The 72,089-nt window shown below is 39.2% G+C and overlaps 1 protein-coding gene across 1 annotated transcript; it reads right to left on the reverse strand.

The window, feature by feature from the left end:
* Positions 1–26,771: 26,771 nt before the first annotated feature.
* HAS2 (hyaluronan synthase 2) lies at positions 26,772–54,437 on the reverse strand. The gene is made up of 4 exons (XM_060127660.1): positions 54,336–54,437; positions 40,964–41,590; positions 30,080–30,181; positions 26,772–28,143 (listed from the first exon to the last, which is right to left on the reverse strand). The coding sequence occupies exons 2-4, from the start codon at positions 41,588–41,590 to the stop codon at positions 27,214–27,216; spliced, it is 1,659 nt and encodes a 552-aa protein (XP_059983643.1). The 5' UTR covers positions 54,336–54,437; the 3' UTR covers positions 26,772–27,213.
* Positions 54,438–72,089: the final 17,652 nt, after the last annotated feature.

Consider the following 72,089-nt stretch of genomic DNA (forward strand, 5'->3'; position numbering starts at 1 on the left):
TATGCAGAACTCCTTCTTTCAAAGTAAACCCCACCTAAATCAGAGTCAGCACAGATTTGAAAAGTCTAGGAATCAGAATGCCCCGGTGACATGATAGAATAGAGCAGCTCAGCAATGACTTATGGAAGTAGTACCCTCCGGTTTTCATGCTATACGTGCCAGCCCTCACTATGGGCATAATTCAGGCAACTTCCTGGGATGCAACAACTCTATGACATCCTTGTCCAGAGCAAATGTATCTCGTTTACTGCAGAGCGGTAAAGAAATTTGTGCTGCTGGTTGCAGTGGGTGTTGACAATTCTACAACAAAGAACCATAACCCTACACGAAGTCATAGTTTATCCACAACCAGAATTCTCACTGCAGTTCTGGTTGCTAGAACACCCAAGCTTAACAAACTTCAGCGTCAGAGAAAAGCATTCTTAGTAAAGATCCCTGAAATCCATGGGGGAGAGCTGAAGCTACGCCTCTCCTGTATGTTATCATATCACTTATTGGTATTATAATCACTCTTTCTCTCCCTGTCACACACATGGACACATGTGGTATATACTAGGGACTGTGCTTTAATCACCCCTGAAAAAAAATAAAAGAAAGAAAGAAAAGAAAAGGTAAATGTCCCCCAAGAGCATTTCCAGAAATTGTAAGCTGCAGTCCGAGCAATTTTATGAGTTTAGGAGTCAAATTTGGGCCATGAGTGATAATGAGATCATTTTTATCAGTTTGATATCTAGTGGTCTTACAATACTTATTGTTCATTAACCCATTACAATATTTATTGTCCATTAATCTGCACACTGCTGTGTTTTGGTCCTAATGACTTGTGTGTGTACGCACATGAACATATATTGAACTTCGGAACCAGACTGAGTTGGGATAGAATCCTGGCTCCTCCTTTAAAGGTTGAGTGACCTTGAACAAGCTACATAATACTTGCCATTTTAAGTTTCTTCATCTATAAAATGCAGCTAATTATACTGACTTCACCTAATTGTGAGAATAAAATATGGAACTCATTTAAATACCTAAAAGGAAATTATCAACAGTTAGAGCTCAGTGATGTCAGCTCTCTGCGGTTTACTATCCTGCCAGTACCTACCTAATCAGCCTGACTCTCCTCCCCTTTGAGCTGTTGTTTGTTAGTTAACAAGGGGTAACTCTGGCATAATGGAAAGAATAACAGGGCAGGGAAGAAATGGATTCAAGCCCAAGTTCTGCCTCATATTAACCATCCAACTTTAAACAAAACACTTGAGGGGTCTGTGAATGAGAGCCATGTGTCCTTGGACAATTAATATCCCTGACATCAAATATTTTGGGGTATAATTCAATTTGTTCATTTTAATGATTTTAACCAGGGCTGAGTGTCTAGAAGAAGGATGGATGCAGGCTGCACTGTGGGCAGTCTCATCATAGTCACCTGTGCAAGGGTGAATGCAAAGAGCAAACTGATATTGGGATCTACTCTCTGAGCCTCACTTCCTCATCTGCAAAATGGGAATGATACCTTTTGCAGGCTTACTGTAACCAGGTACTTGTGTGTGTGTGTGTGTGTGTGTGTGTGTGTGTGTGTGTGTATGTATATATATATATTATATATATATAATGTATATATATATAATATATATATTATAAAATATACACACACACACACACACAAGTGATAGCCCATTGAAAGTGATACATGTAAGTTTCAATGGGATATTGATGGGTTCAATGTCTTAACATAAAGGAAAAGTAACTTAAGTTATAAAGTGTACTTGTCTCTCTTCCTCATTATGTTCTAAAATCCAATGAAGACTGGACCAGTGTCTGTTTTACTTGTAGACAATATTTAAACACACAAAAGAACAAAGAACAATAAAGGATGTTGAAAGAATGTTTGTTTAGTGAATGCATGGCTCAAGATCACGTCTAATACATAGCAGAACTGGCTCCGGAACACAGGTTTTCTTTATAATAACCTAAACTCACGTTGGATGGGAGGAGGGGGGATGAGGCGTCAGATCATATGTAGAATGGGATGATTAGAATTAGGAATATTAACTTAGGCAGGTGACACTAGCAAGGCATATGGAAATGTACTTTTTTGTAACAAGACATATACTGCTTGTGACCATTTGCCTGCTAATGGTGGATTAAAAAGTATGGTAAACAAAAGGGTAAAAAGCAGTGGTTCCCAAATGTTGATGTACATCCAAATCACCAGGGAATCTGTAAATATTACTGACGTGTGGCTTCTGAAACATTCCCAGTTAATTGGCATGGGGTGCTACAAAGGCATCAGAAGTTTTTAAATCTCCTTAAGTAATTCTAATTGTGACAAAGTTTGGCAATCACTGGCTTAAAGTCTATGAAAACTTTCATGATCTCATTTGCATTGTTATGCATCCCTCAGATGTATTGCCTCTGCTACCATCCTCAACTAGAAATCCTAAGAGAAGTACCCAGATGAAATCTCCCAGCACTCTACACGTTAGAGCACATGACCCTCCCCTTCTCCCTTTCTGACCTCCTGTCCCTCTCTGGCTTTGAAGCTGGCCTTTGTCTTTCCAGTCCCACTGCACTTACTCTAGCAGAGACCTGGACCAGAGCTTGCAGGGTTAGGCAATACACCTTTCGAAGACCTTGTCACCTGAGCTGTCTCTGGATCCAGAACTTTAGGTTCAGATTTCTCTTCATTTGCACCAGCTGTATTGATCAATGACTTCCTAAAATGCGCATTCTCCCAAGTGCCCTATTGGCTCCTGAATTTTCCCATCCTAAACTTCATCCTAAAGTTCATTGTGGCAAAGGGGGCATTACAGGAAGACTTGGCATAGAATCCTAGCTCTACATGGATCCTCCATCAGCTCTTGGACACTATCGCTACACACCATTTCCTATGTAGCCATATTTACCACAGTGCCAAATCTCTACATGGAACCTTCCCTGATCTCTCTCAATCAGATGTGTTTTCTCCTCAATTTGAGGCTTCATAAAACTTGACTAACCCAGCTGCAGCATAGTCCAGCTCAAGGGTGTTATATTCAAGAATTCCTGTATTAAATTTCGTCCACTCTCCTTATTAACACTGTGAATTTGAGTGGGTTACTTAAGCTTTCTGAGGCAAGATTCTTTTTTTTTTATTTAATAAAGTTTTCTTTGTGTGTGGGGTGCAGTTAGGTATAATGTACGTCAAGTATCTAACTCAATGCCTGATACATATTAGATGTGTAATAAATAATAGCTATTATTTTACATTTTATGGGCCAGATCATATTTTTCCTTATACTATGGTTATTTAAGAACTTCTTTGAGAATGCTTTTTGTATTATGGATTCCACCAATATGTGAGTTGCATCTTACTCCTTTTTAAATAATCTGCGGTATAGACATATGCATTTAAGAAACATTCTTTTCTAAATATTTTCTTATTTAAATTGAAGAAATATTTAAGAATGTGACTTTGTTGTACTTATTTTGACTCATATATCAGTGACATTTTTCTAGATTGTGGGTAAGGCAGTATATATATGAGCTCCACATAGATGACACTCAAAATATTATTGAATAATTTAAGGTATATGCAGTGGGATGTTACTTAATCTATGCAGATTGCTGCTACAGAGGAAAGGATTAAAACCAAGCTGGGGTGATGGAAATGATTTTTCTGCAGAGAGCTGTCCCTCCCATTCAGCTGTCATACCACCTGCCACTGGTTCTGTCCTTATAGCCTCTCAGTGAAACAGCCTGGATGTGCATGGATCAAAAGAAGAACCCAGAAAGGGACAGTGGGGGTTATATTCTACTCTCCAATTATATTAACTGATAGCTCCCACATTATATAAAAGTCAAGAAGTTCATAATGTAACATATTGCTTGTTCTTAAGATTAAAAATGTAACTGTGATACAGCTTTGCCAAAGGGGATCTCCACATTGATTCAGAGGTAAGGCTTTCCCAAAGTGCTAATAATAGAAAATAAATAAATCAGTGGAAAGTATGTGTTAAAAAATTCAAGATATATTGCTTTAAAAGAAAATTTACCTGGTAAGGAAACCAAGTATGAAAAAGTATTTATGAAACTTAATTTTGTGGGGCTATTCTATAGACTTTAAAAAATGATGTTTCAAAACGACTTACTTTCTAGTAAGTCTCTTATTCATTTGTTGCACAATTCCTGTTTTCCAAAGATAAATACCGTCTTTGCTTTAGGGAGAGTGACATTCAAATTTGATGCTAGTCACCGATTTAAGACCTTGAAATTTTATAAGCACCATAATTTTCTCTGTTAGTATAAGGATTCAGATCTAGGTACAATACAAGCAACTCTGGTAATAAACACTTGTCAATACATCTACAATACACTTTTCTAATCACCCAACTCAGATATTATATAAATAAGAAAAAGAGAATAGGAGAAGTGATACCAGAATTACAATGCTATGGTCCAGAAATATCTACCTAGAATTCTGAATTTGTCCCAAATTCTCATGCATACACTACATAATATACGTACTAAAATAGGTAATTTAAAGAGTTAAACTTTTATTAAAAGTATAAAAGAATAGGCAAATACTAGGAAAACTCTTGATTTAGTGTGATAGTTATTTTAAAAAGAAAATAAAACACTATCTCAACTGTTTGAGTAATCTTATTTAGCCTCTAGAAAAATGTAGTAAAAACTAATGTAAAGAATGAGTTAATTTGCACACTGGAATGAAAGGGAAAATTTTATAAATTAAGAGTTCTTTTCAACGCTATTCTGTAAAATTTTAAATTGTATCTACAAATAGTTTGATGGGTATAACTATGTGTTCTAGCTAGTTCTATATAAATACACATTTTAATTTTAATTCTTTCATCATTGGCATGTTTGAATGTGTGCTGACCCTTAAAAATTTTGTTAAAATGACCTTTAAAAAATATCATCATCCTGTTTAAAATCTCCAAAGGTACATTATCATATGCCTTCGCTGCAATGAGAAATCTACAGGGAAAACGAACAAAAAAAGCCGAACAAATAACAACAAACAAAAACAACCTTGAAATCTACAAAGGGCAGTGAAGTTGTTCTGCCTCTTTTCAGTCACCTCCCTTCTTCGACTACCAGCCCCTTTGCTTTACTCTAAAGCTGAGCTGAAAGGCAACATATAGTCAGGCGTCCAGTTGGGGGGCAGCCCTCGGTGGCCCATCAGAATTTCCAGATCTATTGCATCACACTTCCTCCCTGGGTGTGACATCAAAGACAATCCTGGTCCAGCCAAGTGGACTGGAGGAGTGTAGCCTTTCTGAGCAGCTGTGCGGGAGACACCCGGCAGCAAAGGTCTTCAAGGGTGTGCAATTAATTGGGCAAAGAGAGGCCCAAAGGGCTCCTACATGCACCTTCTGGGAGCAGGGCTGTAGCAGCTCTCGATCGGTGAGTCCAAGTACACTTAAGTCTGTGCAATACGACCCGGGTCTTGTAAACCCTCCTCCCCGGACACCACGTCTCCGCTCCCAGCCCCTCTTTCCAGCCCTAATTATCCTTTCAAAGCCATTTTCCCTTCGTTGTCCTTCTACAGCCAGAGGAAAAGCTCCTCTCGCCTCTCCATCCTCGCCCTCACACAGACCCTCCTTTTGGACACGCCCCCATCCACCCACCCCCGCCCCGTGCACACAGACCCACTGTGGAGCCCTTGCTCGCGCTGAGCGGGAAGCAGCAGACAAATTCCACCCAAGGTGTTGATTCAGTTCGTTCCAACCCAGACTCTGGCTCACCTACAATGGTGGGGGAAGGGAGGCCGTGACTCTGAGATGAGGTGGAGAGGAACCGTTACCTACACCCTAACTTTACGTGGTCAGTGTGGTCTTCTCTTAATTTATATTATTTAAATATAAAAACACATTTTAGGGTGATGTGATGGACCGATCTTATATTGGGCAACATGAGTTGAAACTTTAAAGAACCGTCCTCTAGAGCTTCATTTAACAACAAATTTGTGCATCTGTTTCATGAGAACTTATCACCACTCCCAGGTTTCTTGGCAACTGAGCTATTTTTACCTGCAGAGAACTAAAGAGGAGCTGGAGGGTATTTAAAACAACAAATTCCCAACTGTTTGGAAATATGAGTCTGTGTCCTTGTGTAATATCTTCCTGGACAGCTGCCTCTGTTCTAACAGCTCTGGAACCCTGCGTTCAACTGACCAGACCCTTTCTGAAGCCTGCTGTGCAGGGTCTGTGGAAGTCATCAGGCAACTCAGGCCTCGTATCTACAAGAGGCTCATTATATGTTTGTCAGTGAGTGATGCTGCGAAGAGACAGGGATGCTTCTTACCTTGGGGACTCTCTGCAGTTTATTTCAATTATTTTTCACACACAGTTACTGATTACCACAGTTACATTGCACTACAGGCCTGGATTAAACTCTAGCTCAGGGATTCTCTGCTTGCAGTACTCAAAAGGTTTCTTAGTGTCTTTAATACTCAAATGTCTTCATTGGTAAAATCGTAAAATGATACCCAGCCAGCAAATGTGCTGGGGGAATCAGCTAGTACAGGGACTAGCTATACTAAGTCAAATCTGGGGAAGCAGTTCTTGCTTTGACTCTTTACTTTTTCTCTATCCCTTCTCTTTCACCGTCACCCGATGACTGTGGAGCCCTAAGTAGGGTGATATTTTTAAAGAGTTGAGAGCTGCATTCCATTTCCATCAATTCAAGGTAATGAGAAGCTCCACTGCCGTGCACACCTGTGCTCAAGAAGCTGACCTAGGCTCGGGAAGGATAGATGTATATTTTCTCAAACTGCATCATTATCGCCATCATCACATTCTCATAACCCCCATATTGTCATCACCCTCATCAATAATAATTATAGCTAGAACTTAATCAAGTGTTTACTGTGGTCCAGGCCCTATCCTAACCTGTTTATGTAGAACTCATTTAAGCATCACCATACCCCTTTCAGTTAGGCACTACTCATTTCTATCAAAGTTGGAGAAGCAGTACAGCATAGTAACTGGGCCGTTAGTCACTAGAGTTAAACTTGCTGGACTTAATCCTTGTACACTGAGTGCTAGGCTGTGACCTGGGACATGTTATTAATCACTCTGTGCTATATTATTCTTAATAAAATGGGATGATGAATATGATGTGTACCCACTTCATAAGAATATTATAAAGATTACAAGAGTTGAAGTCATATATAATGCTTTGAACATATTTCAGAGAATAAGAATTACACAAATGTTTACTATTTTTTACCTCTGTAGTTTAGATGCAGAAACAGACTCGGGGTTTAACTGACTAGACTAGGTTTATGCAATTTTTAAACACTGGTGCCAAGATTTGGCCATAGGCAATCTGATTCTGCAGCTTCCATTCAAAACTTCTATACTCCACATCTAAATAGAGTTTAATCACTAAACCTGTCAACCACTGGAGAACTGGCAAAACGTCATCTAAACCTAAGGGCCTGGGACTGGTACGTCCCCACAGGCTGGAGTGGAAATGAAATACAGCTTGGTTTGGAGATTTCCATGATACTCTCTAAACAGGATAGAGACACATTGATTTAAAACTCTTCAGATCCTGGAGATTGAATTGCAGAAAAGGTCAAGAGCAGGGATATGGGAATCTGTCATTGGCCTTTTGAAGCCTCAGCTCAGATGGAGATTGAAAGGACAAACAAAAATCCCTCCTTGCCTTCCCTCTCCCCTTGGGTTCAGTAGACAAAGACTCAGAACAGCCTGTTCTGAGTGTGTGTAGGGAGCAGACGTTGGACACCCAGGGAGGCTTAAGTTACTAAACTGAACGTGGAATCTAGTCTCTATGTTGGAGATAGCCAATGGTCTGGCTGCCCTGCCTGGGTAATTAGCCTCGGTGATGAAATCAACAGCTTTGTCAAGCAGAGTTTCTCATAATCCCAAACTAAGCACTCACCTGGCAGCTCTTTTAGGATGCATTTAGCAACAGCTGTGATCGAGAAGTTTGGCTCCAAAGTTCTAACCCCATATTTTATAAGAACAAACACACAATTTTTTCCTCTTTGTTGTTTTTTTATTATGTCCTTTGAGCCAAGCTTTTCTGGACTTCAAGAGTATTTCTTGTGGTTGGTTTTTTTCCCTTTTTTTTTTCTCAAATCTGACACCCCAAGTATTGCATGGCAGAGTTGATTCAGAAGCAGTCTCCAAGCCTTCTACTTGGGGGTCCAACCAGCCCTAAATGAAAACCGTCAGGGCCAGCACTGGGGGAGCCTAAAGTTGGAACACAAGATTTGTAACGGAGGCAGGTTGCCAGAGACCCTCTTCTTTGTTATAAAGAGCTCAGGATACTCAATTAGGTATTCCAGAATGCCACGTTCTCTTCTGAGCCTCTAAAAAGTGTAGTACAAGGCGTATAGCTCCTTGATTTATTTTTTAATTTGGGACTTTGATTTTTTTCCAAAAATGAAGACAGAGTTAGGCATCATTAAGAAACCTTTTCACCTAAGCAGTAATCTGGGAACACATAAAAGTCCCGTCTGTAGGAGTTAAGTCAGGTAGTGTCAGTCCCTCCCTCAGAGCACGTCTCATTGTCTCACTGGCTCCCTTTCCACAGCTCGGAGGCTGAGACCCGACTGGCTGTGGCTCTTTATTTAGAGCATGGGCTTGTGCTGAGTTTTGTTCATTGCTTCTTGAGTTCTGACCTTGATATACAGCTCATCTTCAGGGTGCGCAAGCTGTGACCTGGGCTCAAAACACATCCTGGCACACTTCCACTTTCCGAATTTCATGTACGAATAAAGGATTTCATACTTTACTCCATTCATTTGATTTTTTATTCCCAAGATCTTCATAAAATTGATAAAGACCTATGATAGTAAAATATTCTTTGCAATACCTTTTCTCATCTAAGAACTAAATACACATAAAACACATACACATGAGTATAAAAAGAAACCTGTGGAAATCTGAATAAGATAAATGGGTTGTAACAATGTCAATTTCCTTTTTTTGCCCCCAAGTCTTTTACCGAATTTGTTACAATATTGCTTCCGTTTTATGTTTTGGTTTTTTGGCATGTGGGATCTTAGCTCCCCAACCAAGAGATCGAACGCACACCCCCTGTATTGTAAGGGGGAGTCTTAACTAATGGACCATCAGGGAAGTCCCCTGTACTATAGTTTTGCAAGTTGTTACCACTGAGGCATGAGGAATACTGGGTAAAAAGGATAAGATCTCTCTCTACTCTTTTCTTTTTCCTTTTTTAATTGGGTAAAAAAACCCTAGCCAATCGAGTTTTGTTCTTTTACAGTCTTATTGAGATTATTTGACATACAGCACTATATAAGGTTAAGGTGTACAGCATAACAATTAAAATTACTTACATAACGAAATAATTAACACCTTAAGTTTAGTGAACATCCATCATTTCCTGCAGATGCAAAATAGAAGAAATTGAAAAAAATTTTTTTCCTTGTGAAGGGAACTCTTAAGATTCACTCTCTTAACAATTTTCATATATAACATACAGCAGTGTTCATTAGATTAACCACGTTCTACATAACATTCTCTTATACTTATTTATCTCATAACTGGAAGTCTGTACCTTTTGACCACCTTCATCCAATTCTTCCTCTGCCCACTCCCTGACTCCAGAACCACAAATACAATCTCTTTTTCTATGAGTTCTTGTTTGTTGGTTGGTTGAAGTATAATTGACCTACAACACTGTTAATTCTTGGTTCACAACATAGTGATCTGATATTTCTATATGTTAAAAAATGATCAGCATGATTAGTCTAGTTAGACTTTGTCACCATACAAAGATATTACTTTATTATCTACTCTACTCCACGTGCTGTACAATTCATCCCCATGACTCATTCATTTTGTAACTAGATGTCTGTACCTCTTAATCTCCCTCATCTATTTGACTCCTCCCCGAACCCCTCCCCTCTGGCAACCACCTGTTTGTTGTTTGTAACTATGATTCTGTTTCTGTTTTGTTATGTTTGTTTATTCATTTTGTTTTTTAGATTCCACGTATAAGTGAAATCATGGTATGTGTCTTGCTCTGTCTGACTTATTTCATTTAGCATAATACCCTCCAGTTTACTCCACATTGTCACAAATAGAATGATTTCACTCTTTATTATGGTTGAGTAATATTCCATTGTATATAAATACCACATATTCTTTATCCATTCGTCTACCAATGAGCACTTAGGTAGCTTCCATGTTTTGACTGCTGTAAATAATGCTATGGTGAACATAGGAGTGAATCTAGCTTTATGAATTATTGTTTTTGTTTTCCTTGGGAAAATGCCCAGGAGTGGAATTGCTGGATCATATGGTAGTTCTTTTGTTAATTTTTTGAGGAACCCCCATATGGTTTTCCATAGTGGCTCCACCAATTTATACTCCCATCAAGAGTGGACAAGGCTTCCCTTTTCTTCACATCCTCATAAACACTAGTTATTTTTTGTCTTTTTGATAATAGCCATTCTGACAGGTGTGAGGTGATATCTCATTGTGATTTTGATTTCCATTTCCCTGAGGATTAGTGATGCTGAGCATCTTTTCATGTGTCTATTGACCATCTGTGTGTCTTCTTTGGAAAAATGTCTATTCAGGTCTTCTACCCATTTTTAATTGTTTTTTTTTTGACATTGAGTTCTATGTGTTCTTTATATATTTTGGATATTAACCTCTTATCAGATATATCATTTGCAAATATCTTCTTCCATTGAGTAGGCAGCTTTTTAATTCTGTTAATAGTTTACTTCACTGTGCAAGGCTTTTTAGTTTGATGTAGTTCCATTTATTTATTTTTGTTTTTGATTCCCTAGCCTGAGTAGCCAAAAAAAAAAAAACAAACAAAAAAAACACTGACTGATGTCAAAGATAACACTGCATGTGTTTTTTTTCTTGTAGTTTTATTGTTTCAGGTCTTACATATAACTCTTTAATTCTTTTTGAGTTTTTGTATGTAGTGTGAGAAAGTAGCCTCCTTTGAGTCTTTTGCATGTAGATATGTAGTTTTTCCACAACCATTTATTGAAGAGACCATCTTTCCCCCATTGTATATTCTTGTCTCCTTTGTCATAGATTAATTGACCATATAAGTGTGGGTTCATTTCTGGGCTCTCTATTCTGTTCTATTGATATGTGTCTTTTTTGTGCCAGTGCCATACTGTTTTGATTACCTAGCTTTGTAGTATAGTTTGAAATCAGGGACTGTGATACCTACAGCTTTGTTCTTTCTCAAGATTGTTTCAGCTGTTTGAGGTCTTTTGTGTTTCCCTACAAATTTTAGAATTATTTATTCTAGTCCTGTGAAAAGCACCATTGGTATTTTGATAGAGATCGCATTGAATCTGTAGATTTCCTTGGGTAGTATGGTCATTTTAACAATATTAATTCCTCCAATCCATTGGCATGGTATATCTTTCCATTTGTTTGTCATCTTCAGTCTTTCATCAGTGTCTTACAGTTTTCTGAGTAAAGTCTTTTACCTCTCTAGTTGGATTTATTCATAGATATTTTATTCTTTTTGATGCAGTTGTAAATGGGATTGTGTTCTTAATTTCTATTTTTGATAGTTCATTGTTAGTGTATAGAAATGCAATTGATTTCTGTATATTAATTTTGTATCCTACAACATCCCTGAATTCATTTATTATTGATAGTTCTAATAGTTTTCTGGTGGCATCTTTAGGATTTTCTCTGTATAGAATCATGTCATCTGCAAACAGTGACAGCTTTACTTCTTCCTTTCCAATGTGGATTCCTTTTATTTCTTTTAATTTTGTGATTGCTGTGGCTTGGACTTCCAATGCTATGTTAAATAAAAGTGGTGAGAGTGGACATCTTTGTCTTGTTTCTGATCTTAGAGGAAATGCTTTCAGCTTTTCATCGTGAGGATATTGATGGTAGGTTTGTCATACATGGCCTTTATTATGTGAGATATGTTCCCTCTATACCCACTTTGTTGAGAGTTTTTTATTTTATCATAAGTGGATGTTGAATTTAGTCAAAATCTTTTTCTGCATCCAGTGAGATTACCATATGATTTCTGTTCTCTAATTATTTAAGGTAATATATCACACTGACTGATTTGGGGATATCCCTTGTATCCCTGGGATAAATACCATTTGATCATGGTATATGATCCTTTTACTGTATTGTTGAACTTAGTTTGCTGATATTTTGTTGAGGATTTTTGCATCTATGTTCATCAGTGATGATCATCCTACAATTTTCTTTTTTGTGGTGTCCTTGTCTGGTTTTGGTATCAGGGTGATGCTGGCCTCATGAAATGAATTCTGAAGCTTCCCTTCCTCCTCAAGTTTTAAAAATATTTTTAGAAAGATTGTCTTTAATTCCTCTTGAAGTATTCTGTAGGATTAATATGTGAAGCTGTCTGGCCATGGACTTTTGTTTGTTGGGTTTCTTTTTTTAATTGCTGATTCAATTTCATTACTGGTGACTGGTCTGTTAATATTTTTTTTTTTTTTTTTTTTTTTTTTACAGTACACGGGCCTCTCACTGTTGTGGCCTCTCCCGTTACAGAGCACAGGCTCCGGATGCGCAGTCCCAGCGGCCATGGCTCACAGGCCCAGCTGCTCTGCAGCATGTGGGATCCTCCCGGACCAGGGCACGAACCCGCGTCCCCTGCATCGGCAGGCGGACTCTCAACCACTGAGCCACCAGGGAAGCCCTGGTCTGTTAATATTTTGTTTTTCTTCCTGATTCAGTCTTGGAAGATTGTACATTTCAAGAATTTATCCATTTCTCCTAAGTTTTCCCTTTTATTGGCATATAATTGTTTGTAGTAATCTTTTATGATCCTTTGTATTTCTGTGGTGTTGATTATAACTTCTCCTATTTTATCTCTGATTTTTTAATTTGGGCCCTCTCTATTTTTGTCTTGATGTGTCTGGCTAAAATTTTATCAATTTCGTTTAGCTTTTCAAAGAAGTAGCTCTTAGTTTCATTGATCATTTCTACTTTTTTAGCCTCTATTTCATTTATTTCCACTTGATGTTTATTATTTCTTTCCTTCTACTAGCTTTGGGTTTTGCTTGTTCTTCTTTTTCTAGTTTTGTTAAGTGTAAAGTTAGGTTGTTTATTTGAGATTTTTCTTGTTTCCTGAGGTAAACTTATAGGCTTCCATCTTAGAACTGCTTTTGCCATGTCCTAAAGACTTTGGATCATTGTGTTTTGTTTTCTTTTGTCTCCAGGAATTTTTTTGATTTCCTCTTGTTTTTCTTCAGTGACCCATTGGTTGTTTAGTCACATATGTTTAGCTTCTGTGTGTTTTACTGTTTTTTCTTATAGTTGATTTATAGGTCATAGCCATGTGCTCGGAAAAGATGGTTGATATGATTTCAATCTTCTTAAATCTAGTGAGACTTGTTTTGTGGCCTAGCATGTTATCTATCCTGGATAATATTCTGTGTACAATTGAGAAGAATGAGCATTTTTTTTGTTTTGGAATGGCAGGTTTCACATATATCTATTAAGTTCATCTGATCTAATATGTCATTTAAAGCCAGTGTTTCCTTGTTGATTTTCTGTCTGAATGATTTGTCTATTGATGTAAGTGGGACATTACATTTTCCTACTATATTGTTGTGATACTGTCAATATCTCCCTTTATGTTTGTTAATATTTGCTTTATGTATTTGGCGCTCTTATGTTGGGTCCATATATATTTATAATTGTTATATCTTCCTGTTGGATCAATCTCTTTATCTTTATATAATGTCCTTCATCTCTTGTTACAGTCTTTGTTTTATAGTTTATTTTGTCTGATACAAATATAGCCACTCCAGCTTTCTTTTAGTTTTCATTTGCGTGGAGTGCCTTTTTCCCACCCCTCACTTTCAGTCTGTACATGTCTTTACATCTGAAGTAGATCTCTAGTAGGCGGCATATATATGGCTGTTTTTGTATTCATTCAGCCACTCTTTTGATTGCAGCATTTAGTCCATTTACATGTAAAGTAATTGGTAGGAATGTACTTATTGCCATTGTGTTAATCATTTGGGGGTTGTTTTTGTTGTTCTTTTTTGTTCCTTTCTTCTTGCTTTGCACTCCTCCCTTATGAGTTGATGATTATCTTTAATGTTATATTTGGATTCTTTTTTCTTTTGTGTGTGTGTATTATTCTAGACTTTTGTTTTGTGTTTACCATGGGATTTATATGCATGGCCTGCTGGTACAGTATTTGGAGCTCACCAGCCATTTGTGGGTTACCTACCCAGGGGTGTGGGTATATTAACTATCTTCTTACCTGTATCTTCATGGTTCCTTCTGTATATCTTTAGTTGTGGAATATCTTTTCTTCTAGTCTTCAAACTAGAAGACTAGAACTATCATTGTTCTCAATGATAGTTGCTCTGTAAATAGTTGTAACTTTGGTGTGTTTTGGGAGGAGGTGAGCTCAGGGTCTTCCCACTCTGCCATCTTGGCCACTCCTCTCTGTATTATTTCTAACAATGGTATTAAAATTACAATTATCTTAAAATGAACATTTTAATTTTTTAAAAAAATATGAGCTCCAAAAAGAAATGTTTTGTGGTTAACAGGTACAGGTCATTCTAGTCAAGCTTTTACTGACTGTAGTATCAACAACTCTAAGAAAAAAGATTTATCTTATATGAGCAAGGATTATCTTGACTTATTTCTTAAGTAAGAAGGATTGGAATTGATTAAGCTGTCTTTCTCCACAAAGGATTCTCCTGCTGTATAATAAAAGAACATGCACAGATTTTCTTTGTTGCACTTGTGAATTATCCTTGCCTATGCCTGCCTAGCTTGGTAGAAAGGACTCTTGAATTTGTATTTTCAGAAAACCTGAATTTAGGTCTAGCCCATGGCACCAAAATTTGCTTTGCTTCTCTTTTCAGATTCAGGGTTCTCAGCATTCTTAGTTTACTCTTCTGAAATACAAGAGGATGTCAAGATGAAGAATGACAATGACTAGCCAATCTCTCTAGTTTCAGCTACATCTAAAAGGTTGTGACTCTGGACTTCCAGTCCTAGCACAAATGTGCTTTATAGGCACAAATAACCCTCCACATCTGGACTTTGAAGAAAACAGCTGGAGGCACCATTCTTACTTTTGTGTAATAAAGCACATTTTTACAGAGCGGATTTGGGGACAACCTCTCACTCGATTTTCATTAAAGAATAGCCAAGAGTGTTAATGACATCCCTCCAGGAGGCCCTGAAATTTTGTCCCAAGGTTTGGTAATAAAATGTAATATTTCATCACAAGTTTGTTAGAGCTGGGCTTGCTGCCTTTGGGAGAGATTGGCATCAATCTACAACCTCTTCAGGAAAAAAAAAGTGAGAAGCAATTGAGGGAAAAATGAAATGGGCCTTGTACTTATAAAGATCTATGCTGGGTAATCTGGCAAGGAGAAGGTCTTCTGATAAACAGGAAAATTCTGACTGAGAATGGGGAGAGAGGAAGAATATTAAGAGAATATTAAGAGAAGAATATTAAGAGAATATTAAGAATATTAAGAGAAGTGCTCTTTCAGTTGAGACATGGACTTCAACATTTATTGAAGTAATTTTTACTAATACATAGTCAGAAGTACAAATTATATGAGAATTTTCTGGGCAGTTGTTGAGATGTACAGACTCCTAAGGTCCACCAAGGGTCTATTAACCAAAAAAGCTCTAATCATCTCGAATCTGCATTTTTAATGAGCACACTATAGTAGAGGCAATTCCTATTTCCATGCTTTAGGACAGAGGTACTTATGCCCCCAGTTACTATCTGTTGTTAAATGATAGTTGAGTTACTCCCTGGGAGTTTCCCAACTCTGAATTCTTTTCCCCTGTCTCTGCCCCAGAATATCCTTCACCCAATTACTGATTGATATGGAGGGAGAGGGGTATTAACAAAAACATGGGCCCCTTGCCTAAATTTAGGAAAACTCTGGAGGGCCATTCCATTTCTAGAAGCTCTGAGGGATAGACTAAGGTCTTAGTTTCAAATGCACCTTAAACAGCTTTTCCTCTGTCCATTCCTATTTCCCACACTATTTTTCAGTTTTTTTTTTTTTTTTTCAAAAAGCAGACCTAATAAACTACCTGGAAAATAAAAACTTTAATTTCAAAGTATTATTACTGAGGAATTGGATGGAAGACACACTGTAAATAAGTATTTTTCTAGGTGCTTATCTCTAGACTTCAGAAAAATCAACAACAAAAGACCTCAGTCCTGGACTATGGTGTAAAAGTCCAGGAATCTGTTTTAAACTTCATGGGTTGCCACCTACACTCTTAAGTCATTCAAAAGTTGCTGCAGAGGACCAACTGGAAAGGGCGGCTGTAACGAGCATGTTCATTGTGCAAGTAACAGTAGAAATGGTGACCACAAGAAACATCAGCAAGAGAAAAGCAATGGAAGCAATGTTAAATGGAAGCTGCAACAGAGCAAGAAGACAGCTTCAGAGGTAGCTCAGTGGGGTGCCAAGCATATAGAGCAGCATCACAACCCCTCGTGGAAGGAAAGGACTTGGACAGTCACTTCGGAGACTAGGTGTCCTGTAAGAAGTAAAGTCAGTGGAAGACAGGGGCAGTTGGCATTCCAGCAGTCATGTTCATGAGGGTTCACCAAGAGACTCATTATCGATTTGTGGGTTTACTGTTAGAGTCTGGGACAACAAGTGTAGTTGATACATACAAAATAGTCTGCTCATCCTTCCTCATCTTCTGAATTCTGCTCTCCATGGTCACCATGCAGGAGGGTGACTCTGCTTCACAACACACCTACACAGGTGAGGGGGGATACTGAGCTGAGTTTAGCGAATCACAATTTCTTCCTCAAGCCCCCTTGGAGGAGATGACCTAAATGACAGGAAGAAGCCAACCGTGCCAAGTTCATAGAGAAGAGTGCTGTAGGAGCTACAGGTAATGATTCCAAAGTGGGAAAAAGCTTGTCTTGGCTGAGAAACAAAAACTGCCAATATGTAGTGTAGTAAGGAAGAAAGATAGAAGCTCAACAGGAAATCATGGAAACGGACAGAAGGCAGATCGTGTAGGACCTTATGGAACAGGGCGTCCTGAGACAGAAGACATCTGAAAGCTTCTAAGCACACGAGTGACATGATCTCACACTGGCTGTTCCCTGGAGAAATACAGACGAGCAAGTGCAGAAGAAAGATAGATAGGTGTCTCTGACAATAGACACAGGATGATGGCAGCGTGGCTAGGGTGGAAGCAATGAGGATGAAGACAAGTGTCCACAATGACTCAGGCCCTAATCTGACCTGTGCCATGGGAAAATCTGAATGTCTCCTTCCAATGCTCAGAACTAATAACAAGAACTCAAATTGGAAGAGTTTTCTGAATTTCTGACATCCTATGAGGTTTGTAAAGGGGAGTCCTTGTAGTTTTACAGGTAGAGAAATTGGGGTGTCCACCCACAGTCAACCAGAACACGGACAGTGGCTCTAGGACTCAAATCCATCGGATGATAATGCCAGGCTCTTCCTACCGGCCCACCGACCACACTTTAGATGTTCCGAAGCCTTTGTTTTTTCAGATGCAGAATTGTCTGTACTGAGTTCTCCTGGAGGTCAGAACAGACAGTTATAGCAGTTGTCCCATCTGTGTCTAAAGGAGAAGAAGGCCACCTATTTCTAGAGAAAATCTTAAGGCTGTAGCGAAGCCCCAAATTGGGTGAATTAAAATGCATTTTTGAGGGCTTCCCTGGTGGCGCAGTGGTTGAGAGTCCGCCTGCCGATGCAGGGGACATGGGTTCGTGCCCCGGTCCGGGAAGATCCCACATGCCGCAGAGCGGCTGGGCCCGTGAGCCATGGCCGCTGAGCCTGCGCGTCCGGAGCCTGTGCTCCGCAATGGGAGAGGCCACAACAGTGAGAGGCCCGCGTACCGCAAAAAAAAAAAAAAAAAGCATGCATGCATGTTCGAGAAGTAGAAGTTCTTTATATTTGAGTTAAATGTCCCAGTCCTTGGTCTAGTGGTTTGCTGAATAAAGAAAGTTTAGAAAACAGTAAGGAATGAATGAAACAAAAAACGAGGAAAGAAACATTAATGCAGTTAGTTGTTTAGGAAAGAGGGGAGAGAAAAGAAAACTGTATTAAACCTCTATTATGTGGAAAGTATTCCTTCTAGGTACTTTTCATATGCTATCTTAATTACACAATAACTCTAAGAGGTGAGTGTCACTCCCATTATCATTTAGATGAGGAAATGATGCTCCTAAAAAGTGAAGTAATTTTCTCAAGTTTCTACAGCTGATGGGTAGCAGTGTCATCATTTGAATACAAGTAAATCTGTAACCAAAGCCAGAAGACACCTTGAATCAAAGCTCTAAACTTGTTCTGGCCTTGTGGACTTCCAAAGTGAGTAATAAGGTAAAACTTCATTTTGGGGTGAGAACTTCAGAATCTCCATTTTTGACATGTTATGATATTTCTTAATGGTGCTGAAAATTTCAGGTACTGTGGTAGACTACCCAGGGTGGCTTTTTATTTAAAATCTAAATATCAAAGACTCATAAGCCTTAGAGCTTATAATTTACAATTCCTTTTGGCGGAAATGGATTCAAGCATAGTCTCAATGTCAAATTTAAGAGTAGAGTAACTGCCCAGAAATTGCAGATTTGAGGTTTTCTGCATTACAAATCAGGTCCAAAATATCTGGGTAAAAGAGACCCAGATGCTAGCCTCAGGGTTTATAGCCAGCTGTGAAGCCTTGAGAACAAGGTGGTAAAGTTAACTGAATTGCAGTTTATCTTTTGAGATAAAGATCTTGGACTTTCTACCCTCTCCCTTTCTTTCTTTGTACCTTTCCCCATTCCAACAAAGATCTGAGGCAGCTGAGTTGCACTGAATAACTTGAAGTTTTCTTTCTACACTGATTCTGCTAATAGTTTCATAAAACTGGCCAATCAACTTTGATTCCAAAAGGTCCTTCATCCAGGACTTTTATTTCCTGAAAGCTTTCATCTGGGTTTTTTTTGCTGTTTTTTTTTTTTTTTTTTTAGTTAAAGAGACACTTCACATGTCTGGAGAGATGGGATGGGATGTGTACTTACATGACATACTCATGCCTCTGTTCTTTCTAAGACTGAACACATGTAGTGTAATTTTATCCTGATCTGGTCAAAAAATGATTGCATTTGATCTTGTGACTCAACTCAATCCGAGGCAGAGAATAAAATGCAACCTTTCCCTTCGTTTATACAGCAGTTGTGCCTCTTTTGAGTCATTGCTGTCATACATTGCCAAAGTTGTTGCAAAGATCAGGCTCACCCACTCACTGTACATTTTCCCAACATATCAGGATTAAACTCTTTGTTGCCCTGAATAGCAGAGCTAAAATAAGCCACTTAGGCTTGTCTTAGCTACAGTGTGGAGAGCTTTCTGACAGCAAATGGGTAAGCCAAACTCTTTTGAGAAGACCCTGTTTCTATAGCTCAGGGGCAGAGACAAAAGATCCTGCAAGCTCCTCCCTCTTTCCCCATGGTCTTCACATCTGGAGCTGATTACTCAAGGCATAAGCAGGTTAAGCTCTGAGTATTGTTTCTCAATCTTGAGTGAAAACAAATCCAACTTGTGGTGTCAGGCATTGTATACCAGCATTGTCTAAACTATGTACTGCAGGATGATAGTGTTAATCCAGATATTAACCAACATCCTTGTGGAAAGGATACCATAGTTATCAAAGTGTAGAGATTTCTGTACGTAATGGGCCTGTCTTGCTGATTCATAAAGCTCATCAGCACGCTGAAGGTTTGTGAGAATTTCTTCAGTGAAGAAACTTGATATCCTCAGTGTTTCCTAATCACGCCTAAGGATAACACCCTTTTATCTCATGCAAGATCTCTCATCATCTCAGGGCACTGGAATAGCAAGCACTTACTACATTAAGAGTTTTCTTTCCAAGCACAGAGCCTGGCATATAGTAAACTCCTAATAAATATTTGTAGAAAGTCAAATAAGTACATGAATGAGTGAAATTCTATAAAGTAAGGATATATATTTATCTACACAGACTTGTACTGTGAATAATTTTTTTCTGACACAAGTACATTTAACATCACCCAACCCATGTTTATTGAGTTCCTGCTAGTTAAGAGGCTCTATGCTAGGAGTTGAGGACTGCAGAATCTAGAATAAGATGATGGTAACACAGTATCATATATGGAAGAGAGATAGTAAGTATATGGTGCTATGGAATATATGTGGCAGTGGTACAGGGTAGATTTCTGGAGAAGGTGATATCTGAGTTGAGTCTTAAATGACAAATGAGAGTTAGCCATGCAAAGAGGTGACTCCACGAATATATCCAATGTGCATGTATAGGAAAGTCCTCACATGTGCTGTATTTAAGCAATTGTTAATCATTTATTATTACCCATATATTTTATGTTTTGAAGACAAAACTCACTATCAGAAATGCTTTTGTTGGGTAAGAGGACTGACTTTATATTCCAGGAAACCAGATAACAGAGGAACACATGTCAAAAATACCCAAAATATATCAAGGAAAACATGACCCACAAACCAAAACAGGAAATGCAGCGTTTAAGTTATTAAGTTAAAAATGTGATTTTTTTCAGAATTGTGCATCCTTATTACAGGAATTCTAGTGAATCACTGCTTCACCTTTCTCATAACTGAAAAAGAGCCTCCTACCCATAGATGTTCCTTTCTCTTAATTATGAAAGCCTCACAATCTCTATCTTCTCTTTCTGCCTTAAGTTATAAGTCTGTCCAGGGATAAAGGAGTTCTTTATAACTCCTGGACAGTTCTTTATAAATGGAAAGCTGGGAGCTTGATTTTTTTCTATAGAATTTCAACACTCTGGCTGTTTCTCAAGCTGTACTGGGAGTTTCACTCCCTCACCCACTTTTTTAGTTCACAAGCTTTTACGGAGTTCCTACCATGTGACAAACTATATACTAAGATCGGAAGATGGGATGCAGATACACTCTCACACAGTTCCTTCTTGCAGTGAGTTTATCCACTAGTAAGAGAGACAGATATTAAGCAATCATAGAGATGAAAAAAAAAGTACTAAAAATGTTCTATTAGATAGAATAGGGGAATGAACCTCATTATGGTAGTTGTGGAAGGCATCCCTGAGGAAGTAATGATTGAACTGGGGCTGAAGCGTAGTGTAGAAGATAATTAAACAAAGATGGTGGTGGGAAGGAAATTAGGTTGGGAAAAGCTTTTGGAAATGCCCACAGGAGAGTAAGAGCGTGGTTTGCTGGAGAAACTCGAAGAATTCCTTTAAGGCAAGCAAAATTTATTATTTTTGAAATCCCAGCAAAGTCTGGCACATAATCACACTCAAAATCTGTTTGTTGAATGAATGCCTGAACTTAGTAGACAATGCCAAGGTAACTCTCTTTCTGGCGATAGAGGTATCAGCCCACTGCCCAAATCAAAAAGAAAGTGGAATCCTCACATCACAAAGCTATTCCTGTAAGCAAACTGCAAAGAATGCCACAGATTTTCTTTAAAGAAAATTCATTACTTGAGTTCATCCTTTATTCCTTGTTCTTTTATGTATTCATTTGCTTATTCACCAAATTGCTAGTCACTAAGGAGGATTCAAAAATGATGAAAATATGTGTCACCTTCAGAAACCTTTTGGTCTACCAGGATATTAGGATGTGCACTGATATTCATAACACAAGGCAGAAGAAAAAGCCTGGACTGCATGACAGAGATAAAATGAAATATGAGAGTGAGGGGGAGCAAGAAATCCCTTTAAGTTGAGGCATTTGGGGAAGAAGATGGTAGTAAACTTATGCCTTGAATGAATAATATAGAAGAATTTTGACAAATAGATATGGGGAGGGAAAAAGCCATTTCAGGTTGAGAGTAAAATGCAAACAAAGATAAAGGACAAAGTGTGTGCAAGAGGGAGCAAAAAATCTAGTTTAGTTAGACAGCAAAAATAGGAAGATGAAGGCTTGCAAGAGAGGATATAAGTAGATAATCATCAACCCTGAATCTTTTTTTTTTTTTTTTTTTGGCTGCGTTGGGTCTTCATTGCTGCACGTGGGCTTTCTCTAGTTGTGGAGAGCGGGGGCTACTCATCATTGAGATGCTCAGGCTTCTCACTGTGGTGGCTTCTCTTGTTGTGGAGCATGGGCTCTAGACACGCATGCTCCAGTAGTTGTGGCACGTGGGCTCAGTAGTTGTGGCTCATGGGCTCTAGAGCACAGGCTCAGTAGTTGTGGCACACGGGCTCAGTACTAGTGGTTAGTGGGCTCTAGAGCACAGGCCCAGTAGTTGTGGTGCAGGGGCTTAGTTGCTCTGTGGCATGTGGGATCTTCCCAGACCAGGGCTCGACCCTGTGTCCCCTGCATTGCTAGGCGGACTCCTAGCCACTGCGCCACCAGGAAAGTCCCCGAGTCTTTCTTAAACATTTAATGCTTTTATCTTGTTGACACTGAGATTAAGTTAAACCTTTGTATTCAGAGTTAGACCTTAGAAGGATAATTTTGACAGAAATGTAGAGAATCCATTGGATGAAACTGAAGTGAGGGAAAATGAAGGATTTAGGAAGTGTTTTTAACAGTTCAGGTAGGAAATACAGAACATCTTAACCAATGTGAGAGATGAATTTGAGGGACAAGGCAGAGGTGGAATCAGATGGTCGTAGTGACCTGCTGGTTACAGGGGGTGTAAAAGAAGGCAAAGATAGTATTTGGGCAACTGGAAGGTTGTGATGCTATTCATTAACTGAGGATGTGAAACGAGAGGCAGATTTGGAGGAAATATGATGAGAGTAGCCAAGGAAGTGACTGGAAGAACAATACCAGTTTATTATAAGCACACTTGAACCAAATCATGTTATAACCATAATGTTTGTGTGGGATATTCAAATCCAAAACACCATAAAGTAGTTCAGTTTACAACAATGGTAGCACCCTATTCAAAAATACCTGCATGCACTACGATCTTTCAAATTTAAACATCACATTCTAGTGTTCCTCCCAGTTGGATTATTGTCTTCCATGACCCATCCTGAAATTTACTTTCTGTAGTTAAATCTCAACTCTTACTTAATACACAGCCTATACCTTAATTAAACTTGTCAATTCTGTTTTAAAATCACATATCAGAATCACACCTCTATTGTCCATATTAATTCCCATATGATTCTTTTCATCTAAAAGTCCCTAGTTCCCACCCAACTTTGCACATCTTTAAGAATCACCTCAATACCATGCTATCTCAAAGCCTACCTTTACAGAACTAATTGTACATTTCATTCCTTCTTTTTTTATACCCACTATTTACACTCCTATTATTTCATTTTGTGTCAAAAGCTCATATAATTATATCACTCTTGCACAATTATAAGCTTTTGGGGTATAGAGAAAATGTACACCTCTTGATTATGACAGGTGTTCAGTAAACTTAATTAAAACCAGATATCTACCAACATACATATATGATAATAAAAGTAGAAAAGTTCAATAGGAAAATACAAATTTTTGAATTGAGTTATCATAGAAATTATACTTAGTCTAAGGGAAACAATATAAAATACTAGATTAAAGCAGCACTTCTCAAACTTGAATATGAGTAAGTTTTGGGGATCTTCCTAAAGACAGATTCCAGGGCCTAGCTTGAAATTTTGATTCAATGGGTCTGGGGTGGGGTCACGAAGTTACACTTCTAACAAATTCCCAGGTTATGCTGATGATTTCGAAAGAGGAAGACGTTTGAATAGCGCTAGTTTAAAGGGTCAGTCTGACATCAGAATACCTGGACTTAAATTCCACCACCACAATTCACTAGCTTTATGATTTTACGCCTCTCATTTAATTTTACCAGTGAGAACTATTCATAAAATAGTTGACCCATAAAATGTGTTTCTGGCAGTACCTGACACATGGCACGTGCTCAAAAATTAGGTGTCGGTGTGAGAATTCAATGGTACAAAGAAGTCAACAGATTCCTAAAGACCAGAGTGGTTAAACTGTGGCCTGCAGTCCAGATCTGGCTCACCACCTATTTTGGTAATGCTCGTAAACTAAGAATAGTTTTAAATGTTTTAAATGATTGAAAAGTACCAAAAGAAAAATATTTTCTAACACGTGGAAATTATACAAGATTCAATTTTAGTGTCCATTAAATAATGTTATTGGAATACAGCCACACACATTTGTATACATATTGCCTATGGATGCAGAGTTAAGTAGTCACATGACAGACCATATGGCCAGGAAAGCCCGCATTGTATACTATCTGGCTCTTTACCTTAAAAGGTTGACAACCTCTAATATAGCACCAAGTGACTTTTATCAGTAAATTACTGGGACTAGAACCATCACTATTTTGGTGTCTAGAGTGGCAATAATGGTCAATGGCTATACTGTTCTGTTCTTAACGTAACTGTACCGAGGTAATAAAGGATTCTTAGGAACCGAACAATAAAAAGGATTGGGAAATAAGATGAATTTGAGGGATAAGTAGTAAAATGAATTAATTACCACTAAAGCTCCTCAAACCAGGAAATGCTATTAGATGCCCCAACCCACTTTTTAAAGAAAGCAATATTTATTGTCCTTTTCTGATTATAAAAGCAATACATGATTACGGTACTTGGAAAATACAAAAATGTATACAGAATATAAATCGGTCATATTCCCAAGAGTAGAGATAACCACGTTTAAACATTTTTGTTTTTACAAAATTGGGATGTTAACTGTACAAAATGGTTATATATTTTTAATGTAACATTTCTCCAACAACTTCATATTCTGAGAACATTATGTTTAATGGGTAATAATATTGCATTGTTTGGAAATGCCATAATTCATTTATTTATTTCCCTCATCATTAAATCTTATTTTAAGTTTTTGTTATTATTTGTAAATAATGCTATAACAAACTTGCCTACGACGTCTCTGAAAAATTGGTGATTTTTTTTCCCACTATGACAGATTACTATAGTAAAGCAATTTTAGCCTAAATTTGGGCTGTTTTCAGGGCAGGAGAAGAAAGAGAAGATTAAAGAAAGACAAGGGTTGTGTTAATTGGGACTCTCTCTCTCTCTCTCTCTCTCTCTCTCATTTTTCCAGATTTCCAACTATACCAACTTTGGAGATTTCTACCTCCTGATTAGTAACATTAAACGACTTCCATTATCTTTGACCAACAATGTTTATTTTTCTGTATACCCCATTCTTAAATCCATACCCTGACAATCAAAATAAAACATTTTGTTTCGTTTTGTTTGAATTCCCGCTTCCCTTAGAAAAAAAGGCAATAATCTTATCAAAAATATTTTATTTACAAAAAAATTCAATTATACTATACATCCTATACTGGAAATACATTGAATAATTGCTAAAATAAATACAGGCAATTAATTCAATCTTTTATAAGAATGAGAGAATTTGACATTTGAATGTTATCAAAGCTTAACTTAGAACATAAATAGTTAAAAAGGCAAACTCAAGTTTTAGTTTCATTTAATGGCATGGTCTGTTTGTTTTCCACAAGCTCCCCAATCAGTGAGAGTCTAAGTTGTAGAACGTTATATACTTTTTTGTGCTCTGAAGGTAGAATGTGCAGGTTTTTTCTTAGACAGGATGGATGAAATATAGAAGTCTACATAAAAAGGAAGCAGAAAGGCAGGAAGCACATGGTTGAACACTTCACATTTCTGCTTCATCACAATACTTTTTTTCTGCAACTCTTCATGTGTTCAATTGTTTTTAACACAGGTCTACACAGCACCAGCTACAAGGCAAGATGGGTCATGTCAAAAGTCAAACTGGATAACTGAGGCCCCGGAGTAGCTAAATTAACCAGGCCGAGGGTCCATCAATTTTTTTTATGTGCCAATTCTTTATACAACTATTAAACCTTGATATCATGTCTACTATGTAAACACATTTATTTAGGTCAAGAACAGAAGCGATGAAGCAATTATCTGTATAATTCAGAAAAAATCTTCCCTAGAAAGTTAAAGAGTACACATGGAGCTTGATTTGGCCAATTTTGAACCTATATGCTTTATCTTTATTATAATTTATCCCACTCACCCGTATAAACCTCATACTAACATGTAAAGTGAACTGACAATCTGGGAAAAAAAAGGTAGGTAAAGTATGTTCAACATATAGACAGGATCCAGTGAATACAGGTCACAGAACAAAATGATGAACTGCAGTGTATTTGTCCAAATTATACCGTCAATTTTTCCCACTTTCCTTTTTACTTAGCCTGGGAAAACACTGTGAGAATCTCCAAAAACAATCTTTGATACCCAGATTTTGTCCACTGCTGGATGCCTAGTATTTTCTTTTGAGAACTGGCATTCCCTTTTTTTTCAATCTTATGAAAAAATTGCACTTTTCTACCCCTTTGGCCTTGATTTTCAATGACTTCTTTTTTGTACACACAAGTATGAATTTCTACTCCCGAAGTGTGACAGGTATATTGGCCTTTTCTAAAAGAAATGAAAAAAAGTTAAAATATTGAGAGTTTAAATACTTTTTCACAGAAATAAACTATTCAATTTTAAAGGTAGAGAGAGAGAGAGAAACATTTTATTCTTTCTATCATGAACATCATCAGTCAACCAAGCTTCACATTTTGGGTAAAAATTTTTTAAGTATGAATTGTTTCAGAACCTATTTTATTAAAAAAAAAAGGAAGAACAGGTGTATTTTGGCAGAGAAGTAAAATATAAAATATGCAAAATTTGTTTTAAAATTGGCATACAAAATTTTAAAACACAGTACAATTATATAAAAATACAGCACAGCCAACGGCCTGTAAATTTCCTTTGGCATTTCATTTGGTAGAGTTAAACAGAAAAACCTTTCTAAAAAAAAATTAGCTATCAACACAGTACATAAGTTAGGTTGTATATGTTGAAAGAACTTTTCCTTGAGTTTCCAAAATCCTTTTCTTACATGATAACCCACATAAAGCATGACTAGTGAGGTATATAGGGCAAAACACTTAGGCAGATGTACAATAAGGAAAAAGTGCATAATCAAAGAATTCTTCCCATTTTCATAGAAATATCAGGTTAAATCTGAGTTCTTCTTGATGTATCATTTTACTTTGGCAGAATTAAAATAAACCCATACAAATGTCTTTGTTCAAGTCCCAGCAGCAGTGATATGTCTCCTTTGGTGGCATTATCTGATGCCACAATACCGCACAGTCTCTAAAGGAACTAAGGTTTTGTGTGTGTCTGCATCTGTAACTGCAAACATCAAACGTAAGATCATACGTCAAGCACCATGTCATACTGTTGTCCCTTCTTCCGCCTGCCACATTTATTGATGAGAACCACATACAGTGTCAAAAGCATGACCCAATAGCATGCATACAGCAACGTTCCAACAATTAAAACTGTCTGTTTGGATTCTGAGAATGGCTTTTTAGATTCCTTATAAATGGTGAAAATCACACCACCCAGGAGGATTGTAAACCAAACTGATACTGGAATGAGTCCTATGAAATTAACAACAATGGTTTTCCTTCCAGATGTGCCCCACCCAGCTTTGTTTATCGTTGCAATTGCAAACATCTTGGCGGGAAGTAAACTTGACATGTATAACACTGAGTAGAGGGACATGAAGACCATGACGATATTTCCTCTAAGGCAGCTGGCAAAAGATGATTTTATGAGACCCACTAACTGGACAGTTAACAAGAAGAGGAGGATGTTCCAAATTTTACCCCTGTAGAAAAGCTGGATTACTGTGGCAATGAGAAAGAAAGGGAAGAACCCAGTGATGACTGCTTCATAGGTCATCCACAAGTGATGTTTATGAAACCACATGGCATTGTACAGCCACTCTCGGAAGTAGGACTTGCTCCAACGGGTCTGCTGGTTTAACCATCTGAGATATTCTATAGGTGTTTCAGTAAGGCACTTGGATCGAGCTGTGTATTTTGTTGCATAGCCCAGACTCAGCACTCGGTTCGTTAGATGCCTGTCATCTCCAAAACTACATTGGCTGCCCATAAATTCTTGATTGTACCAGTCTTCCACAAATTCATGCAATAAGGAGTTTCTGTACATTCCCAGAGGTCCACTAATGCACTGGACACATCCAAAATAAGACTGACAGGCCCTTTCTATGTTAAAAGCCATCCAGTATCTCACACTGCTTAGGAAAGATATCCAGGAATCATACTTGTTTAAAATCTGCAAGAAAAATAAAAGTAAAAATAATTAAATAAAGGTAAGCCCCAGCTAAAAATTCCAGCAAAATCTGCACCATTGTGAGGTTACTACCTAGAGTAATGTTTGTTGTTTTTGATGTTGTTTTTTAATATATTTATTTATTTATTTATGGCTGCATTGGGTCTTCGTTGCTGTGCGTGGGTTCTCATTGCAGTGGCTTCTGTTGTTGCGGAGCACGGGCTCTAGGCACACAGGCTTCAGTAGCTGTGGTTCGAAGGGTCTAGGGCACAGGCTCAGTAGTTGTGGCGCACAGGCTTAGTTGCTCCATGGAATGTGGGATCTTCCCGGACCAGGGATCGAACCCATGTCTCCTGCATTGGCAGGTGGATTCTTAACCACTGCGCCACCAGGGAAGCCCATGTTTGTTTTTTTTATCCTTCTATTTAACCTCTTTCCTTTTTTTAACACAATTTTACATTATTTTCTTTGATTCTATATACTATATTAATTTGATAAGTTGGGTGTATGTGTTGGGACTTCTTGACAATAATTTTTTTCTACTCCATCACTCTCTGTTCTCTTTTGTTATGTGTTTTGTTTCTTTTTCTTGTTATGTTATAAAATTGAGATTTTTTTCGGCTTTGGTTCTCAGCCCTTAAATTATTCTCCCACTGGCAGTCCAGTGGTTAAAGATTTCGCCTTCCAATGCAGGTGGGCGGGGGGGGGTCCATCCCTGGTGGGGGAGCTGGGATCCCACCCACACGCCTCACGGCCAAAAAACCAAAGACATAAAACAGAAGCAATATTGCAGCAAATTCAAAAGAGACTTTAAAAAAATGGTCCACATCAAAAAATCTTTAAAAAAAAATTATTCTCCCACTTTCTTACTATCTAATATTTGAAAGTTTTTAAGTCCTATGCTCTTCTCTTTTCAACTCATCCAACTCTATTATTCTCCTTCCTCCCCAGTTTTAGCAATGCCAGTGATAAAAGGGTTTGCTCTGGCTTCACCCCAGATCTGGAATCCTGAAATAATGCTCTACACAAAGGCTATTAAAATTATTAGTTTTGGGGGGCAATATTTCTTAATTCTCTCCTCTGTCTCAATTTTATTCAGTTTTCATCTGGGTTTTACATGCTTCCTTTTTATCACCAGGGTATTTCTTTGTCCATCTAGTGCACTTTCTTTGCCTTCACTATTACCATGCATATAAATATGGGTTATACAGCAACACAATACCTACATTTAAAGTCAAAATTCCACGTGCTTCTCACATCTTTGGCTAAAATCTAGTGCACTTTTGCAAAGGGCTCACTTTAATCTTCATATATTTTCACATATTTGTTTTCCCATTCCATAAATTTCAAATCACCTTCATTAATATTTGTTTCACTTATTGTTTCTCCATTGATAGCAAATAATGGGAAATAAATAATAATTGGAAAACTCACTTAATTGTTCCTTTGACTTTCTCTCTAGTGTAAATTTGAGTTGCTGTTTCTCTTTTTTTTCCTTTGTATTCCAATTTGGATTTTTGACCAACCATATATTGTTCAGCTTTTAAATACATAGTTATATGACACAGACTCCATCTCCTGCCATACCTCCATTTCTTAACCCTTGTACTAAATGAATTCCAACATCATTTTACCAGAACATTAAGTTGTGGCTCAAGAAGATATGGCAGAAATTATTACACATTTACATTATAGTTTATATAACTTATCAGCCAGTACATACTTGTGTTATAACCCAGGATTAAGCAAAGAAATCATAAGTTACTTCAATTTAGACAGCAGAAGAGGTATAAAGTGGGTCCAAGGAACATTCTAGTATGTCTCTGGCACCAGAAACAATATCTGGCACAGATCTGGGTGTATACTAAATGTATGTTCAAAGAATCAGTGAGTGAGGGTACTACTAAAAGTGACTCATGCAAAAAGTGAACTCATGTACCTGGACATCTCCCCCGACACCTCCAACCATGGGATCTTCTTCTAAAACTTTTACCATCTCCACAGATGAGGCAGGGTCAAGCATGGTGTCTGAATCACAAACCTGCAAAGAAGAAAGTAAGAAATAAGTTCAAGAAAAGAAGATGATGAATGTACTCCGTGTAGTCAAAAGTGGGCATATATATTATGCCTTCAGCCTATTGTCACAAGGCCTCAATAAGCGAGTAACACAGGGATGAGAGTTTGCTACATGATGGCCAACACAAAGAACCTGCAAACTCAATATTTAAGCTAATGACATGGCTGGATAGAACAGCTAAAGTGATGACCTAGGCATGTCATGTAGGGTGACCAGTTTTGCCTGGTTTGCCATGGATGTATGCAATTTTGGCAATGAAAGTCTCATGTCCCAGGTAACATCCTAGATTTCCAGGACTTGGAAAACATCTTGGGTTGGTCACCATAGATATCTCTTTTTTTAAAAAAATTGCCTTCCATAAGGCTTTTAGATATCTTATCCCTCAGGTCTGAATGATGATAGGAAACTCCTATGACAGTATTGAAAAAAAGGCATGTTTAACAGTGATTATTTTTCTCTATTTTCATATGGTGATTAAGACAGGAAAGCAGTTCTACTAAGGCTGGTTGTATAATTAATTCTGAAGCAAGATGTCCATTTGACCTGGGCTTAGCTGATGACATTCCATTAGAAAGGAAACTAGCCTGATGGTCAGTCCACCTTTTTATTTTAGAGTATCAAGTATTCGTCTAGCTCTTTGTATACAGAAGTAGATGTTAAATTATCTTAAGCTTTTCTAGAAGTGCTAATTATTATTCTTAAAAACAAACTTTATACAGGACGAAAAAACAATTTTGAAACCAAACCAACTACAACTTCAAGAAAATTATTAGGATTTGTCTATACCCATTAGCTGCTCCCAGAAATTTCTACTGGAGGCCAAAGGTACAGGGTTATAAATAGTACTTTTCTTCCCAAGCTGATTTATGAACTTATTGAATGAAACAGAAAAATAAAGGAGAGGAGAAACCAAAATATGACATGTATACCCATAAAGCTGATATGGAGAATAGGGCTTATATCAATGGAGTAGCAGACTTTGTAACTATGTTCCCCAGAATTAGACTGATGTACCAATTCCAAATAGCATCTAAGTGGGACTAGTCTCCTCCTCAAGACAGTTAATGCCCCTTCAAAAGGGATGGCAGATGCCTGCTCCTTCATGGCGGCTCACTTCTAGAAGAAAGGGGGAAGAAGGAGCTAGGCTACCCCTTACTCCTCCCGTACTCACCAATCAGATTAAGTCACTTCTCTTAGGGAGATATTAGGTACGTTACACCTGTGGATGGAGCTTCTTCCACATGATCAAAGAAAATCAAAAGTAGGAAAAGAGCTGTCACCTCTCTATTCCTGGTTGATATTAATAAAATAGTATCCTTTTCTGGAAAATGCAGCCAGGCCCAAGTAGACATAAAGTGATGAAAATTGACATGTAATGAACCAGTTTCACATCCCCATCTAAGCAATAAATGATATGATTGGCAGAGACGGGAGTGTTATCTGCAATTCCACTGTTTTTCTATGTAGTCTGGCTACATTTATGAATTTAATCAAGATTTAGTCTCTTTATTTATATAAAAAGCAAGTATTTGTGCAGTTCTCAGAGCTGCTTCATAAAAATAGTACGGATTTGATATACCAGTTTTGAATGAAAATAATATTTAGAAGCATGAACTCTGAGTTAAAGGGGATTTTATATGTCGGAGGAGTCCCTCACATACATAGCTAGGAAGTCTCAACATTTAAAAAAGAGTGCCTATCTTAATTTTATTAATAGTTTTTTTTCTGAAAAACATTAATATATATTAATAAAGAATGTTGGTGAAAAGAGCAATTCAAATGCATTATTGTAACATGACTTAAGGAGTATATAGGGTATCCAATTATTAAAAGTGAAATCATCACCTCTCTGGACTCAACTAATTATAACAATTTTAAAGTTAATTTCTGAATTTTGTATATTACTTTACCTATTTAGAAACAGGCATTTTCTAAATAACCTACTGCCCCATTTTTTTGGAGGGGGCATTCTGTTTTGGTCTGCATGGTCTTACTTATTTTAGAGGAAAAAAATAGACAGCAGCTAGGCATTAGTATTCCATTAAAAAAATAGGATTTTTCTAATACTTCAGTTTATACTCAAGGGTCCCAAGCCTCAGAAACCGAAGCAAATTCCTCCAATAGCGATATTTTGCCTCTCTCATGCCTTGTCTGTCACTGTTTGGTATACGGCTATAAGCCTGGCAGGCCAGTAACTAGGGTAGTAGAAAGTGAAGGCATAATTTCAAAGCCACCTTTCCACCTCTCAGCATCCAGAGTTTATGGCCACACCCACCTCTATTGACTCAAGCTGGGAAAGGTAAAACCAGAAAGCTAAAATAAGACTAAAGACAACAGGAAGGGGGCAACCTAGAATTAATGTTCAAGTAACTCCGCCTGCTTGTAAGATAAGCAAGCCAAGGGAACTGCCTCTGTGAAATGACTAAACTTGAACCAAACTTCTGAGGTTCTGCATATCTAAATTGGCCCTGCCCCTCCCAGTTTCCAACAGCAAAGTGCCAGAAGTTCTCAGAGAGAGATTGTTCACATGGTGAGTTGAACTGTCAGAAGGGAAAGCTCTCAGAAATCTCCTGGGAGGGGTTTGTTCTAGTGGGATCAAAGAGTTTTCCAAAGAAGTTCAATTTCTGGATGTTCTTTGGTGATAGAATGCCAACTAGAAAACCACCGTCCATGACAGTCTGTGAAAGCATGTATGTTCATGGATATAACAGTATTAATTTGTTTGTGTGTAAAGGGTATAACTCTAGCCCTTCTTAAAATCAGTCTAGTAAAAACAGGATTTCTAGCTGTCTCCTCACCAATTAATGAGAAGTGTGCGATTTCACGAATGTTGGCTGTTTAGCTCTGGGCTAGAAACTGTGGGAGAAATACACCAGTTCACAAGGAGCTTAACCTCACACTGGGAAAAACCACAGGACTGATTTGCACACAGGAAACAACTGGAGAACAAATCAAAATGTCTTTCTGTCCACGCTGAATGTATCACTGTAATTTGTTTAAACTACATGATCGCCAGTCATAAGATTTCTCACTAGGAGATATGGAAATGAGGCAAAGTCACCAAATTTTGACTAAAATGAGTGGAAAATGTCAAGACAAGAAGACGTTATTGGGAGGAACCAGCCACCTCAATCTTAACCACAGAATCATCGGCTAAATTGCTTAAGACCATGGCTCCCTGTCCTTCACTGTTCTAGCCAAGAGACAGTGCCGCCGCTTTCTCCGTATCTAAAACAGGAGTTGGCGAACTAAGGTCTACGGACGAGTCTGCCTTCCCACCAATTTCTATATGGCCTGGGGGTTAAAAATAGCTTTTACCTTATTAAATAGCTGAAAAAAAATTGAAAAATAATTTTTTGTGACACATGGAAATTATATGAAATTCAAATTTCAGTGGCCATAAATAAAGTTTTATTGGAACCCAGTCATGCACATTCAGTTTCATATTATCTATGGCTGCTTTCACACTAAAACAGCTAAGTTGAATAGCTGCAACACAGACCATATAGCCCGCAAAGCTTAATGGTTTCTATCAGGCCTTTTACAAGCAAGTATGCCAACCCTGAGCCTAAAAGAATTGGTTGGGGAGCCGGGGGTGGGTCTCTTTCATAAAAAAACAAAGAACAAACTAAAAGAACAAGTTAAGATAAAGTATGTTCTAAGTCCCCATTTAACTCTACTAGAGGTTTTTACGATTGCCTCTCTCTCCTATTCTTATAATAGGCCAAAATTTGACTATTATAACAAATCAAGAGGCTTACTACTTTTATGACCTTGAACAAACTGTTACCATCATCATGATACCAGAGTGACACACTGTATGTAAAAGTCCTCGGTAAATTACAAAGGCTCACAGAAAAGTCATATATGCCATTAGTATAGGGTAATAATCTTTAATTGTTTATACTTGCTAAGTAAACCCACTTATTACCATGAACAGGTGACTCAGTAAAGAGAATCACCAAAAGGAACATGAGAATGGATTACATATCAAGAATATCTTGGGCTTCCCTGGTGGCGCAGTGGTTGAGAGTCCGCCTGCCGATGCAGGGGACACAGGTTCGTGCCCTGGTCCAGGAAGATCCCACATGCCGCGGAGCGGCCGGGCCCGTGAGCCATGGCCGCTGAGACTGCGCGTCCGGAGCCTGTGCTCCGCAACGGGAGAGGCCACAACAGTGAGAGGCCCGCGTACAGCAAACAAACAAACAAAAAAAAGAATATCTTATCACAATGAACAAGTTCCAATGTATCCAAAACACCTATAGGTATATAAATTGCTAGAAATGTGTTAAATAAGCTGTTAGACTGTAAGTCCATTCCAATTTATCTCACTGATCTTAAAGTTAATCTACCTCACAACAATTTAAATCAAAATATCCTGTAGAAATATTGTTAGTTATTCTACCATATGTTTTTCAACTTCTAAGACCCAAGTCTAAAATGCTGAGTATCCATGTTTCACCTTTTTTTAAACATATTTCCTTTCAGACTGACTGGTGGATTCTCCACCTCTGCCTGCCCCGCACCACTTCAAAGGGCTCTGAGAGCTACACAGCAACAGGAAGCCTTAACTATTCTGGCTGCCTTCGATGAGGAAACAGGCTGAGAATTAATCAAGACTCATTCTGTTGCTACTGCTTTGCCTGCTTGTAAACCTCAATCCTTTCTTAATCTTGACCCTTCATCTTAACCTGAACACAGGGAGATGATTTATTTCAACCATGTTTGAAGTTTACTATTGGTCATGATCCCACTGCCCAGTTTCCCTTCCAAAACTTAACCACATAGTAAATGGAAAGTACCCCCTACCCCCTCTTTCCCCCAGGACATTCCCCCTAGTGAAAAGAAGTCACCCAGAATTTTAAAATTCACCGATAGTTAGTTACTGGCAAACACAAGATGGTGCTAGCCCCCAGAACTCCTAACAGTACAATGCCAGAGTAAACACACTACTGAAAGGAAAAGAAAGCACTATGCAAAACCTTGGAATCAGACAGATCTGAGTCCCAATCCACAATTGACCAGTTATACTCCCTTGGACTAGCTTTGTAACCTTAAACTCCTTACCTCACCTTTCTAAGTCTCCATCTCTCAGGTGAAAAATATGGATAAGCACATCCACCTCATAAGTTTGCTGTAATGGAGAATTAACTAGATAATGTATGTATAGCAGTTATAAGGGCTAGCTCATAGTAAATGCTCATTAAAAGGAAGACATATCTACTAAGAAGTGATCATCAAAACCAGAGGCACAAACTAAGAACACTAGTCCAATGAGGGAAGGGGTCCTTCTTATCTGTACTGTAAATAAACCATGACTCGCTCAGAGAGCAAAAACTAATGCCTTGTCCAATGCCCAACAAATTTAAATTAAACAAGCTGGATTATTGAGCAGGCAATATAAAAATCCTTAGATTGGGCTGACTACTAGGGAAAAAGATTAGAGAGCAGTTTAAGGCAGACTGTGAGTGGCAAAAACAAAATCATAGGATGTAAGAATTTTAGGACTAAAAAGACCTTTTGAAATTAATCAGTGAGACCATTCCAGGAAAAAATAAATGCTCTCAAAGAAAAATACAGAAACTTTTTTGGGGGCGAGGGATGGGGGATAGGGAAGATGATTCTCTCGTAGTAATTTTGTTTATGGTATAAGACCTCAAATCTAGCCAATAAAAAGCCTCTAAATCATAAAAACCTCAACAATTTGGCCCTTATTTGTTGCTCTTTTTAAAAGGAATTGGGAAGATATATACCTTTCTTGTTAGAATGTGTTACCCAAATTGTTATAAAGTGACATTTGCCTTCACGCAACCTAGAATCTTTTTAAGACATTAAGGAGTCATTTGGTTTTTCTCTTTTCTTTTTCAGGAAGGCTTATACACAAGTAATAGTTGTAGGTGTAAAGCAAAGGTGACAAGCCAGCTGGAAAAATGAGAAACCAAATGTTGTCACCTCTAGGCTTAAGCCAGGAAACACCCTTATTCCAAATGGTTGGAAAGCACATAATGGTTGCCTTAAATCAGGGTTTACATTCAAGAACCCAACTTTGAGGGAAAGTGTAGATTAAAAATGAAAAGAAAATTCTAATGCTATACTCCCTTTTGTGTTGTTGCTGCTGTTTGTTGTGTTTGTTTGATCCCAATCTTGAAAAGCATAGATATGTTGCTAGAAAGAAATTAAGACAGTCCTAAGTTAGAGTCTTTAGCTAAAAGTGATCTCAGAAATCATCTCTTCTACCAGTTGAGGCCCGTAGCAAGTAAACAGTTAAATAAAGAATTCAGATTTCCCCATTCTTATTTCAATGTGCTCAATTTCATTCTCTAAGATGAAGTATACAAAGTCACATTAACATTCTCAACATGACCCTTCAGAAATTTTCAGAAAATAGGAACCAATCAAATGTTATACGCAGTCAATCCTCATTAGGCACGGTAGTTATGTTCTACAAAGCTTCCATGAACAGTGAGTTAGCAAATACTAAAAAATTGCTTCTAGCGGACATATAGAGTTAGGTTCCTCGAAGTCTCTGGTCACGGCATCTTTGTCTAGTGATCAATACCTAACCTTGTTGTATTTGTGCTTACTTGTTTATTTGTGTCACCTTATTTAATATGTATTGTTGATTCATTAACATTGAACTCATGTCCAGCAGCATTGTAACTCATGCCTGAACAAAGTTCATCTAACAAACCTATTTTCTCCATAAGGCAATTATAGCCTTCTTGTGTTACTATCACTAGACAACATTTCAACACTACACTTGGGGACCATTTTAAACAGCTACATCAGCAACCAAAAGCACAAAAATGTGAAAAATATAATATTAAATAGACTAAAGAAGCTACTTGTTTACAGTATAAAAGGTAAAACAAAAAGGCAAAGCGTAATCTTGTGTGACCTCAGCTGGGAACATGCACATCAGATGACTCACTTTTTTTTTGCCATTCTGCACATGTCTGCAAATGATCACAAAAGCACTGCAACTACTGATTTTCGGGTAATAAATACATTTTAGTCAGTAGGTGAACTTGGAAATACAGAATCCATGAATAATAAGGGTCAACTCTACTATTATGAATGATTTAGTCTTACTTTCCTTCTGCTCAAAGAATCTTGGATAGCTATGGTACTGCCAGATTAAATTAATAATAAAATTGCTTCCTATAATCTTCCCTTTTAGAAAATGTTCATACTTATTGTATAACTTTTACCTGGGAAATTCTTAATATACACATCGGACGATACTGTTTTTTTCCTTTGTTATATAGACTGGTGGCCACTTATGTGGAAATATCAATGTTCAGTGAAAAGAGATATAAATAAAGCAATTATCTAATCTAGATATCAAAAGACACTTTAAAAGTCTTCTGATATTGTCAAGTAAAAAATACAGAAAAGTAAACATGATATAATCTCAAAATTGTTTTTAAAATAAGGAAAAATAGAAGAGTATATGCTGGAAAGTATTAAATTTGATAATCTATGTATGGGTCATGTATTCGCTTCAGATGATTTTTTTAAATTGAAGTATAGTTGATTTACTATGTTTCATGTATACAGCAAAGTGATTCAGTTATACATACATACATATCTATTCTTTTTCAGGTTCTTTTCCATTATAGATTATTACAAGATATTGAATATAGTTCCCTATGCTATACAGTAGCTCTTTATTATCTACTTTATAGATAGTAGTGTGTATCCGTTAATCCCAAATTCCTAATTTATCTTTCCCCTCTCTGCTGCAGATTATTTTAATTTTGCTCATTGCACTTTTCTACATCATTGAAAAAGTTTCTCCAGAAAATACTTTGATTCAAAATTAAGAAAATCTTCCTCATTCACCTCCTTATTTCTCATTCCCTGTATTTGATTTTCTCACTTTATTTTTCTTCTGCTGCTTTTCTATCTTATCTATCTCTGGAAGCAGCCACTAGCATCATAGATGAATTTCCTACCATGTTGGCTTCATCTTAAACTAAAGCTTCCCTTCATGTTCTACGTCAGCATTTATTATTTGAGAGGCTACAGGCCTGAAAGAGTAATTACTATAGAAGACTAGAGATGAGAGAGGAGAGATATAAGAGGTGGTGATGGAGAAAGGCTTGCTCTGAAAGAAACCAGAGGGAGCCAACCCAGAAGGCTCAGGAGTGCAGGTAGAAAGGTTAACCTTGAGATAGGAGGTGAGGTGTGGTACCCTTGAGACTGTAAGCAGAAGAGAGTCAGATCTTGACGGCCTTCACAGCCTGTACTTTTGCTGTTCTCTTTTGTAGAAGGCCAGATCATCTGTTTGTAGTTAAGCAGGGAGGAGTCTGGGTAAGGCCCTAGGAGAGTGATGAAGATGTGAAATAACAGACGCGAGAGGAATAAGCAAGACATCTATTCAAGATCAAGTGAAAAGAGTGCTGACTAGTGCTGAGGATCCAGCTGCAACTGGAAACCAATCATTCTGGCCATCTCTCTGCACAGTTAAACAGTGTTCTCTGGCCAGGTTAGCAAATATGAGCAGATGGTCCATTTCTTCCCCTACCCCCATTCTCTCTTGTGTATTAGCACCTGAATTTTGCTTCCTTCCATCCCGAACCAACTTGAACTCCACATTCAATCACTTGTAATATTCAGGAGCCAACATCCTCAAACCCCTCCCTATTTGTCTTTCTGTGGCTTCTGCTCTGTAACACTTGGACCCTGGGTCAATCAGAAGGAAGGATGCGAGTACTATATTAGATTGAACTTTATGCAATTTCTGTTTTTACAGGGCATCGATGAGGCATGGCAGGATAGTATTTACTAGTTTCAGAATGCCAAAAGGTTTTTTACCCCTGTTTGAGTGCTCTGAATGGACTGGAAGTCTCAAGCGGATTTGGTGGCCAGATAACAGCTGATGCTAGGGTCAGTCTATCTGGAGGCTTCAGCCTGAAGGAAGGAAAGTTCTCAAGCCTGATGAGGGCACTAGCAAAAAGCCTACTCTAAAATTTTATATTTTGTATTAGTTTTTCCTGGACAGGCACAAGTCAAGTTGTCAAGGATAAAAACAAAATTCCAAACAAAATGTTGGGAGAAGGGGCTTTGGGAGAAGCAGGTTAAAAAACAAAGAAGAAAAATCTCACAATAATGTCATGATTAGAAAGGACAAATGTAAATTGTTTTAACTAGAATTAAAGGCAAAACATCAAAACAGATGTTTTCTCATTTTAGGCCCAGAGCTTTATTCTTCAAATCCTCTGTAAGTTCCCTAGCCATTCCTTATTTAAAAGTTTCATCTTATCCTCTCATCTGGGCCTGAAGTTGCAATAGGTAAATATGTAAAAATGTCTTGGTTTAACTAAAACAGCCTTATTTGTGAAAGTTCTAGAAATTAGGAGACACTTGGGGTTGAAACTCTAATCAACTCCCTTTTATGCAGATGGTATGAACTGAAGAAATACCTCAAAATTCTTCAGATATTAGCTAAATTAACAACATGTTAATTAGCAATTGACATGTAGTATAGTTTTCAAGTAAGGACTAGATAATCATATAAGAAATAATACTTTAACAGCAAACGCTTTAATAATATTAACAATGCCATTATCAACAACTTTTGCTAAGCCCCTTTGGATACATAATTTGAAATAATTTTCTCAAATCCCTTGTGAGATTTGTTCCTTCTAATCAGGTAACTGAGGTTTGGGAGGTGGTCTTGCTCAAGGTCAACCAGCTACAAATTGTTAATTAGAACCTCAGTCAATTGACATTGAAGCCAGTGGCCACTGCCATCCCATTACACAGAGAGACACACTGGGCATCACTTTGCGTTGATAAATCCCCTAAAACATATGATGGGTCTTCCAAAAACAAGGATTTCACATTTAAGAAAAGAGGAAAAGTGTCCGGATGGATATTTGAAGCCAGAGAGAGTTCTCTTTTCTCAATATCATCATGAATAAAATCTAACTAAAATATCTGCACAAAAGTACAACTAGAAAACTCACATGTACCCTATTAATGTTCTAAAGAAGAAACTTTCAGTGAGAACTAGAAGAGGAGAAACCGTAGAATTAGCAGTCAGGGAACTAATGAGAGACACAGCCTGCCTAATTTTCATGCAAGCAAACACCATCACAAATGCTTTCAAAGGTCAAGTTGCATGGAGTGAGGTAATGCTGTTTGGGGAGTGAAATAAACATGACTTAGATTTTGTTCTGGGAAGGTTGTTTTTTTGTGTTTGTTTTCCTTTTCCCTTTTTCTTTTTCTATGTGTTTCAGTTTTGAATTCCTACACTTTTAAATCAAAATTGTTTTCATCGCCCCCATTTTGCCTAGTCTCTGTGAAAAATATTTTATAGCTTTCCCTTGGCCCTGCAGATTTTCTCAAGCTCATTCTGCTGGAGGAGACACTATTTTCTTACAACGCTGGAGATTTTAAGAGTGTGGAAAATGAGGTTGGAATTGATTTGGCAGAACCAAGGGGGCAGAGAAGGTAAGGGAGGGGAAGAGAAGGAAGGAAGGGTCTCACGTTCAAAATAATCTTGATTTCCAACCAATAACACTGCACAAGCTAAGCATTTTCATAGATAGATTTAACCGTTTTACAAGATTTTTTTGCTCTCTTTCAGAATGTGCTTTCAACAGTCATGCTGTTTTCAGATGAACTGAAAGAAGCACTGTGTCCAGAAGGGACAAGGATGGACTATAGCATATGACTGGAGAGATACAAAAGATGCTTTATTTAAATGTGTTTGTCCTGGCAGATGTGGAAACCTACCTGAACATAATCCACACTTCGTCCCAGTGCTCTGAAAGCCGTGTACATGACTTCTCTTTTTCCACCCCATTTTTGCATGATGCAAATACTCTTGTTGGACAAGACCAACTGGGTGACATGTTGTGAGCTTTCTTTATGTGACTCATCCGTCTCACCAGGACCTTTCACGTGAAAGTTGTTTTTCCAGATATAAGTGGCTGATTTATCCCTGCCCATGACTTCGCTGAAGATGTCCATCATGTAAAGGTCATCTTCCGAATTTCCATCTATGACCATGACAACTTTAATTCCAGGGTAGGTTAGCCTTTTCACAGATTGCAAACATTTCCGTAAGTAGTCTGGATCTTCTTGATACGCAGCAATGCAAAGAGCAACAGTTTTGTTCAACTTAATGGGGGTTTCTAGAGATTTTTTCATTTTTCGGTGCTCCAAAAAGGCAAACAGGCTTTGGATGATGAGGTGTGATGCTAAAAAGGCACCATATAGTCCAAAAGAGAAATAGTAATTATCTGTTTGGATAAATTGGTAGCCAACAATATAAGCAGCTGTGATTCCAAGGAGTAGAGAAACTCCAAAAAGTGTGGTTCCAATTATTCTCAGGATACATAGAAACCTCTCACAATGCATCTGCAAAATAATCACATGATATACTTGGTTAGCCACTCTTGTCCCATACTTGTTGTATACCTGGTATCACAGGGAGAGCATTGGACTAGAAGCATTCCAGGTGTTCTAACCTTGAGTTTCTCACTTAACTAGTTGTATGACTTTCTGCATCTCAGTTTGCTCATCTGCAAAACAGGGATAAGGATGCCCTTTCTGCATACCTCAGAGAACTGTTTCAAACATCAAATGAGAGGATGATGCAGTGTACCATTGAAAACCGTAATGCACATATGCATTAGTTTTAGTACATTAGATCATTTGTCTAAGGATGCACTCTATGTATGTGGTCATAGCTAAGCATAAGATCTAAATATTTTGTGAGCCAGGCACTCTTTCTTCTTGTGCCATCGTGTTCCCTCACCACAATACTGACCAGTGAAAAATCTACAGGTTTTGCTAAATTTCTTATGTGTAGTTTTTTTTCAATACATTTATTTATTTTATTTATTTATTTTTGGCTGTGTTGGGTCTTCGTTGCTGCGCACGGGCTTTCTCTAATTGTGGCTCGTGGGCTCTAGAGTGCCGGCTCAGTAGTTGTGGCGTACGGGCTTAGCTGCTCCGCGGCATGTGGGATCTTCCCGGACCAGGGCTCGAACCCGTGTCCCCTGCATTGGCAGGCGGATTCTTAACCACTGCGCCACCAGGGAAGTCCCTCTCATGTGTAGTTTTATCTCATCTCCAGTGGAAATCCCTCAGCTCACACCTTTCCCATGCAGCTAGCCAAGGTTGAACGTAAAGATACGTGGATTCTATCCTTCTAGGTCTTCCATCAACTAGCTCTGTGACTTCGAGCCAGTTGCTTTTCCTCTCTGGGCCTTGGTCTTTAAAAATCTGTTAAATGAGGGCATTTAGACTCAATTATTTCCCAAGTCTCTGTTGCCATTAAAATTTCTTTATGCATAGATATCCTACACAGACATTTATCAAAGCCCCTGAAATTCTGTATTACATTCCTTTGTTCAAATGGCTGTCTCCCTCATCCATCATTCATACCAGCTGGTTCGAACCTGGTGATCAGGAACTTTACTGGAATACAGTAAGAACACAATAAATGTTTGCAGAAATAAATCATACAATTAGAGAAGAAATAGCATCACGCTTAATTTCAACAGGTAAATTTTCTTTTGTCTTAAGAGCTTTAACACATTAGACCTAAAAACACATCCCAGTTCTTAATAATATACAATTTTGTACACCTCCCTAGCCTTTGTGAATCTCCTGAAATATTTTGAACTAGAGTACAGGAGGATCATATATTTCATATTTCTCAAAGCATCTCCAATTATGAGCATAGAAGAGGTGCTTGGTAGACCTTTAAAATTTGTTTCTTTTTGGTTTCCTAGACCCAGTTCCAACATGTGGAGGAGAGGGGGTTTCCTACACATGTCACAAACAATTCTCTAGACACCTGCTGGGTGCCTGACAATTAAATCAATGTTGATATCATGTGCCTGACAGAATCAGATTCCACAGGTTAAGAGTTCAGTCCTACAAGACTGCCCCCCACAAACACCCACACTTCAGATGCCAGTTGCAAGCCCAGGTTGTTACCTGTAATTACGATAAACTGGGTAAAAATCAGAGGTTCACAAGACCCCCTCCTGTGTTCAATTAATTTGCTAGAAGGAACTCACAGAACCAGGAAACCTGTTTACTCATTAGATTACTGGTTTATTATAAAAGGATGTAACTCAGGAACACCAGATGCACAGGGCAAGGTATGGGGGAAGGGCATGGAGTTCCAGGCCCCACTCTCCCCAAATCTCCACATGTTCATCGATCCATAAGCTCTCTGAACCCTCTCCTTTGGGGTTTTTAGGTACTCCATTACATAGGCATGATTGATTATATCATTGACCATTGGCAACTGAACTCAATCTCCAGCCTGTCTTCCCTCTTCAATGGTCTGGGCAGGGAAATGGAAGTTCCAACCCTCTAATCACATGTTTGGCTCTACTGGCAACCAGCCTCAACCACGTGCATTCCAAAAGTCACCTCATGAGCATAACGAAAGACATCTCCAAATTTGCAAGTAACTCCAATTTAATCTTTTCCCTTAATTCAACTAATTTTTGAAAGCTAAGTAAATTTATTTTCAAAGTTACTTTGGGCTAAGCAATTACCTCTGCAAAATCTCTTATTGGATATGCTATTTATATTTTCCTATTCCACATTAAGACTTAAAATTGAATGTTGAGGGCTTCCCTGGTGGCGCAGTGGTTGAGAGTCCGCCTGCCGATGCAGGGGACGTGTGTTCGTGCCCCAGTCCGGGAAGATCCCACATGCCGCAGAGCGGCTGGGCCCGTGAGCCATGGCCGCTGAGCCTGCGCGTCCGGAGCCTGTGCTCCGCAACGGGAGAGGCCACAACAGTGAGAGGCCCGCGTACCGCAAAAAAAAAAAAATTGAATGTGGACATAAAACCTATTAACATCTTGGTTTACTAGCTGTGTGGCCATCACATCCCTCAGCTCCAAGTGCCACCATTCACATTCTCGCCCCTGTGGTCATCACTGAGGTGGTCCTGAGTGGGTATGCATTACACTTTAGGGTAGCTTACTGTGACTGCTCACCAACTGTGTTTCCACTCCATCTGAGCAGACTGCTTGATGTGGCCGTGGCATTCCAGCCTTTGTTAATCTGAGACGTGCCACTTCCAATAGGGCTTTTAAGGGGGAGAATGGGCCTCCTGCAATATCTCTTTTCCCTCCACAGTCTTGATGTACATATTAACAGGTCCTAAGGGATTGCAGAGCCCAAAGATAGAGGGAGCTTCCTTGAACTGCCACATGGAAGGAAGCCAGCCACCAATGCCACCAATCAGGAATACCTGCCTTGGACTCTTATGTTAACAAGAAATAATTTTTGAGTTTGTGTTTGTTTGTGTGCCCATTACTCATTTTGGGTTTAGTTTCCCAAACTCATTACAATCTAAGTAATGCAGAGCAGGCTGGAGATCAGGGTTTGAGCTTGTGGACGTTATTTTTCTTTGTGAAATGGAGATGATGGTACTTGTCAACAACCCTTCACAGGGCTACAGTGAGGAGCAAAATCAAAGTGTTTGTGAAACTGTTTTTAAAAAATCAGAAACACAATACAAAGTATCAGCTAACATGGAAGCTAAAAAAACAAAGCAAAACAAAAACCAAATGTGCGTTCCACTTTTAGCACGTATATAGGATTTCATAGAATGCAACAAGTACCCTGATAAAGGTAATCACGACGCAAATGGAAAGTTCAAGCTGCTGGGCAATGGTGAAATGCTGAGTTTTCAATGAAAGGCAAGAGAGCACAGCATCCCTTGTTAATTAAAACTTCTGATCGGATGCTGAAAACTCCCAAAGTGTACATTAACTAATGCCTAAAGGTTCTGGGAGCACCAGACTAGGAACTTGTCTTTTCCAAGACATGAGTCATTCTCCCAAGAGTGAAAAATTTCAAGGCGACTAAAACTCTCTGCCTGGGAGAAGCTTAAAAGTGTGTTCTGCTTGTGTTTCAAATCAGCATAGCCAGCAAAAGAACCGCCTGCTATTCTTTTCCATTATTCACATTTTCCTTGCTTTTATCAGCACGTGTGGACGCAGAGAGTGTTCGCATAGCATCTGCTGGCCACTGCTGAAGTGGGAACACCCTCTTACATCATAGGAGTCTACAGAATGTCCTTTTTCAGCCTGGGAAAAATTGCTAGTAAACTGCAGCAACAGAACCTTTCTATTTCTGCGAGGTGTTGTGTTGTTGCCTAGCACGACGCATGTAGCATCTCAGTACAGGCCAAAGGGTTAAAGACCCAGCTGCATTGAGGGAATAGATTGATCTCAGGGACTGACGCACAGGATGTTTCTTTATAATTTCAGAGATATGGGCACCATATGTGTGAGACTTTCTGAGACAGTCCCCAATTCAAATACTCTGTTTCATAAGCAAACGCTCCTTCTCAGACATATGGTTTATTGCTAAATTGGAAAATATGGTTAGTTTCACCCCAGATCATTTGCTGATAGAAGACTTAGAAATCTACCTCCCATAAAGAGTGAAAATATAAAACTTGGATTTTTTTTGCCCAGGATTAGACTTTAGTCTATTAATTGATTTTTAAGTTGCTCTTGGACTTGATACCAATTATTCACCAAGGACTAGTCTTCACAGAATTCTAGGCCAAACCAAGTGCTGAAGAATAGCTTGGTGCACCTTAATGTAAACTCCACAAAATCAACAGATTTTATATATTTTTTTTCCACTAACGTGCCCCAAGGACATAGAACATTGCCTGGGTTATGGTTGGTATTCAGGAAATATTTGCTGAATGATAGATGTGACTTTATTCCTAAATATCATCATTGGCATCGTTATTATGTCAGCTAACTTTTACTCATCATTTACTAGGCTCCAGGCATTGAAGCAAGTTTTGTTTACTTGAACAGCAAAATCCTATTTAATTTTAATAACTTTAGGGGATAAATATACTGTTAATCTCATGTTACAAATCACATATACATATGACAAGGCAACCAAGACTGAGTATTTAGGTAACTTACCCCAAATCACACAACCAGGAGTAGGGTTCACATGGTGGCATAATGCCAGGTGACTAGACTGTCCTCAGTAAATAAATGTTGGCTGAACAGACTTGAACCTTCATGACAAAATAGGCAACATCCTTTTGCTTCTGATTAATAAACATGTGTGTAAGGAAAGATTAGAAAAGAACGTTGAAAACTGTTTTCCTGCTGTAATGGAAAAATGGATATCATGTACTCAGGTACAGATACAACACCAGCCTGTACTCAGAGAAGATTGCTGGGGTCCTATACCTTCCTATGTGCGTACAGTCAAAAGGGACCTGGAGTGATGTTGTCCGAAAGGGAGCTGGCTGCTGGTTCCACCTACGTGGCATCAGTGTTGCTCTTAATGCCAACAGTCAAAATCCTGTTTAACCATAAGAGAGGTGCTTCGGTTTCCATTGGTTCCACCTGTAGAGCAGATATAAGCCTTGCTGTTTGCTCGTATACCCCAAGTGGGACTCTATAGGTCATTGGGCATCAGAGCCTTTTCCTCCCCTTGACCTTCCTTGTATTAACCAGACAGCAAATGGCGGATGAGAGAGAATACCAGCTGCTCTCACTGCCCTAGTGCAGTGGTGAGAACCGAGTTCCCTCAGCTTTCATGAAGGGGGCCTTCTGTTTTGGATCAGGGAGAAGATAAAGTGAATTCAAATGAGTCAAGTCAGCATCTAGGAAAGGCTGCAGGCATTAGGCCAAGTGATACCTCTTCTGAGAGGCCCTAGCTTACCACTCCTTCCAAAGTGTTTCCTCCAGTAAATCAACTATACTCCAAAAAAAAGTTTTTTAATAAAAGGAAACATTTTTAAAAAAAAGACTCCTCCACCCTGCCCTCTCTTCACTCCCTGTCACTCTCTCTTCTGACCCTGTTTGATTTTCTAAGTTACACTAAGAACACTCTTTGGCCATAGGGACTTGAGTATCTCAATTAACTGTGTGTTCCTGTATCATAAAACAAGGTGTGGCACATAGTAGGTACTCAATAAACACATTTTAAATAAGTGAATAAATCATGTGGACCCACGTTGTCAATGCAGACTGACAGAGCACAGGGCCCTCCTCTATCTTTGCTGCAGGGGCAATGAATATGCTGAGCCCTTAAGGGTATCCTTCATCCAGCAGGTTTTTTCCTTCTTTTAAAACCAGTTCTATGATTTCTTGCGCAGCTATTTAAAGGTCATGATTGTAGAGGGTACCAGACAGGCTCTACAAGACCTTTGGGTAACAGACTTTAAAAAGGCAAATGGGGTTTCCCTGGTGGCGCAGTGGTTGAGAGTCCGCCTGCCGATGCAGGGGACACGGGTTCGTGCCCCGGTCCGGAAAGATCCCACATGCCGCGGAGCGGCTGGGCCCGTGAGCCATGGCTGCTGAGCCTGCGCGTCCGGAGCCTGTGCTCCGCAACCAGAGAGGCTACAACAGTGAGAGACCCGCGTACCGCCAAAAAAAAAAAAAAAAAAGTTAAATGGTCCCTAACAGCATTTCCTGAAATTATAAGTTGTAGTCTGAGTAATCTTATGAGTTCAGGGGTCAAGTTTGGAGCATGAGGGATAATGAGATCATCTTTTTTTCCATTTAAACTCTAGTTGTCTTACAATATTTATTGTCCATTAATCTACACTCCGCTTTGTGTTTAGTGCTAATGACTTGTGAGTGTGTGTGTGTATGTGTGTGTTTGGGTGTACACACCCACATATATTGGCCTCTGGAACCAGACTGAGTTGGAATAGACTCCTGGCTATCTTTTAATGGTTTCTTTTAAAGATTGGGTAACCTCGAACAAGCTACATAATACTTGTCATCTTCAGTTTCTTCATCTATAAAATGGAACTAGTCATATGGACTTCACCTAATTATAAGATTAAAAGATGGAGCTCATTTAAATACCTAAAAAGAAATCATCAGCAGAGCTCAGTGATGTCAGCTCTCTGCGGGTTAATACCCTGCCAGTACCTACCTAATCAGCCTGACTCTCCTCCCCTTTAAGCTGTTGTTTGTTAGTTAACAAGGGGTAACTCTGGCATAATGGAAAGAATAACAGGGCAGGGAAGAAATGGATTCAAGCCCAAGTTCTGCCTCATATTAACCATCCAACTTTAAACAAAGCACTTGAGGGGTCTATGAATGAGAGCCATGTGTCCTTGGACAATTAATATCCCTGACATCAAATATTTGGGGTATAATTCAATTTGTTCATTTTAATGATTTTAACCAGGGCTGAGTGTCTAGAAGAAGGATGGATGCAGGCTGCACTGTGGGCAGTCTCATCATAGTCACCTGAACAAGGGTGAATGCAAAGAGCAAACTGATATTGGGATCTACTCTCTGAGCCTCATTTCCTCATCTGCAAAATGGGAATGATACTTTTTGCAGGCTTACTGTAACCAGGTAAGGAATACATATATTTATTGCAGCTTTAATGGGATATTAATGGCTTCAATATCTTAACATAAAGGAACAGTTACTCTTGCACAAGTAACACTTGCACTTTCTACTTCTGCGAGGTATCTCGTTGTTGCCTAGTATCACAGTACAAAGGGGTAAAAGGCACATTTAGAGGAAGCTTTACTGAGGGAATAGATTGATCTCAGGGACTGACACGCAAAATCTAATAAAGACAAGATCAATGTCCTTTTACTTGTAGCCAATATTTAAACAGACAAAAGCACAAAGGACAACAGGAGATATTTTTTAAAATGTTTGTTTAGTGAATGCATGGCTCAAGATCACATCTAATATAAATAAATAGCAGAAATGGTTTTAGAACACAGGTTTTCTTTACTCGTAAACTGGTGTCGTGTGGGAGGAGGGGGAAATAGGCCTCAAGTCATGTAGAATGATTAGAATTAGGAATATTTACTTAGGCAGGTGACACTAGCAAGGCATATGGAAATGTACTTCTTTGTAACAAGACATATTCTGCTTGTGGCCATTTGTCTGCTAACAGTGGATTAGAAAACATGGTGAGCAAAAGATCAAAAAGCAGTGGTTTCCAAATGTTGATGTACATCCAAATCACCAGGGAATCTGTAAATATTACTGATGTGTGACTCCTGAAACATTCCCAGTTAATTGGCATGGGGTGCTACAAAGGCATCAGGAGTTTTTAAATCTCCTTAAGTAATTCTAATTGTGACAAAGTTTGGCAATCACTGGCTTAAAGTCTATGAAAACTTTCATGATCTCATTTGCATTGTTATACATTCCTCAGGCGTATTGCCTCTGCTACCATCCTCAACTAGAAATCCTAAGAGAAGTACCCAGATGAAATCTCCCAGCACTCTACACGTTAGAGCACATGACCCTCCCCTTCTCCCTTTCTGACCTCCTCTCCCTCTCTGGCTTTGAAGCTGGCCTTTGTCTTTCCAGTCCCACTGCACTTACTCTAGCAGAGACCTGGACCAGAGCTTGCAGGGTTAGGCAATACACCTTTCGAAGACCTTGTCACCTGAGCTGTCTCTGGATCCAGAGCTTTACATTTCAGATTTCTCTTCATTTGCACCAGCTGTATTGATCAAAGACTTTCTAAGATGTCCATTCTCCCAACTGCCCTATTGGTTCCTGAATTTTGCCATCCTAAACTTCATCCTAAAGTTCGCTGTGGCAAAGGGGGAAATTACAGGAAGACTTAGCATGGAATCCTAGCTCTACATGTTCCTCCATCATGGGCCCTGTCTCTATAGGTCATTCCCTATGTAGCCATATATACCACAATGCCAAATTTCTTCATGAAATCTTTCCTGATCTCTCTCAATCAGATGTGTTTTCTCCTCAGTGTGAACCCCCATAAAACTTGACTAACCCAGCTGCAGCATAGTCCAGCTCAAGGGTGTTATATTCAAGAATTCCTGTATTAAATTTCATCCACTCTCCTTATTAACACTGTGACTTTGAGTGGGTTACTTAAGCTTTCTGAGGCAAGGTTCCTTTTTTTCATAAAGTTTTCTTTGGTGGGCAGGAGGGATACTAGATATAATGTATGTCAAGTATCTACTTCAATGCCTGATACGTATTAGACATGTGATAAATAGTAGCTATTACTTTACTTCTTTATGGGCCAGGTTGCATTTTGCCTTATACTGTGGTTATTTAAAAACTTCTTTCAGGGACTTCCCTGGTGGCGTAGTGATTAAGAATCCTCCTGCCAATGCAGGGGACATGGGTTCAAGCCCTGGTCCGGGAAGATCCCACATGCCACAGAGCAACTAAGCCCATGCACCACAACTCCTGAGCCTGCACTCTAGAGCCTGCGTGCCACAACTACTAAGCCTGAGCTCTAGAGCCCGCGAGCCACAACTACCGAAGCCCGGCGCGCCTAGAGCCCATGCTCCACAACAAGAGAAGCCACCATAATGAGAAGCCCACGCACCGCAACGAAGAGTAGCCCCCGCTCACCGCAACTAGAGAAAGCCCACATGCAGCAACAAAGACCCAACACAGCCAAAAATAAATTAAAAAAAAAAAAACTAAACTTCTCTGAGTATGCTTTTTCTATGATGAATTCGATTTAGATATGCACTACATCTTGTTCATTTTTAAATAAACTGCAGTACAGATTACGCTTTTAAGAGACATTCATTTCTAAATATTTTATTATTTAAATTGAAAAATATTTGAGTTTGACCTTGTATTTATTTTGACTCATATATCAGTGACATTTTCTTAGATTGTAAGGCAGTATATATATAAACTCCACATGTTATAGCTAACATTAAGTTATAGGTAACATTCAAAATATTATTGAATTTAAGGTATATGCAGTGGGATGATACTAAGTCTATGCAGATTGCTGCTACAGAGGAAAGGATTAAAACCAAACTGGGGTGATGGGAATGATTTTCCTGTAGGGAGCTGTCCCCCCATTCAGCTGTCCTAGCACTGCCACTGGTTCTGTCCTTACAGCCTCTTCGTGGAACACAGCTTGGGTGTGCATGGATAAAAAGTGAACCCAGAAAGGGACAATGGGGTTCATGCTCTATTCTGCAATTACATTAACTCATAGCTCCCACATTCTATAAAACTCAAGAAGTTAATAATGTAACATGCTACTTGTTCTTAGATTAAAAATATAACTGTGGGGCTTCCCTGGTGGCGCAGTGGTTGAGAGTCCACCTGCCGATGCAGGGGACACGGATTCGTGCCCCCGTCCGGGAGGATGCCACATGCCGCGGAGCGGCTGGTCCCGTGAGCCATGGCCGCTGAGCCTGCGCTCCGCAACGGGAGAGGCCACAACAGTGAGAGGCCCGCGTACCGAAAAAAAAATATATATATAACTGTGTAATATAGCTTTGCTAAAGGGGATCCCCCATTAATCCATAGATAAGGCCTTTCTTCACAGTGCCAATGATAGAAAATAAATGAATCAGTGACAGGCATGAATTTAACAATTCAAGAAATATTTCTTCAAAATAAACTTAGCTGATAAGGAAACCATGGGCAAAAAAATATTTATGAAATTCAACATCGTGGGACTATTCTACAGACTTAACATTAATGATTAGTTTCAATATGACTTACTTTCTAGTAAGTCTGTTACTCAATTGTTGCACAATTCTTGTTTTCCAGGAAGGTAGCTGACTAAACGTTTTGTGGAGAGTGACATTCAAATTTGATGCTAGTCACTGATTTAAGACCTTGAATTCTTATAAACACCATAGCTTTCTCTGATAAGAAAGGATTCAGTTCTAGGTACAATACAAGTAATTCTGGTAATTTACATGTCAACACTTCTACAATAAGCTTTTCTGTTCACCCAACTCAGATGTTATATAAATAAGAGAAAGAAAACAGGAGAAATGATATCCTCATTATAATGCTCTAATCCAGAAATGTCTCAGAATTTTGAATTATTAGCCCCAATATTGCTTAATGCATACACAACTACACATACTAAAATTTGTACTTCAAAGAGTTAAACTTTATTGAAAATTTAAAAGAATAGCCAAAATATTAGGAAAACCTTTGGTGGGATATGATAAGTATTAAAAAAAAAAGACAGTATTTCAGCTGCCTGAGTAATCTTATTTAGCTTCTAGAATAATGCAGTGAAAACTAATGTAATGAATGATTCAATTTGCACAAATTGGAATGAAAGGAAAAAAAAGTTTAGAAGTGAAGAGTTCTTTTCAAACCGATTCTGTCACATTTTCAATTGTATCTACAAATAGTTTGATGGGCATAACTATTTGTTCTACCCAATTCTATGTAAATACACATTTTAATTTTTAGCCTTTCATCATTGGCATGTTTGAATGTGTGCTGACCTTTACAATATTTTGTTAAAATGACCTTTTCAAAAAATCTCAATCCTGTTTTAAACCTTCAAAGGTACATTATCCTATGCCTTCACTACAATAAGAAATCTGCCGGAAAAAAGCCTTGAAATCTACAGTGGGCCGCGAAGTTGTTCTTATCTGTCGCTTCCCTTTTCCAGCAATGTTCAACTACCGACTTCCTTGGCTTTACTCTAAGGCTGAGCTGAAAGTGTATATATACTCAGGCCTCAAGTTGGGGAAGCCCTCGGTCGCCAATCAGGACTTCCCGACCTATTGCGTCACACCTCCCCCCTAGGTGTGACGTCAAAGGCAATCCCAGGCCAGTCACGTGGGTTGGAGTAGTGTAGCCTTTCTGGGCGGCTGTTAGGGAGACACCCGGCAGCAATGGCCCCCAAGGGTGTGGAACCGGGCAGGGAGGAGCCAGCAGAGCTCCTACACCCACCTCCTGGGAGCAGGGCTGTAGCAGCTCACTCCAGCCAGAGGCGCGTGGGGTTGGTGACTCCCAAGTACTTAGCGCGGGCGTCTGGGGGATGGAGGGAGCGGCCGCGGGAAGCTGGCACCTAAGGCGGTGTAATAGGACCCAGGTCTTGAAAACCCTCCTCCCCAGGCACCGCCTCTCAGCTCCCAGCCTCTCTTTCCAGCCTTCATTATCCCTTCAGAGCCACTTCCCCTCGGCTGCGTATCCTCAGCCTGAGGAAAAGCCTCTAGCCTCTCAGCCCTCGCTCTCACACAGACCCTCCTTTCAGACCCGCCCTCCGGTTCACAGGGACCCATTTTGTAGCCCTCGCTCGCGCTGGGCGGGAACCACCGTGACGAATTCCGCCCAAGGTGTTGATTATCCATCCCAACCTAGCCTCTGGCTCGCCTCCCACCTTCACCCCGGCTCCCACAGCCCATCCCCCACCCGGGGCTGGGCGCTCGGGAAGGCACCCCCAAATCCCCACCCGACTGTGTCCCGCGCTGCAGCTGCGGAAAGAGGCGCCAGCGTGCTCTTTGCCACGTCGGAATTGGCTCCCGGGACGCTGCAGCTGCTTGCGCGCAGCACGCGGTCCCCGCGCACGCCCTGCCCTCGCGGGCCGGCGGGCAGCCCTGCAGCCGAGAGGAGGGATGCGCGCCCTCCTCTCGCTCGGGTCTCCGAGTGCCACTGCTTGGGTCAGGGACCCCAGACCGTAGTATGGCTTCTGGAGCCGGGCTGAGCCCGGACAGACCCACAGTGACACTTTAATGGGGTGCAGGGAGTGCAAAGGAGGGAGGCCAGGGGAAGACGGGGAGTGGCCGAACGAGGCCGGTAGCTTGCGAGGAGGTGGCGAAGGACCCTCCTTCTCTGGGGCCAGAGCTGGGACCCAGGATCGCTTTAACCCTTTGCATTCCAAGTAAGAAACAGGCTTCCCACTTGCAAAACGCGCTAGGCTGTCCAGGGCTTTCCTTCCCACAGATAATGTGTGGGAAAAAAAGAAGAGAAGTGATGGGAATAAGGGGGAAGGGGGAGGCTGCGCGGAATGCATTTTCCATACACAGTGGAAATTCTTGTTTCCTAACTCGTGAGCCCCTCTGCAGCTCGGGAAGATGCGGAATGGAAAAGTACATCCAAGGACTTGCAGCCTTTCCCAGGCAAAGAGGTTACCTGTGTTCCAGAAAGGCAGCGGATTTCTGGCGAGCGCCGCAGGGATGGGAGAAAACAGAGGAAATGTTGCTAAGCCTGACAGTGATCTGAAATATCCCCTGATTTGCAGTCTGTTGGAAATTTTCAGACCTCAAACTTTTCTGTCGAAAACGGACTTAAATTTGTTTTTAACTCTTAACGTGAATAATGTCTTCCCTCTCCCTGGCCTATTCGAGGACCCTCGCCGTTCACCAAATCGCGCCAGTGTAACGTACCTTGTTCAGCTCTTGGTCATAAAGTTGTCCTCAGCCTGTCTGTGTGGTCCCGGAGGGTCGGTGGCGGGCAGTTTCCAAAACTGAGGTAATAGGAGATCAGATGAATTTGAGACGACCGGCCAAAAAAAATAAAAAAATTAAAAACAACATTTAAAAAGGATGGGGGAGTCTTAAATGCTTAGGTCTCCCTCACTTAAAAAAAATCACTAGTATTTTTTAATATTTCCGTTGCACTTCAATCTTCTAACTCTTAAAGAAAATGTTATCTGTGCTTTGAAAATAAATTAACTTTATTTTATTTTATGCTCTAGTTCCCCCTCCCCTAATATCGGAAAGTCTCTTCTTCGTATTAAAAAAAAAAAAAAAAAAGCCTGGTGAAAACTCAGCAGAACCCAGGAAGCGTAGAATCGGGAGAAAGTCTTTGGCTGGGGCTGGTTCAAGTCCCTGGTTCAATGGGCTGCTGGAAGCCAGGACTGGGTAATTCTTTCCAGACGTCTTGACTTCTCCTTCCTCGCGGTTGTTGCCTTTCTGCCTCCTCCAACTTAAGGGGGTCTTAACAAGTGAGCTGGTGGGTGTTTTAATAGGGCGGAGGAGGGAGTGGGGGTGAGGGGAGTGGAGAAGGGAGGTGCGGACTGGGGAACCCGGAGGGGAGGGAACTGGGAGCGTGGGCGGGCGGGAGACGGGGAGGAGGAGAGGGAGAGAGAAATTGGCCATTCAAAGCTCTCTCTGAGCTAGCGGCCGGTTCTAAACGCCAATGAATTCAATTAACTTGATTGCAAACGTGTGCAGAGAAATGTTGTGCACACATGCTGGCCACCACCTGATTCCCTCCTTTCCTCCAGCAGTGGAGCCGGGAGGCCACGCTGTGTAGACTGACTCCTCTGAGCTACAAGGATTCCCACTTCGCGATGCCCTGCCAGTTCTGTTTAAGTAATTTGCTTTAAGACCAAATGGTGCCCTTAGGCTAAGTAACTGCCCTGGGGAGAGAGAGCTGGGAGGTGTGTGTGCGTGTGTGTGTATGTGTGTGTATACACCTGGAGCCTCCGAAAGCCGGCTGAAACTCTAAAAGATCCGTGACTGCTCTACCACTTGTTAACCCTTTCTTCCCACCAACTCAAAAGTTTCTGAGCTGATGTCTAGTGTCAAAAGTCCCTTTTACATGGAAGTTTCGCTTTGGGTGAGCGAAAAAGTACAAAAATAATTGTATTTTTTCTTAACCTGGTCCCCTAACATTAAAATACGCCAACAGCGAGCATTATAAAGAAAATAAAACAAAATAAAAACCGTCCTCTAGAGGACTCCAAAATAGCGCCCTTAAAAAAGCTATTTTAAGGGAATGTCTTAAGTGACTTTTGCTTCTCGCGAGCCTTTTAAACAGATAACGAGTCAAAATACTTATTTTTGCTTCGTAATGGTCTTTTCTCATCTTTCTTCCAATGACCCAAGGCTGGGAGTTAATTTTCTCTGTTCCTTTTTTCCCCTTTCTTTATTTCTCTTTGGTCCTCGCCAGCAAGCCTCCTGATGACTTCAAATGGACAGTAGGTGGCACTGTTTAGGAAAAAATGAAAGGGAGCTTACAAATTAACTATTTCGGTTTTTGGAGATTTCCTGGAAGTTACTATAGGATAAAAGAGATTTCTTTTCTTTTCTTTCTTTCTTTATTTTTTTTTCTTTTCCTCCAAGGTTCCTTTGAGGAGTGGACTTCCTTCGAACTCGACTAGGCCTTGAAAACTGAGTTCTTGCTCCTTATCATGTATCTTCTACAATAATGAACAAGTCAAAACAGAAAAGTCAGTAAACTGGGAGCGATGCTTTTCAACACGTCTCACAGGATGTGGTGTAGGGGGCTGTGATTAGAGGTCAAGAATTTTACTACAACACCAGGTGTCAGCCCGTCCCCAGGGACCAACCTGCAAAGTACTACGGTTTCCGACGCCCCCACCTTCACCCCACCTCCACCCCCTCACCTCCACCCTACCTCCACCCCCTCATCTCCACCCTACCTCCGCCCCATCACCTCCACCCTACCTCCACACCCTCACCTCCACCCTACTTCCGCCCCCTCACCTCCACCCTACCTCTGCCCCCTCATCTCCACCCTAGCTCCAACCCCATCACCTCCACCCTACCCCACCCCCTCACCTCCACCCTACCTCCACCCCATCACCTCCACCCCCTCACCTCCACCCTACCTCTACCCTCTCACCTCTACCCTACCTCTACCCCATCACCTCCACCCTACCTCCACCCCATCACCTCCACCCTACCTCCAACCCCAACACCTCCACCCTACCTCCAACCCCCTCACCTCCACCCTACCTCCACCCCATCACCTCCACCCTACCTCCAACCCCCTCACCTCCACCCTACCTCTACCCTCTCACCTCCACCCCACCTCTACCCCATCACCTCCACCCCACCTCTACCCCATCACCTCCACCCTACCTCCACCCCATCACCTCCACTCTACCTCCAACCCCATCACCTCCACCCTACCTCCAACCCCTCACCTCCACCCCCTCACCTCCACCCTACCTCTACACTCTCACCTCCACCCTACCTCTACCCCATCACCTCCACCCTACCTCCACCCTATCACCTCCACTCTACCTCCAACCCCATCACCTCCACCCTACCTCCACCCCATCACCTCCACCCTACCTCTACCCTCTCACCTCCACCCTACCTCCACCCCATCACCTCCACCCTACCTACAACCCCATCACCTCCACCCTACCTCCACCCCATCACCTCCACCCTACCTCTACCCTCTCACCTCCACCCTACCTCCACCCCATCACCTCCACCCTACCTCCACCCCATCACCTCCACCCTACCTCTACGCTCTCACCTTCACCCTACCTCCTCCTCATCACCTCCACCCTACCTGCACCCCATCACCTCCACCCTACCTCTACCCCATCACCTCCACCCTACCTCCAACCCCATCACCTCCACCCTACCTCCACCCCATCACCTCCACCCTACCTCCACCCCATCACCTCACCCTACCTCTACCCTCTCACCTCCACCCTACCTCCACCCCATCACCTCCACCCTACCTCTACCCCATCACCTCCACCCTACCTCTACCCTCTCACCTCCACCCTAGCTCCACCCCATCACCTCCGCCCTACCTCCACCCCATCCCTCCACCCTACCTCTACCCTCTCACCTCCACCCTACCTCCACCCTACCTCTACCCCATCACCTCCACCTTACCCCCACACACAGCAGTTACACCTCTGAGAAGTATTACCTTGGCCTGATGAGTTCACACCTCTGCGGGGAAACTCACTTACTAATATTCTCCTGCAAACCTTGAAGACTTCAGGCTTTGTTTGAACCCTGCCTTAGGTGGTCAACTCTTGAGAAACTGGTTTAAATTTCAGAGCCCAAGTTCGTCTCACTGAATCAGACTCCGGCTTTGTGATTTTTAGTTGTATGGTGATTTTTACATGCTAAGTTATAATTTAAAATATATTATCTAACATATGTACTCTTACATGTAATGTGAATTAAACTGACTTAGAAGTAGGGTGGAAATTGTGGGATGTCAAGTGTCTAGCTGTGGATCCCCACAAAGGAACACAACCTCACCTCTAAATTTCCATGAATATTATATGTAATGCAAGATTGTTCATTATTTCTTGGTAGCATTTAACTGTTTCTGTGCTAAGAGTTCAAGCAATGAGAACGTTCAGTAAAATTGGGTTTCTTTTCTTAAAAACACACTTGTTGTTTATCCCCTTCTACTTGTAATTCATGATTCATAAAGCAAAAGTAAAATGTCCCCTAACTATAGATGAATATAAAAGCTAATTACACATTCATGTATTTCTATCAGTCTCTTCCCCCTCCCACCACCAATGCCTCCCCCACCCCCAAAAGAAGAGGGAAGAGGATAGCACAATTTAAAGCCAGAGGTGAAGGTTCCCTGAAGGCAGAATATTGTATCTACCAGATTTTCTTAGGGAGGGGATCCAGAATAAGAAAGACCTTAACTTCAAATCCCACTTTTGATGCAAGATTGCATGATCCGTTTGTGTAATCCTGAAATCATATTTCACCTCTCTAGACCTCTATCTCCTAGCTGATAAATGGAGAATACCTGCTTTACAGAGTTGTTACGATGATAGAATGTGTTAAATTATATGAAGAGATTAATGTGGTGCCTCTCCTTTAGGTAGATCTTCCTAATGTAACCCAATGGTTCCTAATATAACCACTGTGGGTATTCAAAACAATAATAGTACCTTTCTCCTGGCTTTCTATTCTTTATATTATTCTCGATAAACATTAACTAAAGTTCTACCCTGTGCTCACTTATTGGACCTACTTCAGCTTTCTTCTGCCCCCTCACTGACTCGCATAGGTTAAATTCTTCTGTGTGCCCACAGATATACCCCAAACCTTCACATTTAACTGAGATTCCTTTCTGAGTCCCGGCCTGACTTATGGCTATCAGCTATCTAGTACTGACTCGTAAGCAACATATTAGGAGACGTGAGATCCAGTTCACAAACAAGCGATGGCATCAACCAATTGAATAACGTTCGATAATTAATTTACAATTTAACTATTTTGAACATGAGCTGCTTGGATCAGAAGATGATAGGTGTTCCAGGTTCTGACGTTCTAAGACCTACCATATCCAACCTGTATCTATTACATTTTCAACTGTACAAGACAATGTAGCAAGGAACTGCAGAAGTAGGAGATTTGCTGGAGTTGATGTGACCTGCTACTGATCTCGTCCCTCCCACAACACAGAGCAAGTGTGTATGTGTCTGAGAGACAAGGTTTCCAGAACAAGGATTTAAGGATTTATTTTCTTCTTCTTTTTATTTTGGCCGCGTGGCGTGGCTTGCAGGATTTTAGTTCTCCAACCAGGGATTGACCTCGCACCCCTGGCACTGAAAGCTCAGAGTCCTAATCACTGGACCACCAGGGAATTTCACCAGAACAAGGATTTAGTACCTTCATAATTCTCTGCATAAGTGGTTCTCAAACATTTTGGTGTAAAGTACCTCTGTACACTCTTAAAACATTGAGGGCTTCAGAAAACTTGTGTATATGGGTCATACGCATCAATATTTAGCATGTTAGAAATAAAAGCTGACACAACATTGTAAATCAACTATACTTGAATCAAATAAACTTTTTAAAAAGCTGACTAGAAAAGTTTAAAAATATTTTTTTCCTTCTTTTTTTTTCATTTATTTTTTTATACAGCAGGTTCTTATTAGTCATCCATTTTATACACATCAGTGTATGCATGTCAATCCCAATCGCCCAATTCATCCCACCACCCCCACACCCCTGCCGCTTTCCCCGCTTGGTGTCCATACATTTGTTCTCTACATCTGTGTCTCAATTTAAAAATATTTATTAATTCATTAAAAATAATACACACAATGACTTGTCAACTTAATAAAATATTTTTTTGAAATGTGGCATTGTTTTCCATGTTTTCAAATCTCTACTATCTGGCTTAATGATAGGAGGAGTCTCATATCTGCCTCATCATTCAATCGTTTTGATTGACGTATATTAAAAAAAAAAATCTGGCTTCAAACACATATGTAATTAGGAAATGGAGAAGTATTTTAATAGCCTTTTTAGTTATTGTTCTTTGATGCTGTGTCAAAACTTGACAAACAGTAATTTTTTAAAGGTAAATTGCAATGTTGAATCTAAAACAATAGGAATGAACTTTATGTACTCTGTCACATTAAAATCTGCTGGTTTATCTTACACTTTAATGCATCTTTGACAACCATTAATGAATTTGTGACATCATGTATCAATCATTTATAAGATATCAGTTCACTAAGTTATGTAGATTTTCCAATTGTTGGTATATTTCATTATTCCATATTTTAAAAAATCACAATCACTGAATCACCACCAGTCTTATCCAAAAAAGTCTTCCAATATTGGGAAACTGTCATAGTCATGGTGGAAATAAAGTTTACTGAAATTCTAATTTTCTCTTGAAAGCTCAGATATCTTCACTAGCATCAAATAATGTCAGTAACTGTAGTTTTCATTGTAATGGCAAGTTCACTTCACTTAGTTTTCAAAAAAATAAAATGTCTTCCAAAATACCTAAGTCTGAATAATAGTCATTTGTCTATGAGTTGCTCTTGTATTCCAGGATAAAAGTGGCTAGCTCAGCTCACAACTTAATCACATGAAAGATTTTCCTCCAGAAAACATGATAGCTTGGTGTTTCTTCACACAGGATGTTAAAAAGCATACACTCAAGAATTCACATTTAATGAAATTAATAATTTTTTACTGCTTTATCAAGAACTTTCTTAAATGAAATTTGCTTTTTATTTCCTGTAAATGTATGGGGGTAAAATATACAAAGACTGATAGTACAGTTTGATGCACTGCCTTGTTTCATGCTACGGTATAAGCAGCTTTATTCACCATTATTTTTGCACCATCAGTGTAAGTGTCAACATATTGAAAGATGAAAATAATTTCTTAGTCTTATTATTATAAAAATAGTGTTAAGCTTGGTGGTCCCCTGAAAGGGTCTTGGGGTTCCCAAGCATCTACAGACTCTGCTTTGGAAAATGCTCGTTTATATTAAGCATACCAGATACAGTAATGTATAAATCTGAGTGTTTTACTTTAAGAACATAGGCAAACTGTTTCACATTGAGTAGAGATCTAGCAGTGGGAAGATGAATCTTAATAGTAATCCTGTCATATGAAACATGACTATAGGAAATAGAAATGCCTAGATTGACAGAAAAGATTCAGAGAATCTAACAGACACAGGAAAACTTTTACAGTGCTGGCATATACATGTGAGATTTAAGATATTCTCTATGAGCTTAAGACAATACGCCAATAGGGATTAAAACACAATATATCTCAGCTTCATAAAAGGTAGAATTTTGTAAGAATCCGAGTTGTGCAAAGATGGAAAGAGATTGCTCTGGAATTTAGTTTTCCAAATTGGATGATGTGAAGAAGTTTCCAGTAGTTCATAGAAATTGGACTGCTTACTTTTAATGTTAATTCCAAAGCTGAACTCTTGAGGCTCTAGGATTAATTCAGACCAAATTTTGAAGAAGCTATGGCTGTGTTTTTCACTGTGGGTAGAGGGAGATATTGAAGCATCTATCAGATACCCGGGAAATTAGAATGAACAGGTTGGAAGAGATCAAAATACTTATTGATACACTTATATAGGTAGAAGAGGATGATTTTACTTCTCATCGTAGTTTTTGAAGATCTCACTATATCAGATAGAATAATTTGTCAATTGTTGATTATTTTAAATTAGATTCTGAGTATTATTAGAGCTGTGCTTTAAAGATTACCCAAATGAAAGAAAAGGGACAAAAACTCCCTTTCCTCATCATATACACTCTTCTTTTTATATATATCTTTAAAAAATTTTTATTTTCTTATTCAAGAGCCATACACATTCAATGTAGAAATTTTACAAAGATCAGAAATGTGCAGAGAAAATCCTTCTTAATACAATCACCTGGAGATAAACTCTTTTAAACATTTTGATAATGTTCTTTCAACCTTTTTTTTTTTTTTTTTACTCTTTCTTGTTTGGCTTCTTTTTATTTTTTATTTATTTATTTATTTATTTTACATCTTTATTGGAGTATAATTGCTTTACAATGGTGTGTTATAATCGTCTTTCAACATCTCTTTCCATGGGTGAACCCTAAAAGATGAATACTCAAAAGTACCTGAGACTTACGATTGTGATTTGATTGACATCAAAATTCCCAAATACAACCATCTGAATGAATTATTTATAAAAAGGAAAGAAGATAAAACCTTATATTTTAAAACTTTACCTTAAAGCATTGAATATGTGGGAGTTTTCCTTTCATGTTATTGGACTATTTAAATTTTAAGAATTATCCCTTGGGTCTATGTGTTTCAGATTAGAGAGGGATAAAGTTATTTCAAACAGCCTAAATGACATTTTTATCACTTGCCTTTTCTGATCCAGATTACAGAAAAGGACAAAACTGTTTTTTCTCGATTTAAATACCAACAAATTCTGTCAGCAAGAGTTTATATTTTACATGACAAATCAATAAAAGTAGAGAGCACTACTTGAGGGGAAGTCTGAAACTAACTGTCCTTTGATATTTTAATAGTCTTCCTTATAATGACTAAGGAGAAGATTTTGAAATGGAAGCGCCCACAGCAATTGCTAATAGCTGTAATTGTGGAGATAGAAACACATAATTTAAATCATCTTCTTTGGAGATCAAGTGGCATTTCGCCTTTTTCCTGAAAAGCTTGACAAGATTTCCAGCTTTTAAAAATTTTGAAGATATGCTTAATTTCCGGAAACTAATGTATTTCTTATTAGAGGGGATAGTTAAAAGTTTTCTAGGTAGAGGAACCTTTTTTATTGATAATTAAGAAAAAAAATGACTGTGAATATACGCTCAAAAATGTCCATAATTTCAGGGGCTTTACAGATTGCTTTCCCTCAAATCTGTTCATGGACAAATTAAAGTTTTTCTTGTCCAAGAGAAGTATTGTTCAGTCTTCGGAAATACTATGAAACTCTAAATCTTTTAGTTCTTTAGAGACCACATCATATACTTTTTTAAAACACAAGGTGGAGGGGGAACTAAGTAAACCTTTTATTTTCTCTAATGATTCACACTAATTTTTTTTCATGCCTCAATCTGGGGGAGATAAAATCTCAAATTAAGGGAATCAGGCATTTGGGAGAAAGCCATCCAAGGGTAATAGGAAATCGGGAATATAAGATTTTTAAAGAATCCATTCATTTCCCTTTCCTCGGGCATTGAAACCTGATTTTATACTTTTAGGAGAACAAGAAAATCTAAATTCTTCTTCAAGCTTTTGGGGTAAGAAACCTGCCTTCAAATACAGGTGGCTGAAATCCTTGAGGGGAGAATCCTGAACCAACTCTGTAAAGTGGGACTTCCTACCTTTGTCCAAGCGAGGTGTTAGCTCCAAAACCCAATTAGCAGAATTACCATTCCAAAGGCACCCGAGGGCTGGTACTGCTGCTGTCAGCCCTAAAAATGCCATTAAGAAGTGTGACTGTATGCATTGCCTTAGTCACATCCTGCCTACCTTAGACTTCAGGATAATGTGAAGATGAAAGCAAAGTATTGTCATGCTAGTCAAAGGAATGACATTCTCATGTTCTCTGCCATAGCATTGCTTTCCAGTATTTTAAAGTTTCAAAGTTCAACCCAGATCTGTGTGGGTCTGAGAACTTAGTATGCAGTGGTGCCAACTATATACTATGCTTAAGCGAAGGACTGGAACATATTTTGATTTTGTTCCCGATTCTCTTCTTGCAGACGGCACCTGTTGTTTGTTCACACTGAATTTCTCAAGACTTCTAATTAAGCAAATGGGGAAGTTGCCATGTTGTTTATTTTGAAAAGCCAGGTGACTCCAAGAATCTGAGGTGAAAAGAAACTTAAAGATGTCTCAGAGTGTGGACTGAGGGCAGCCTGCAGCGCAATTGATCTCGGGTGGCCTCGGCCTGCAGTGGCTTGAAGCAGGATTTCGGTTCCCAACCAGAGATTAAGGTCGGGAAGTGGCAGTGAGAGCATTGAATCCTAGCCACCAGACCACCAGTGACAAGGCCCTGGCCCATCAGCTATGAAGGAATGAATTTCCACAGAGAGATGGAAAGTAGTGAAGCAAGTAAAGTGTCCATTAGGAGGAAAAAGGGTACAGTATGTGTGGATAGACACATGGGGGGGGCTCAGAGAGAGAGTCGCACCCCATGGCAGTTTGAATCACTTTTATGGGCCGTTTCTTCTGGGTTTCCTTTGACCAGTCATCTTGCTTTGCCTTGTTCTGAGTCCGCGTCTGGTATATCTCAGGGTCCACCCCTGTGTGTGTGCACATCTCTTAGCCAAGATGGATTCTAGTGAAGAGGGCTATACGTAGTTGGCATCACTTACTATGGGGTGGCGCCCACTCCCTTTTTGACCTCCAGGGAGCCTTTCTGAGCATGTGTGGTCAGGGAGGTCTCCCTGACTTTGAGAATGAGGAATATGTGGTCTCTTATCTTCTATCTGGGCAGGGCCCAGCCTCCTCCATTATCCTGCTTTTGTGGAGTTTCTGTCCACAGGGGAGAAACGTTCAGCCTGGGGCCCATCTATCTCCTGCCTCACAATCACCTGGTTGCTTTTAAAAATACAGATTCTGTGTCCAAACCACAGACCTAGTTCACCAGAATTTATAGTGGTGAGTCCTGAGAATACACCTACTTGGAAAGCTTCCTCAGGTAATTCTTATGCACCGTGAAGCTTGGGAACATCTGCTTTAAGAATATTGTAGATGAAGACATTGGTTTCTTGGGCTTTCTACACATAACTCTTTAAAACTAGATTTTTGGTCTTCCCTTGGAAAACAAAAGAGCAAAAACTCTTCTTTTGCAAAATACAGTTGAATTGTGAATTCCAAAGAATTTCTCTATTCAATGACAGTATGATTATCTGGAACATGATGAGGTTTGTATAATCAATAGGTTATCAACTGGCATATTAATCTACTGATTTCGACCACGAGTGAGGCAGTATCACGTGTACACCTGAGGCCTCTGGACTCAAACTACTTGTTTTGGGTCCCCATACAGTTACTACCTGTGTGGTCTTGGGCAAATTGCCTAATCTCTCTAGGTCTCAGTTTCTGTCTATGTAAAATGTGGAAAGTAGTAAAACTTTCCCTTAGAAGTTCATGTTGGAAGTAAATAAAATTATCTGTGTAAAGCTCTGATAAGTGTACAATAAATGTTAACCATAATTACTGGTGTTGTTGAAAAGATAGCGCCTAAGAACTTGTTCCTCCCTTGTGTCATGGAGATGTTCAATTTCTCCTGTTCCGGTTAGGCTTCCTGCTACTGTAACTTCTAGACTATGATCAGAATTCAAAAACTTAAGAAGCTGGTCAAATCTTTTTGAAGATGTAAAAGCTACAGATTGGGCTTTCAATTCCTAAAGAAAATCCTGTTAAAATACTTATTGAGCACCAGCAGTAAATATATAGTTCAGAAGCTATTTGATATATGAGTATTCACTGAGTTTACCTAAATTATAAAAAGCCGCATGTTTAAGAATTAAAAGCCAAAGTTAAAATACTTCTTTGAAAGAGTTGAATGTTCTTTTTTTTTTTTCTGCATAATGTATTTACCCAAGGAAGCTAACTTAGATGGAGCATCTGGCTTTCAGCATATTCTTGCTTTACACCTATGCTTCCAGCTGAAAAGCTCTGAGGTGAAAAGAGGTCAAATGAATTGCCCCACATCACACGCAATGAGTCAGTGATTCAGGCCAGATTGAATCAAGGATTTTTTTGCCAGGGCTTCTGGCAAGTATCTTTGGTAGGAGTGTCCAAAAATAAATGTTTCACTGAAAATAAATCTTTACACCTCTGCTTTTAGAGCAAAAAGAAAGGATATATTTGCTATTTTTCACGTCTTTTTAATTTAAATTCCCAAATAAAATAAAAGATATTTCTAAATATAACAACCTGAGCATGACTTCACAACTCTCTTCCAAATAACTGAATTTAGGCTGTTTGATGATATGGAATTGGAAGTATAGCAGAAAAGTTTCCTCTTTACACCTCTGCTTTTAGAGCAAAAAGAAAGGATATATTTGCTATTTTTCATGTCTTTATTTAAATTCCCAAATAAAATAAAAGATATTTCTAAATATAACAACCTGAGCATGACTTCCCAACTCTCTTCCAAATAACTGAATTTAGGCTGTTTGACGATATGGAACTGGAAGTATAGCAGAAAAGTTTCCCTCTTAGAAATTCTGGCCAATTTGGTCTACTCTCTGTCATCTCTCCTCATTTGGAGTCCTTGTGCTCATTGTTGCCAAGCATTCATCCACCAAAAGTTGATTGAGCATCTACAATGCGCCATCTACAGCCTTACTGCTAACATGTGCAGAACTCAGCACAGGAGTCTTAATAGAGGCTCACATGCCATGTGTCTAAATGCTTGATCTTTATAGATCAAGCTGGCAAAGTATTCAATGAAATTAGTTCCTCTTCCTACCTTGAAAAATATACCTTTGTATAAACTTGCAAGTCTTCAAAGTTAGAGTTCTCAAAAACCTTAGCATTCTGTGTCAGAACAGCAGTGAAAAAACACACTACCAGCCACCAGCTCCCTGGCACCAGTCTCCCGCCTCTGGTCCTGAGACCATCCATGTTTTTTTCCCACTCCTGACTATACGCCATAATGTGATGGGCCTTGCAGACATGCATTGAATATACCAGCTGACACATCCAAACACATCCATCGTTCCCCATATCAGGCACCCACTGCACAATTCTTTGGACCCCCGACTTCCAAATCCAGGGTAGAAGCTTATGCTGGCCCTGAAAATAGGCTCAGAACTGGGGGCCTTCATGCCTGGGTCTAAGGGTTGTACTGCCAGTCGGTGTGTCAGGGCATCCGTATAAGGTGAAATCGTTACACTGTGTAATCTGAACATACATTATTCTATTCTAGAATATCACCACTTTCCATTGGTAACTCAGCAAAGGCCCAACTCTTTAGTTTGATCTTGCCTTCAACATTCCAAACTGATAGCAAACCCTTCCCTGTGAAGCACACTAGGTTAAACAACTTAGAGCACGTTTCCATCTCAAAACCTTAGTCCATTTGTCCTTTCTGCCTAGAATACTCTTTTCCCATCCCTGCCTGTATCAGTATTCCTCTTATCTCTCCCTCTTCTTACCTCTTTTGATGCTCCATGCCTATCTTTCACATCATACTTATCCCTAATTTTATCGTTATGTTTATATACGTAATCTCTGCTAGCTTTGGTTGTAGAACCTTTGAAGACTATCCTGTGCCATTTGTTTATTTTCAGTTCTTTGAAAATAGCTTTATTGTTTTTGTAGAAATCTTTATTCGTTGTAAATGAGCAACACCACAAAAGAGCACAGAAAGAATAAAAACTCAGAAATGGTGCCGGTGTTTTCATAGAGACACACGGATCGATGCACAGAAGTTGCAAAAAGAGGAACATTTACTTTTTGTAAATTTTTCTTCGTTTAACTGAATATTTTGTATATTTTCAGTTAATGATCTAGAGATCTGCATAATCCTTTTAACGACTGTATATGATTCTATACTAGTAATACTTCCAGAGTATATCTAACCCATCTCTCTTGCTTGATAGTTTATTCTGTTCTTTCTTATCTATTATAAAAGTGCTGAAGACATGACCTTCATTTAAAATATTTTCAGGTATGTACAATTGTCCCCTTGGGATAAAGTCTTAAAACTAGGGTTTCTGTAATATGAAAGGAATCGCGTCATTCTCTTCTGTATCTCTTGGAGCACCTGATACAACACCTTGAAAATAACAGGTATTTCATAAATAGTGGCTGAATGGATAAGTTCAAGAGTAAAGTCGCGGCTGGTTACTTTGTATCTCTTTATATAACTGACCTAATGCAGTACTGTGGTTGGATGTTCTGGGAGGAGCCAATCCAGATCTATGCTACTTTTTTACACAGACAAAAATTTCAGAAAAAAAGGAAATAGTAAGGCATGAAATAAACGGAGTAAGAGACATTTGCAGTGAACGTGATGTGTGTTTATTTGTTCTTCCTTCCTAGCAATGCTGAGAGGATAAAACTGCTACCACTGCGTCCATTCTGCAGATAAGAATCTTACCATCAGGACAAATTACTTGCCTTTGGCCAGGTGACTTATAGGAGGAACCCCACTTTGTCTTACCACAAGTCCAGTGTTTTCTTAAACATGCCACTCTGCCTTGAAGCTAAATAACGGTTTTCCACCATTTCATCTTAATAAAGAACTCTGCGTCAGGAACTGGTTTCTTAGAATAGCTGTTTGTACAGGAGGATCCTCCCTTTACCAGAAAACATAAACTGGAGAAGACTAACAACCTGTCTTTCTTCAGTGACCTCTAACTGACCAGCTACACCTGAGCATGACTAGGCATTTTTACTAAGAAAGCTGCTTTGCCTTTTTCCAGTTGTTGAAGATGGCAAGATTGCTGAAACACTTGTACCTTGTTTAGATGAGGAAGGAACGTGTGTCCTGCCTATTTAAACACATGTAGTTCACTGTAGGTAGGGACAGAGTCTACCCCATTTTTGGATTAATCCTTAGCACCAAACATACTGCCTGGATTATGGTAGATTCAAAAAATACATATATTTATATACAAGGAAAGGAGGAGGAAGGGAGAGAGGGAGTCTAATATCTTGTACAAATATTATTCTTCAACGATGACTGTCATTTGGCTTATTTTTGTTTCGATAGATGAAATTTTAATCATCCCAAAACCTCTGCATGACTGACACACTTAAGATTAAATCAGCCTTCAAGGGTTCTTTGTTCTTTTGTCTCTCTCCAAAGGGTCCTATTCATATTTTCAAATATGAGACCCAATCTAAAAGGCTAAGAGGTTTTTTGTTTGTTTGTTTATTTGTTTGTTTTGAAAGGCAACATTAAGGTCAGTGAGAGAAAATAATTGTGGTTTAAAAATAATTGCTTAAACAAATTGACATAAATTGTGCATAGTCTAACTTTTACAAATATTCCTTTCCTTTGTAGAGATAAACTTAAAAATGTTTTCTGTTGCTAAAAAATTTTATTAATAAGTTGAAATAATTATACGTTCATCCTCCCATCCACACATATATTTTTAAGTCAATTGATCACATAGTGAGGATTTACTAGGCAGTTCCGATTTCAAATATTATAAACACTTATTCACTTAGTATATATCATACCATTCATGTAAGTCTTGAGTTTAGGAGAAAAAAGTGGTGTCAACGCCTACAGCTAATGTAAATAATGTGTTCCTGTAGGACAATAGTGAAAGTTATTGGTGTGTATCAGTCGGCTGAGGCTAAATTATGCTACAACACGAAAAACAACCCCAAATCCTAGTGACTTATGAAAGCAAAGGTTTATTTCTCACTGTGTTTCATGTGATTGACTGAGGCTCTGGGTCATGACTCTACTTCAGGATCCAGGCTGAGAGAACAGTTTGGGACATGGCTTATCTCAGATTAAAGAAGAAAGAGAAGATGGCAAACTGGGCTGAATTCAGGAAGCTTCTGCTCAGAAAGGGCACATCACCTTTCTGCTCATAGTACATTGGCCTAAACAAGTAAGAGGGACAAAGCTGACATCAGTGGGGTGGAAAGTGTAATTCTCCCACAGGGAGGGGCCCTGAAGGTTCAGGACATACAGGAAAAGAAATGGAACATTTGGTACAACCATACTACATACATCTATTGTTTGGTGATACCCTATACTAATTCTTCCCAGTTAGAGATCAAAAAGTTATCCTTTTGTCTGCCACTTCCCTCATTCAATTAACATTCAAATTATTTTCATTTTACCCTCTAAATATTTCTCAAGTGTAATCTCCCCTCTCTATCTCACCTACCATTCCTTTTTCTCAGGTCCTTGGTATTCATAAATAGGTCTTCCAGTCATAAATTAATTCCATGTAGGGCCACCAATGTGAGGTATGCAAAGTGCACAAATATAAAATGTCATTTTTCTTTCCACAAATGTAATTGTATGATAGATAGAATATATGAAATCAGAGGTAAAAATCAGTCCATTTATAATGACAATATAACAAATATAAATACATGTATTAAGCTTACTTGGATAAAAAAGACATTTCCATTCTATCACACACACACACACACACACACACACACACAAGATTCTACTATTTTTTTCCCTAAACAGAGAAATTTTTATCAAAAAAGAAAGCCAAGCCAAAAAAAGAAATTAAGAAGAAACTAATAGAAATTTGGGAAAGATGAATGATACACAGCAAATGAAAGCCAATTTAATCTAAGTTGCTCCTTTATTCTACTACTCCTAAATTGCAGGTACTTCTACATTTCTCACATTTTTTATTTGTTTTCGTTTCAGCAATTAGCAATATCCTTTTTTGTCTTAGTCATCTAAATTTGTAAATTAGTAGTAGTAGAATAAAGTAACAACTGGTAGGATTATAAGAATATATGGATTAATGTAAATTAATAGTTAGATATATTTTTTAATTTCTCTCATAATTATTTAGATATTTCTTCTTTTCTAATGTAAGAACGTAAAACTATACATCTCCCTCTTAGCATAATGACATCCCACATGTTTTGATATACTGTATTTCTATTTTCATTCAGTTAATTGTACTTTTTGATTTACCTTGAAAGTTCTTCTTTGACCCATGGATTATTTAAAAGTGTGTTGTTTAGTTTTCATGCATTTGGTGATTTTCCTCCCTTTCTGTTAACAATTTCTAGATTCGAGTTCATTGTGGTCAGAAAACACACTCTGTATGATCTCATTTCTTTTACACTTTTTGAGATTTGTTTTATGGCCCATAATGTGGTCCATCTAGGAATGTGTTCTGTGGGTACTTGAAAAGAATATATTCTGCTTTTGGTGTGTGGAATGTTCCACAAATGTTGATTAGGTTCTGTTGGCTGATGCCATCCAGTGCTATTAATTTGCTGATTTTCTATCTGGTTCTCTCAATTGTTGAAAGATGTTGATGTTTCCAACTGTAATTGTGAATAGTTCTATTTCTCCTTTCAATTTTATCAATTTTTCTTTCATAGATTTGTTCTATTGTTTAATGCATATACATTTAGGAGTACTATGTTTTATTGTATTATATATCTTTTCGTATGTGATATTTTTTGTTGCTTTGAAATCTACCTTAGCTGATATTAATATAGCCATTCTTGCTTTGTTTCCATGTTTCCATGATACATATATATTTTTTAAAGGTTTTTTAAAAATTAATTTATTTTATTTTATTTAGTTTTGGCTGTGTTGGGTCTTCGTTGCTGTGTGTGGGCTTTCTCTAGTTGCAGCAAGCGGGGACTACTCTTTGTTGCAGTGCACAGGCTTCTCATTGAGGTGGCTTCTCTTGTTGCACAGCACGGGCTCTAGAGCACGCGGGCTTCAGCAGTTGTGGCTCATGGACTCTAGAGCGCAGGCTCAGTAGTTGTGGCACACGGGCTTAGTTGCTCCATGGCATGTGGGACCTTCCCGGACCAGGGTTCGAACCCGTGTCCTCTGCATCGGCAGGCAGATTCTTAACCACTGCACCACCAGGGAAGACGATGATATATATTTTTTAATTCATTTACTTCTAACCTGCTGATATTATTGTATTTGAAGTGAGTTTCTCATAGACTGCATATACTTGCATCATGTTTTTTTTTTTTAATTAATTTATTTATTCATTTATTTTTGGCTGCTTTGGGTCTTCATTGCTGCGCGCTGGCTTTCTACAGTTGCAGCGAGCCAGGGGCTACTCGTTGCTCTGCAGCATGTGGGATCTTCCCGGACCAGGGCCCGAACCTGTGTCCCCTGCATTGGCAGGCAGATTCTCAACCACTGCGCCACCAGGGAAGCCCGCATCATGTTTTTTATCTTCTTTGCTTATCTCTGTCTTATGATTGGTGTATTTAGACTTTACATTTAATGTTATTATTGGTAAGTTAAGGCTTAGGTCTGCCATTTAAGTCTTTGTTTTCTGCTTGTTCTGTTTTTCATTTCTTTTTTCTTCTCTTCTTTATGGGTTGCTTAAACTTTTTTTTCTAATTCCATTTTGTTTCATCTATAGTTTTTCACTTTATCTCTTCATATAATTTTTTAAATGGTTGCTCCAGGAACTACATTATATATATATATATATGTATAATTTATCA

This window comes from Lagenorhynchus albirostris, chromosome 17 (assembly GCF_949774975.1).
Source record: "Lagenorhynchus albirostris chromosome 17, mLagAlb1.1, whole genome shotgun sequence".
In the NCBI taxonomy this organism is placed as follows: domain Eukaryota; kingdom Metazoa; phylum Chordata; class Mammalia; order Artiodactyla; family Delphinidae; genus Lagenorhynchus; species Lagenorhynchus albirostris.

Excerpts from the sequence above, each read along its gene's own strand:
- HAS2 (XM_060127660.1), bottom strand. The coding sequence starts at position 41,590 with ATGCATTGTGAGAGGTTTCTATGTATCCTGAGAATAATTGGAACCACA. Across the intron at positions 30,182-40,963 it reads GAAGTGTGGATTATGTTCAG|GTTTGTGATTCAGACACCAT; the intron begins GTAGGTTTCCAC and ends TCTTCTTTGCAG. Across the intron at positions 28,144-30,079 it reads GTGTCGGGGGAGATGTCCAG|ATTTTAAACAAGTATGATTC; the intron begins GTACATGAGTTC and ends TTTTTCTTGCAG.